Consider the following 72,089-nt stretch of genomic DNA (forward strand, 5'->3'; position numbering starts at 1 on the left):
ACAAACTGGAGGAAGACGAAGAAAGTCAGGAACAGCATGTCAAGCTAATGACAGTAAACAAGCGTTTGTTGGGAGGCAACCCAACCAAAGGTAGTTTTTCTTTTCTAGTTATTTCAATAAAAGAGTTAAGTAGATTTATCTGTATTGTAAGGAGCTAAGTTTGGTGTTGCACACCAAAACAATTCAAGGGTGAATGTGAGATTCTAAGTTTGGTGTTCCACCAAAAACTTCATTAAAAGCACATTTCTACCTCAGCATGACTAGTCACTAGCTCCAACCAATCAGGGAAACTACTTAAACAATAGTTTAATTTCTAGTTCATAGTTTCTTTTTCTAGTTCATAGTTATTTTCTTAATAAAAGCACATGAGGTTTTCTGCATATGATCCAAATTGCTGCATATGGCAAGGAACTAAGTTTGGTGTTCACACACCAATCTAAGTTCAGAGGCCTACAAACATACATGCATGCTAACCAATTCTCAAAGTGCTTGGGGAACAAGCAACTTCTAATAGCTTTGCAGGAAGACAATCAATCTCATGGAAGGAATATACATCATCATCAAAGAGAACACCAAGGCTAGGAAGGATGATGAACAACAAAGAAGATGCTAAAAGGTTGTATTGTCACTTAATTGCTTGTACTTTGAATTGCTGATATTGGAAGTTTGCATGCACCCCTGCTTTAAGTTTGAGTCATTGCAGTTTTTGTTTGTCTGTTTGTTTAATTTCCAAATAAGTGATAGTCTAAGTGTCTGGATAAACTTCACTTGCTTAAATGTATGCTTGCCATGCTTGTTCTGTTTCCAAAAATAAAAGAAAAGTTTGAACAAAAGTAACTTGGCTCAACTAGTGACAAATCAAGTAGAATTAAGTGGTGGTATGCATGCTTGATTGTTTAGTCAGATCACTGGAAATTGAGTGTAGAATTATCATTTTTTGTGTAGAATTTGAAAACTGTCTATGGATCTTGATGAATAAATATCTTTGGCCATGAAAAAGAAAGAAAAAGAAGAAGAAAAAGCCACTGAAAAAGGGCAACCAAAAAAAGCAAAAAAATTGAGAAAATAAGCTAGGCACCAATGGTTTGAACTTCTGAGACAAATGCCTGTGGTGTTTATGTATTAAGGATATGCTTGGATGAATAGGTTCTGAGGAGTGTTTCAACACTTGGTAACTTGGGTTAACTAACCCGGGATTATCAACCAAAAGTCCATTATCAAGAGCAACCTAAATACAAAACATTTAGTCACACAAAGAGGTGCTGGGCACCAATGTCTCAAGAAGAAATGTGAACTAAAATGCCTGTAGTGGATATGTGTAGTGCACTGATAAGAAAAAGAAAATGCCAAAGGCTTGTGCAACACATGACACTGAGCAAACAAGGAGCAAAAGAGCTCTAAGAAAAAGAAAAACAAAGAAGAGAAAAGTGCCAAGGACATAAGAATAACAAGGGGCCATAGCAGTGTTTGATGGATGCAATGAAAAAGTGATAATCTTACTTGATAAGAATGAAAAAGTGATGCTGCAACTTTCTGCATAAAACCCTTCTTATGAACTTCAAGTGCTTACTAATATAGCCAATGTAATTGCTTTCTGTTTCATACTTTCTTCTCAAGTAACTCAGGACTTGCTTAGGGACAAGCAAGTATTAAGTTTGGTGTTGTGATGCCAAGGCATCTTAGGCTAGTTTCACTAGCATTTTTCTGTTATTTTTAGTTGTTTTATGCATTTTCTTGAGCCTTAAGTAATCATTTGGGCCAAATAGTCATGCTTGTCTTAAATCATTCAAACATGAAGATTTTGATGCAAATTCCATGAGTTTTTAGTTATATTCCTTGAATGCTATGAATGAAAGATTTCTCATGAAATTTTGCAAGACTTTGATGCAGTTGTTTGGATGATTTCAGGGAAGAAGAGGCTAGGCAAGGAAGCAACAAAATCAATAAAGGAAGCTTGAATATCACATGTGGAGTTTAAGTTCCAGTTTAAGCTTAAACTGGAGCTTAAACGCCAAAACCATGAGAGCTAAGGAAAAGCTGAAAGTGGCGTTTAACCTCCAGTTTAACCTTAAACTGGAAGTTAAACGCCAGAATTAGAAATGCACCAGGGAGCATTTCCACGTTTAAGCTCCAGTTTAACCTTAAACTGGAGCTTAAACGTGTTCGACTATTTTTTTCTCCTCCAGGGTTGCTTTCTCATTTCCACGTTTAAGCTTCAGTTTAACCTTAAACTGAAGCTTAAACGTGCTCGAGCTTGTGCCTCCAGGGAGTGCCAGCGTTTAAGCTCCAGTTTAAGCTTAAACTGGAGCTTAAACGTGTTATATGGAACAGCTTGACCATGCCTTCTTCAAACATAAATAACTTGAGCTACAAAACTCCAAATGAGGTGATTCAAAATGTATTGGAAAGAAGACATCTAGAGCTTTCCAAGAATATATGGCATGCATGGTGGATACTAAAAATTGAGGGAGAAAACAGCCCCGTAATGTGCATAGAAGAGCATAGTACCAACATGCAATCAGGCCAGCTGACCTCTTCACCTTCCATGGAGTATAACTCGAGTTGTAGAACTCTAAATGATGCGCTTCTAGTTGCATTGGAAAGTAGACATCCAGAGCTTTCCAACGATGTATAGAAGTATGGGGTGGACAATGCAACTGAGCTCCCAAAATTGGCATTTTCGAGCACGTTTAAGTGACTTAAACGTTGGCTTAAACGCTGTCAAACCAACCAGCAACCTTGTCACCTTCAATCAAGCATAACTTGAGCTATAGAGATCCAATTGAGGTGCTTCCAGTTGCGTTAGAAAGCTGACATCCATAGCTTTCCAACGAGGTATAATAGTCTATATTTGGCATCAAATTGGCAAGGTTGACAAGAGAACAAAGTGACGACTCAAGAAAGGGGGTGCAACGTTTGAGTGTAGTTTAATGGATCATTATCCTTTTTGGATCAATTATGTCACTCTACCCTTCAAGCAAGCAAGGCCCATCAACAACACCAAATCAAGGCCACAAGAATCATCTAGAATAGTTTATTTTCATTTTATTGTAATTTGCTTTGAATTTCATTTTCATTTTGTAATTTAGGGAGCCTATTTAAAGGCCTTAGTTTCTGCATTTGGGACACGGAAAGGAAAGGGGAATCCAGCCCCTGAGGGGGAGTATCGGGGAGACAGGGAGAATTTTGGATCATTTTCTTTTAGTTTGTAATTGAATTCAGAGCTATGACTCACTAAACCCCTTTCATTGGGTTAGGGAGCTCTATTGTAATTCAATGAATCAATAACAGTTTTATCTTCTTCTTCAATCTTTTCTCTTGAATTTTGTTAGAAAGCTTCTCGATCTAATTCCATTGGGTAGTTGTCTTGGGAAAGAAACTACCCATAATTGGAATCCTTCGGAACCTTGGGAAAGGAATGGAGGATTCATGCTAGAGAAGCTTTCTCACAGTGAATTGGATTGGGGTTTGGATGGATATTGTGACATGTAATCCTACCAAATTGTGGTTCATGAAACTGTGTGGTATAATCAGTGATCGAGCATCATCTCTTCTTATGAACATTTAAACCAAGGGATTGGGAATTTGTTCGTTTTTAGAGAGAATTGGTGAGCCAAGGGATTGGGATCCAATCATATAAGATTGCCAAGCAAAATTCAATGAATGCATTGGTTGAGGAAGGAATAAAAATATTTTGATTCGGAGATCTCAATATCTCCTAACACCCAATGAATTCCCCATTTCTGATTTCCACTTTCTCTTTACATTCTGCAACTCAATTCATGCAATCACCCCCATTCCCTTTTAATTTCAGCAATTTAGCTTCTGCTCTTTAATTCATGCAATTTAAGATTCCGCCATTTCAATTTCTTGTCATTTACGTTTTCCGCCAATTTTACATTCCGCAATTCTCATCTAATTCTTGATTCCGCTCAACTAGACACACTTCTAATCCGAATTGCTCATTCAACCAATCCTTGTGGGATTCGACCTCACTCTATTGTGAGTTTTTACTTGACGATAACCGGTGCACTTGCCGGAAGGAATTTTGCCGATCGTGCAATTTCCTAAATCGTAGCATAACAAGTTTATGCGCATCAATTCCTCAGAGGGAAGCTCCTTATTGATCACTGGACGTCCCAGGAGGTCTTCCTCCTTGGGATTCACGTCCTCTCCTTCCCTTACAGGTTTGGCCATGGTGCTTATGTCAATGGCCTTGCACTCTCCTTTTGGGTTCTCTTCTGTATTGCTTGGGAGAGTACTAGGAGGGATTTCAGTGATCCTTTTACTCAGCTGGCCCACTTGTGCTTCCAGATTTCTAATGGAAGACCTTGTTTCATTCATAAAACTTACAGTGGCCTTAGATAGATCAGAGACTAGATTTGCTAAATTAGAATCATTTTGTTCAGAGTTCTTTGTCTGTTGCTGAGTTGATGATGGAAAAGGCTTGCTATTGCTAAACCTGTTTCTTCCACCATTATTAAAGCCTTGTTGGGGCTTTTGATCCTTCCATGAGAAATTTGGATGATTTCTCCATGTTGAGTTATAGGTGTTTCCATAAGGTTCACCTAAGTAATTTACCTCTGCTATTGCAGGGTTCTCAGGATCATAAGCTTCTTCTTCAGAAGATGCCTCTTGAGTACTGTTGGATGCAGCTTGCATTCCATGCAGACTCTGAGAGATCATATTGACTTGCTGAGTCAATATTTTATTCTGAGCCAATATGGCATTTAGAGTATCAACCTCAAGAACTCCCTTCTTCATAGGCGTCCCATTACTCACAGGATTCCTTTCAGAAGTGTACATGAACTGGTTATTAGCAACCATGTCAATGAGTTCTTGAGCTTCTGCAGGCGTTTTCTTTAGGTGAATGGATCCACCTGCAGAAGTGTCCAGTGACATTTTTGATAGCTCAGATAAACCATCATAGAATATATCCAGGATGGTCCATTCTGAAAGCATGTCAGAAGGACACTTTTTGGTCAACTGTTTGTATCTTTCCCAAGCTTCATAGAGGGATTCACCTTCTTTTTGTCTGAAGGTTTGAACATCAACTCTAAGCTTGCTCAGCTTTTGAGGAGGAAAGTACTTGGCTAAGAAAGCCGTGACCAGCTTATCCCAAGAGTTCAAGCTGTCTTTGGGTTGAGAATCCAACCATAATCTAGCTCTGTCTCTTACAGCAAAAGGGAAAAGCATGAGCCTGTAGACTTCAGGATCTACTCCATTAGTCTTGACAGTATCACATATCTGCAAGAATTCAGTTAAGAACTGAAAAGGATCTTCAGATGGAAGTCCATGAAACTTGCAGTTCTGCTGCATCAAAGAAACTAATTGAGGTTTCAGCTCAAAGTTGTTTGCTCCAATGGCAGGAATGGAGATGCTTCTTCCATGTAAATTGGAATTAGGTGCAGTAAAGTCACCAAGCATCTTCCTTACATTATTATTATTTTCGGCTGCCATCTCCTCTTCCTGTTCGAAAATTTCTGAAAGGTTTTCTCTGGATTGTTGTATTTTAGCTTCTCTTAATTTTCTCTTCAGAGTCCTTTCAGGTTCTGGATCTGCTTCCACAAGAATGTTCTTATCCTTGCTCCTGCTCATATGACAAAGAAGAAGGCACAGAAAAATAATAATAATAATGGAGATCCTTTATACCACAGTATAGGGATTCCTGTGTGAGTGGAAGAAGATGGGGAGACAAAGAATGTAATATAATGGAAGAAACACAACTGTGAGGATGGAAGAGAGGTGAGATGAGATGTTAGGATATGAATGAATAAATAGAATGAGATGGGGGAGGGATAATTTTCGAAAATTATTTTGAAAAAGAGTTAGTGATTTTCGAAAATGGTTTTTGAAAAATGTTAGTAATTTTTGAAAATTTTTGAAATCAAAAATAAAAAATAAAAATAATTAGTTAATTAAAAAGAAATTTTTGAAAAAGAGGAAAGATATTTTCGAAAATTAGAGAGAGAGAGTTAGTTAGGTAGTTTTGAAAAAGTTAAGAAACAAACAAAAAGTTAGTTAGTTAGTTGAAACAAATTTTGAAAAGATAAGAAGTTAGGAAGTTAGAAAAGATATTTTGAAAAGATATTTTTGAAAAAGATAAGATAAGAAGATATTTTTGAAAAGATATGATTGAAATTAGTTTTTTGGAAAAGATTTGAATTTTTTAAAATCTCAATTAATGACTTGATTCACAAGAGATCACAAGATATGATTCTAGAACTTAAAGTTTGAATCTTTCTTAATAAGCAAGTAACAAACTTGAAATTTTTGAATCAAAACATTAATTGTTATTGTTATTTTCGAAAATTATGATATAAAATAAGAAAAAGATTTTTGAAAAATATTTTTTGGAATTTTCGAAAATAACTAAGAATTTTGAAAAAGATTTGATTTTTGAAAAAGATTTTGAAAAAGATAAGATTTTCAAATTGAAAATTTGATTTGACTCATAAGAAACAACTTGATTTTTAAAAATTTTTGAAAAAGTCAACTCAATTTTCGAATTTGATGAGAGAAAAAGGGAAAGATATTTTTTTTATTTTTGAAATTTTTATGAAAAACATGAAAAATATGCAATGCATGAAATTTTTAGATCAAAACAATGAATGCATGCAAGAATGCTATGAATGTCAAGATGAACACCAAGAACACTTTGAATGTCATGATGAACATCAAGAATATATTTTTGAAAAATTTTTATTGCAAAGAAAACATGCAAGACACCAAACTTAGAATTCTTTAATGCTTAGACACTAAGAATTCAAAAAATGCATATGATAAACATGAAAAGACACAAAACAAAAAATCATCAAGATCAAACAAGAAGACTTACCAAGAACAACTTGAAGATCATGAAGAACACTATGAATGCATGATATTTTCGAAAAATGCAAGATGCACATGCAATTGACACCAAACTTATAACATGACTCAAGACTCAAACAAGAAACAGAAAAATATTTTTGATTTTTATGATTTTCTAATTTTTTTAGATTTTCTTTTTTCGAAAATTATATGAAAAAGAAAAAATAAGGATTCCAAAATTTTTAACATGAATTCCAGGAATCTTGCATTCTTAGTCTAAAGCTTCAGTCCAGGAATTAGACATGGCTCACTAGCCAGCCAAGCTTTAGCATGTAACACCAGAGTATATTGCTCTTGATAACAAATTGCTGCTCATCATTTATCAAGTATGTAACTTACCTCTGATGGTTTGGAAGCCTCAGTCCAAAAGAATTTAGACATGGCTTTACAGCCAGCCAGGCTTCACATGCTTCATGAAACACTAGAATTCATTCTTAAAAATCTTGAATAAATTTTTGAAAACATTTTTATTTTTTTCGAAAACATATGAGAGATTTTTGAAAATATTTTTGAAAGATTTTTGAAAACAAAATAAAAAGAAAATTACCTAATCTGAGCAACAAGATGAACCGTCAGTTGTCCAAACTCGAACAATCCCCGGCAACGGCGCCAAAAACTTGGTGCACGAAATTGTGATATCCAGGCTCAAACTATTCCTGGCACGTGAGCAACTTGGTACGCGTAATCGTGATTACACATTCATAATTTGTCACAACTTCGATACAACTAACCAGCAAGTGCACTGGGTCGTCCAAGTAATACCTTACGTGAGTAAGGGTCGAATCCCACGGAGATTGTTGGTATGAAGCAAGCTATGGTCACCTTGCAAATCTCAGTCAGGCGGATATAAAGTGATAATGGTGTTTTTGAATATTATATAATAAAATAGGGATAGAGATACTTATGTAATTCATTGGTAGGAATTTCAGATAAGCGAATGGAGATGCTTTCGTTCCTCTGAACCTCTGCTTTCCTGCTATCTTCATCCAGTCAGTCTTACTCCTTTCCATGGCTGGCTTTATGTGATACAATCACCACTGTCAATGGCTACTTTCGGTCATCTCTCGGGAAAATGATCCAATGCCCTGTCACGGCACGGCTAATCGTCTGGAGGCATCACCCTTGCCAATGGCTTCATCTTATCCTCTCAGTGAATAATATGCTCACGCACCCTGTCACGGCACGGCTATTCATCTGTCGGTTCTCGATCATACTGGAATAGGATTTACTATCCTTTAGCGTCTGTCACTAACGCCCTGCAATCGCGAGTTAGGAGCTCGTCACAGTCATTCATTCATCGAATCCTACTCAGAATACCACAGACAAGGTTTAGACCTTCCGGATTCTCTTGAATGCCACCATCATTCTAGCTTACGCCACGAAGATTCCGGTTAAGAGATCTAAGAGATATTCATTCTAGCTTATTTCATGTAGAACGGAAGTGTTTGTCAGGCACGTGTTCATAGGGGAGATGGTGATGAGCGTCACACATAATCATCACCTTCATCACGTTCTTGGGTGCGAATGGATATCTTAGAAGCGAAATAAGATGAATTGAATAGAAAACAGTAGTACTTGCATTAATCTTTGAGGAACAGCAGAGCTCCACACCTTAATCTATGGAGTGTAGAAACTCTACCGTTAAAAATACATAAGTGAGAGGTCCAGGCATCGCCGAGATGGCCAGCCCCCAAAACGTGATCAAAGGATCATATGGTAATCCAAAGATGAACAATGGATTAAAACTGAGACCAAAGATGCCTAATACAATAGTAAAAGGTCCTATTTATAATAAACTAGCTACTAGGGTTTACATGAGTAAGTAATTGATGCATAAATCCACTTCCGGGGCCCACTTGGTGTGTGCTTGGGCTGGGCTTTGAGTGTTACACGTGTAGAGGTTCTCCTTGGAGTTGAACGCCAGCTTTTGTGCCAGTTTGGGCGTTCAACTCTGGTTTTGGCTCCTTTTCTGGCGCTGGACGCCAGATTTGGGTAGAAAGCTGGCGTTGAACGCCAGTTTACGTCATCTATTCTTAGCCAAAGTATGGACTATTATACATTGCAGGAAAGCCCTGGATATCTACTTTCCAATGCAATTGGAAGCGCGCCATTTCGAGTTCTGTAGCTCCAGAAAATCCACTTTGAGTGCAGGGAGGTCAGAATCCAACAGCATCAGCAGTCCTTCTTCAACCTCTGAATCTGATTTCTGCTCAAGTCCCTCAATTTCAGTCAGAAAATACCTGAAATCATAGAAAAATACACAAACTCATAGTAAAGTCTAGAAATGTGAATTTAACATAAAAACTAATGAAAACATCCCTAAAAGTAACTAGATCCTACTAAAAACATACTAAAAACAATGCCAAAAAGCGTATAAATTATCCGCTCATCAGGGACCAAATGCAAAAAAGTATTCAGCAACTCCAAGGAAGTATGGAGTACATGAAGGAGTAACAAGGTCAATTCCACTGGGGAGAGATGCAAGGTAGACTCAACAAGATCATGGAGCAACAACAAGAGCAACAGAGGAACCTTGCTGAATTTAGGACCCTTTACGAGGCTAGGACCATATCAAGAAGGCAATATGACTGCTATGCACAAGCGAAAGCTGAATCACTTGTGTAACACAGTAGCCAATATGAACCCTAAATACCCAACATTCATGCACGCAATGGAAGAGCTCAATGCAAGGTAAGAGAAAATTATGGACAAGCATATAAAGAGGGAGACGACTTATATGACGAGGTTGGGCTTTTGGAAGCCAAAGGACACCTCTACACAAAAAGGAGCATCCAAGAAGAAGGATGGTAATGAGTCCTCCTCAAAGAAAAAGGATAAAGAGAAAGTTCCTATGCATTGAAGCTGCTCAAAGAATACAAGGTTGTTGAGTCCCATGCTTGAGTCCTATCTTCTGAATTTCTGCTTAATAGTTGCATTAATGTGTTAGTTGTTGTTTAGTTTCTATGTTTTAAAATATTTCTATGAGTCCTTTGAATTTCTGTTTTCAATTGAGAAAGAAAATGCCCTTGTTTGTCAAGTTTTCATCACTTCAATAATAAGAGTAGTTTGTTTTCATAGAAATCAATGATGAGTTGTTGTAAAAACAAAAGAAAGAGACTAAGACCCAAGTGAGATAATTCAAGATTAAGAGATGAGGAACAAGTATGGAATCATGATTGAACATCTAAAAGTGAATAAACCATAATGAACAATTAGACATAGAGGATGTAACAAGTAAATGCTAAAGATAACCCTTGAATATCCATAGAACCAAGAAGTAGTAAGCAAAAGACCCAAGGCTCTGAGCATCAACTACAAGGATAGAAGAAATAAACAAATATCTCAAAAAGCCAAGATTCTAGTAAATGCCTGTGGTGAAGATGTGTCATGAAGAGAGACCTGAGCAAGTAAATTCTTAGCGGTGTTTCAACAGCTAGTACCCTAAAACCAACTAGTTTGGGAGTGCTAATTGAAAGCTTAACCTAAAGGGTCGTCTTGAGACAAAACACTTAGAGTCGTGGTCAACCAAAGAAACAAAAGAGGATAGAAAAGAAAATAAAAACAATAACAAATCTTACTACTTCAAGGTGACAATCAATAGAAAGGAGCTCTAAAGATAGGCACTTAAAAAGAATCCTCAAAGGTTTAAGAGTTCATTGTGGTATTGACATAATAAAGATCATGCATGAGTTGATACTTAGCCTTTATCTTTAATTGTGAACACACTCTTGTATGGGGGTTCAAGTCTCAATCCATTAAGAATAATTCACATTGATTTACTTGGGGACAAGCAAAACTTAAGTTTGGTGTTATGATGACTTGCAACATCTACCTCTTTCTCTTATCTAAAAGGGCCATAGAAATAGTGCAATCTCATTCAATTAATGCAATTTCATGAACTAAATGATGAATTTTATGGTGCATCGCTTTGAAATGAGTTTTGTTTGAATTTCAAGTGAAAAGAGCAACAAAAGAAGAAGGAAACAAGAAGGAGCAGCTGGTCATGTGTGCTAGGCGTGCCACTTGGTGCAAACGCCAATGATTTGAATGGGCGTGGCACGCCAGTTAGCAAGTCCAGAGAACAAAGTGAAAGAAATTCAATGGGCGTGGCACGCCAGCTGAGGGCGTGGCACGCCAGTTATCAAACCCAGAGAAGAAGTCCATGAAGCTTTCAATGGGCGTGGCACGCCAGGGAGATGAAGCACAATGGGCGTGGCACGTCAGCTGTAAACTCCAAAGAAGGGACAATGAGCTTTAGTATGGGTGTGGCACACCAAGGCCAGGCGTGGCACGCCAACTATAATTTCCAGAAAAGCATCCTTGAAGACCCACAAGGGGCGTGGCATGCCAACTCCATCATCTACAAAGGGCGTGCCACTTAAGGTCGAAGACGTGGCATGCCAAGGAATTTGAACAGAGGAGCATGAAGGAAGCACCAACATAGGCGTGCCACTTGAGCCTTGAGGCGTGGCACGCCAAATCAAAGAATGGATGAGTGTGCCACTTGAGTTCTAGGCATGGCATGCCAAGCTTATAGAACCCAATACCATAATGAGCGTGCCACTTGAGCTCGAAGGCGTGGCATGCCAACCTTGTTCATACCTGGGCGTGCCACTTGGGCTCGAAGACGTGGCACGCCAGTTCATTGGTCCAGAGAGGAAGGATGCAGCCCCCACCATGGGCGTGCCACTTAGGACTTTAGGCGTGGCACGCTAAGGCAACATGAATAGGGGCTTGCCACTTGGTGACTAGGGCGTGGCACGCCAAACTTGCTCGTTCATGGGGCATGCCACTTGAATGTTAGGCGTGGTACGCCAGTTCACTAGACCAAAGGGGTTTACCCATGCTTTATCGAGGGCGTGGCAGGCCAGACTTGGGCGTGGCACGCCAGTTCAACTCTCCAGAGAAGACAACAAAAACCTTATTGAGGGCGTGGCACGCCAAGTGTATTTTTCAGAGGAGAAGGCTGAAGAGTTCATGGAAGGCGTGGCATGCCAACACTGGGTGTCCACGCTAGTTCAACATTCCAGAGGAGGATGATCATGCTTTGCTGAGGGCCTGGCACGCCAGTTCCGAGCGTGCCACGCCAGTTCAAATATCCAGAGAAGAAGAAGAAGGAGATCACATTGGGCGTGCCACTTGAGCTTGAAGGCGTGCACGCCAGGCTAGCTGTATGAGAAGGGCGTGCCACTTGGGAGCCAGGCGTGGTATGCCAAGCCAAGCTGAGGAGCTAGGCGTGGCACGCCGCTCACACGCCACTCACACGCCAGGCACATGGTTCATTTTATTAGAGTTTTCCTTTTCTTTTCAATTGTAATTTTCTTTCTCTTTTTGTAATTTTCCTTTTCTAGTAATAGGAGTAGTATAAATACCCCTTGAGAGTACTAAAAAGGGGGTTAGAAAGTTAGAGTGGCTGATTAGTTTTAGTTTCACACTTCACTTCATCTTCTTCCATCTCTTGTACTTTTTTCTAAGCTTTGAGTAGCTAAACTCCCTCTCGTTGGGAGAGGGAGCTCTGTTGTACTTGATGGATTAATGATAGTGAATTTCTTCTTCTCTTCATCTTCTCTTTGATTTACTAGAAGAAATTTCGTTCTTCATGCTTAGTGTTCAATCATCTTGGAAAAGAGGTTGAATGCAAAATGGGTTTCATGGGAACCTTGCAAAAGGAAACATGAAACCATGCTTGAAATCCCTTCTCACACTGGAGTAGATCTGGGTTTTGGGATTGGATATGGTGATATAAAATCCACCTACTATTTGGATCTATGAGGATGTGTGGTATAATCAGGGACCAAGCATATCTCTCTTCATGAGCAATTAGACCAAGGAATTGGCTGATTATCAAGATTTGAGAGATTGAATCACCAAGGAATTGGGGTTCAATCAATCATGATTGCCAAGAGGTCAATGAGTTACATGATTGAAGATGAGATGATCTAAATCTAATCCAAAGAGAGCAACATCTCCTAATCCCAATGAATTTCCCATATTCTTATCTTTCCTATTCTTTATAGCTTTCTTTAATTTCTGCTATTACCCATTCCCCATTTACAATTCAGTCATTTATGTTCCAACACTTTACATTCTTGTTATTTACTTTTCTGCATTTTACTGCTTTTCTTTACCTTTAAGTCATTTACATTTCGGCTAATTTAGAATTCTGCACTCAACAATCTCTATTGCTTAGCTTGAATAATTCACCCATTGACTAAAGTTGCTCAACCTACTAATCTCTGTGGGATTCGACCCCACTCATAGTGGGTTATTACTTGATGATACTTTGGTGCACTTGCCAAGGAATGGATTCATTATATAGTGAGTGAATTTCAGTCATCACTGGTACAGTTGTACTGAGTGTGGGGATTCGTGCACCAATTGACCTGTTTACAATGATAAGAAGATGGTTAAGGCATGGAGATGCTTTATCCTCCTGGATTAACTCTGGTCTTACTGTCTTCTTCAACTGTGAATGATTTCTTCTATGGAAGGCTATATGTGATCAACGCCTTTCTCGAGAGGTCACTAATGCTCCTCCAGATCTGAACCCAGGGTTAGTGTGGATCCATTCTGATTGAGGGTGAAGCTCCTGCAGCCCATTCTCCTTAATAATCCTACTCAAAATGCCACAAACAAGGTCGAATCTTTCAGATCAGAGAATGTTGCGCCTTTGGGTTCTAGCCTGTACCACAAAGACCCTAATAATCTCCCCATACCTCGGCGAACTGATGTCTAGAGAAGTCCCCAATGAAGTCGTGGATTAGCCGTCTAAGAGATGTATAATCAAGCTAGTGGTTCAATGCTTTCCTATTACGTATTCACACGAACCCAAGAAGAACACGGGTGGTTGTCAGGCATGCAGTCTTAGAATGAAGAACGAAGATGATTGTCATGGGTCATCCCATTCATCAAGTTGAAGAACGAACATACATCTTAGAATTGAATCAAACACGGATTGAAGAGAAACAGTAATACTTTTATTAATCTATAAAACTCAACAGGGCTCCTCCCCTCAATCTAGGAGGTTTAAAAACATATACTGATAGAAAATACAATGTGAAAAAATGAAATGTGGCATATCCCTCCTTAATAAGAGGTGTAAAAGTCTTTAAATACTAAACTGATGACTAAGGATTACATTAAGAAGGGTAAAACAGACTTTTAGTGCTGAAATCAACTTTTGGGGCCCACTTGGTGAGTGTTTGAGCTGAGCTTGATTGAGATCCACGTGCTAGGAGGCCTCTAGGGCGTTAAACGCTGGCTAGGGGTCCTTCTTGGGCGTTGGACGATGGTCTCTTCTCCCTTGGGCGTTGGATGCTAGAATAGGACAGGAGGCTGGCGTTGAATGCCATTTTTTGGGGCTTCAATTCTGAAGCAAAGTATGGACTATTATACATTTCTGGAAATCTCTGGATGTTAGCTTTCTATAGCCATTGAGAATGCTCCATTTGGACTTCTGTAGCTCTAGAAAACTCTTTCGAGTGCAAGGAGGTCAGATCCAGACAGCATCTGCAGTGCTTTCTCTGTCTCTGAATCAGACTTTTGCTCCAGTTCCTCAATTTTAGCCAGAAATTACCTGAAATTGCATAAAAATACACAAACTCAAACTAGAATCCAAAAATGTGAATTTTGCACTAAAACCTATAAAAACTTAATAAAACTTAAACAAAACATACTAAAACTATATGAAAATGATACCAAAAAGCATATAAAATATCGGCTCATCAGCGTTCAACGCGAAGTGTGGATACCTCTTCTTAGCGTTGAACGCCTAGAATGCTGCCCCAATTTGGGCGTTCAATACTAGGGGTGGATACCCTTTCTTGGCGTTGAACGCCAATGACATTCCTCTTTGGGCGTTCAACGCCCTGAGAGATGTCTTGGACAACAGTCTGGTATCCCTCTGTTAGCTTTTCTTCCTTTGATCTCTTGTTACACTGAGGATGGATGTTTAATGATTTCCCACTCCTCAGTTGGATAGCCTGACACTCTTCTGTTATCTACTTAGATAACTGCTGCCTTGTTTGACTCAGCTAGGCTTCTACATTCCTATTGGAAGCCTGAGTTTCTCTCAAAGCCTCTTGCAATTCCAGCAGTTGCTGGGTGATAAACCACTATTCTATAGTTTATCTTATGCTAATTTGAGTGGTTTTTATCAACTCTTTATTCACTTTAGGGGTGTTCAAATCCAAACTGATCTAAATTAAACCGCTCATCCAATCCGATCCAAACTGAAAACCGATTAAAACTGCACTAATTCGGATTTGATTGGATTCTATTTTTTGCAAACTGCTGGATTGGATTGGATTTCGGATCTACTTTTCATAACCGATCCAATCCAATCCAAACCGCACAATGTGCTATAATATTATTATTTTATTATTATATTTACAATTATACTTATAATATGTTCAATTTGTTATACATTTTTCTATTATTCATGTATTATTATTATTTAATAAATATTTTATGTTCAAAATGTTATTTATTTATTTATTTTAACTAACCTATAATTTTATTTCTATTGTCATGTTATCATTAGCTTTTTAAAATATTGTTAAAACTTGTTATGTCATTGTTGATTATTTAAAATTTGATGTTGAGACTTGTTATATGTATTTAATTTTTTTTATTTAAAAAACCGCAAATCCAAACCGATCCAAACCGCTTGTAATCGGATCGGATTAGATCGGATTTCCAAAAAAATTTCATCCAATCCAAACCGCACCGCACATAAATTAAGCGTTCGGATCGGATAACTTTTTCTCTTAAAACCGAACCAAACCGCACCGCAAACACCCCTAACTCACTTATTCATATAAATTGCATGGTTTTACATTTTTCTTCCTAATTTTTTTCTATAATTGGAAACTTGCTTCCCAAATTACCAAAAATTAACTCCCCTTTATCATTCGATGTCATGATATGTGTGTTAAGTGATTTCAGAGATTACAGGGCAGGAATGGCTTAGAGGATAGAAAGGAAGCATGCAAAAGTGGAAGAAATACAAGAAGTTGAAGAAATTGCTAAGCTGTCCAGCCTGACCTCTTCGCACTCAAACGATAATAACACGAGCTACAGGGGTCCAAATGAGGCGGTTCTAGTTGCGTTGGAAAGCTAACATCTGGGGCTTCAAAATGATATGTAATTTGCTATAGTTGCTCTGAAGAAAAGTGATAGGCACGCGTGGTTTCACGTGCACGCGTGGATCTACGCAAATCAGCGACCTGCACGTGGCAAAATTTGCCTCTAGTGATTTCTGGGCTGTTTCTGGCCCAGTTCTCAGTGCAGAAAACACAGATTAGAAGCTATAAAGTGGGAGAATCCATTCATTCATATATACAACTTTCATATTCACAATTTTAGGTTTTAGATGTAGTTTTAGAGAGAGAGGCTCTCTCCTCTCTGTTAGGTTTTAGGATTTAGGATTTAGGATTTCTCTTAATTTTAGGACTGCTTCTTCTCAATTCCAGGTTCAATGTTTTTTTAAATTATTAATTCAAAGAGTACTTTTTCATTTAATTTTATTGTTTATTTAATTGCTTCCAATTTATTTCAATTATCATCTCTCTTTTCTATTCCAAACTCCCAACAACGAAGATGACATGCAAGATGGCAGAGTAGACTTCCAACTTGACATGGAGGTTGATTAAGAGGAGACACTTGAGTTGGAATGCTCAAATGGATAGTTAAATTGGAAGTTGTTGGCTAATTCTGTATTTACTAACGCTAGACCTTCCCAGGGGAGAGGACTAGGATTTGCGAATAAGAGTTAGCTCAATCACTTGACTTTCCTTTTTTTAGTAAGGGTTAACTAAGTGAAAACAACAACCTCTTTATACTACACTTGAGAGAATTCCAACAAGGATAGAACTTCCAATTAATCATTCTTCCATTCAAGGCTTTTTAATTAGAATATATAAATCTCTTTTGATTTTCATTGCGTTAATTTACAATTATTTATTTCTGTTATTCAACTCTTAAAATTTCTCAGAAAACAAAAACCCATAACCAATAATAAATACACCTCCCTGCAATTCCTTGAGAAGATGACCCGAGGTTTCAATACTTCGGTTATCAATTTTATTGGGTTTGCTTGAGTGACAACCAAAACTTTTGTACGAAAGGATTCTTTGTTGGTTTCGAAACTATACTTACAACGCGATTATTTTTTTATAAATTTCTTTACTAGCAAGAATCTAATCGTCAAAATGGCGCCGTTGCCGGGGAATTTCAAATGTGTGCCTTATATTGGTTATTGTAAATATTTGCTTTTCTGTTTATTTTTTTAAGTGTTTCTAGTTTTAGGAGTTTATTTTCATTAATTTTTATTAATTTTTGTCTTTAATTGCTACTATGAATTCTCACCCCTCTGGCTTTAAGTTTGGTTCTAATGTTGTTGTAAGGAATGGAAACTATAATGAAAATAGGCATCAAGGTTAGAAGAATCAAAGATGGGAGGAGCCACAAGGATTTGATCAACCCTCTTGGCAATAACCCCCTCCAATGCGCTATAACCAACAGCCATTCTGTGATGCATACCAAGACAATAGTTATGGTGGACCCCTTCGTGACACCAAATTACTATGGTCAAGAGCCATTCCGATATGCGTACCAAGATGACAAGATGATAGATATGGTGGACCCCCTTGTAGTTACCAACAAGCCCCATCATATGCCTATGAACCACCTCCACAACATACCTTTGAACCACCAAACTCACAAGCCCCTTACCACCAAACACCCCCATATGACCCTAACCCTTATCCACCATATCAACCACCCTATGAGCCATATGAGCCATACATAGATCCACCCCAATTCCAACCCAATTACTCCCAAGAACCACCACCTCCATATACACCACATTCATATCCATCAATCCAAGAGCCTTATGGTCCTACTTATGATGTCCAAGTAGAACAAGAGTCAAGGGATCGTCTCAAGGAAACAGTGGATCAATTTCAAGCAACCCTGCGTCAATTGGACCGAGCGGTAAACCGAATAGCACCTGAAGCTTTCATGGCTAAAGAATCTCAACTTGAGAACGAGGAATTAAAATGTGCTGTGCAACAAGTGGAAAAGATGGAGAGTGATGAACCACCACATTCTTATTATGATGAACCACCCTCTTATCATGAACCTTTCCTCCCAAGTAATGAGCCCTCATATCCACCTCAACCTTCAATGCATGACACTCTTGGTGTTCTTCTTCAAGGGCAAAGAGAGATGGAACGGGGAGTACTAGAATTCGTGACTGCCTTAACCGAGGTAGTAAATCAATTAGCTTCCCAATATCTGAGCACTCAAAGTACTCCCATGGCTACATGTGGAGAATCAAAAGAAGAGCGTAGCATGAAGAAGACACTAGAAACTCCGGTGGACAATGAAGAACATGGCTTTGTATTGGAACAAGTGGAGGAAGCCATAATAGTTGCAGAGGAAGAAGTGGTTGAAGATTTAGGAGATGCTGAACCTCCATGGGAATCTAGACTTGTAGAGTACTCCTCCAATGAAATTGAAATTGATGTCAAGAAGGCCAGTGCACAACCTTCATGGCATATTCCTTATGAAGACTTGGATGGGATAGATTAAGAAGTAATTTCCTTTGGTGATGAGGATCATGCATCAAGTCCTCCTAGTGATAAATCTACATCTGCAAATGAACTCCTTGAATATGAAGACTCTTCTCTGATCGAGTCTGAGAATGATGTGGAAGCGGAAATTCTTAGAAAAGGGCAGACGGGAGTTGAGTACCCTTTGTCAAGAACGTTGGAGACTTCTCCACCTAGGTTGCCACATACTCCTTCATTTGAGTGGATAAGGCTTGTCTCTATTCGCCTTACCATTCCACCTGAATATGGTATTCTTGAAACAGATGGCCAACTTAGGAGACTATGTGGCATTAAGCGTGAGAAAAAGATGTTTAGTGGTTGGAGTTGCAAATCAAGGCTCATCAAGGTTGATACTTCAAGAGATAGATGTAAAGGCTCAACTGGTGATAATTTGGTTAGATCTAAAAGAAGAGTTTGGTACTCAGTAGAGAATTCAGAGTGCTTGCCACCCGGATGGAACCATGATGATCAACTTGAAAACAGATGTAGAATCAAGATTTGGGATCCCGGCATACAAGAGGATCCACTTTGGGAGCTCAAAGCATGTGAAGAACTCCTTCAAGGATTGGCAAATTCACTTGAGAATGATGAAGATTATTGGAAGTCCAAGCATTGGTGGCAGTTTCAGGATGAGTTCAAGCACAAGCCTCCATGACAAGAGCTCACCAAATGTCCAACTTTCGGACTCTAACTAAAAGTGCTAGGTGGGAGACAACCCACCATGGTATATTCTTTTCTTCTTGTTCTTAGTTTTATTTTATTTTATTGTCATTTGTGTTCATTCATAATTTCTGCATAGTAATCTGCATTCTGCATTTTGCATTCTGCATTTAAAAAAAAAAAAAGAAGAGCACACGACGTGCAAACGTCGCTAACGCGTCCGCGTCATGTGTGCATGCGAAATAAAGAGGTAAGAAACAGAAAGTTACGCGGGAGCATGGCTGGAGGCGTGCCTTAGGCACAAACACGCCCACGCGAACGCGTCCGCGTCAATTTGCAAAATCAGCATTCCACGCGTATGCGTCACCCACGCATACGCGTGACCCTACAAATCGGCATAAAAATGTGTTTAGAAAGAAAGTTGTGATGGTGTGGTGTTGGAATGGTGCTAGGAGCACAAGCAACATCACGCGTGCGCGTCCCTGACGCAAACACGTCATTTTCCCCTCCAGGCCATCCACGCATACGCGTCCCTCACGCGCACGCGTCGGTTCAAATTTTGGCAATGTGCACATTAAAACAGAGAGTTGTGTGTGCGCGAGGCTGCTCTCGCGCCAATAGCACACTTTGGGTCACGCGAACGCGTCTGCCTCACTTGAAAATAGCCCAACCCACGCGAACGCGTGCCCTACGCGTCCACGTCGCATGCGACACACAGTTTATCCAAATCAGCGCCAGAATTCTTATCTTTTCTTCTCCAATCCTACTTATCTTTCTATTATCATTCTTTCTTCTTTCTTCTATCGTTTCTTATTCTTTCTTCTTCCTTTCTTACTTTCTTCTTCTTCATCTCTTTAACTTCTCATCTTTCTTCACTTTCATTCTATTTTACTTAATTTATTTGCATACTTTCATTCCTTGCATTTTAATTTTCTGTATATTTTTATTTTCTTTTCTAAATTTATTATTTTTTCATTGGTGTTAAATTTTGTTATTCAACTGTTACATCGTTTCTGGTGTTATTTTGGTGCTTAGTGACTAGTTTTTCACTGTTGGGTAATATTATTTAAGTCAATGCTAATCTTTTATGATACTTATATTCCGTGTGCATTGATATGAATTTATATTGTCTTTCATTACCCACACTCTCTTCCCATTGTTGCAAATTTTTGCACTCTTGATTCGCCATGTGCTTCTACTATTTTCTCACTTGCATGTTTTAGCTACCATGTAATTGAGACCCTTATTATTTGGTATTAACCCAACCATATTTTATTTGTTTCCTATCCTTGTTTTTGGGATTACTTTTCTTCCCTTTTCTCTTCTTTCAGGATGGCCACCAGGAAGGGAACCGGAAGACGTTTACATAGGGCGACCGACAAGTCCATCTGCACAATTTTTGGAGAAACGCATCAGTTGAAGCAACTCGTCCACTTGTACATCTCAGCATGCACCGAGGACGGTTCAATCTTTAAGTGTGGGGAGGTCGATACCGATCTCCATGGGTTAGTTATTTTCTTTCCAACACTAATGTCTTATTTTCTTTATTAGTTCATTGTTGCATTTACATGTTTGATTGCATATTTTCTTGATTTTGTGCATATTTTACAATTGCTTGGTTAAAGTAATGAGTTTCTTTTCAAGACTTTATAGTATTTCACTAATTTAAATTAAAACTTTTGTGTTAAACTTGTTTGAAGACTGTAAATTGGAACATAGTTTTTGAGTTAAGAACACACAACCTGTGAGATTTGAGCTTAATTACATGGTTACATTATTTAACCATAATAGTTTATTCTTTGTGTGTTTCCTTCTCTATAATTGCAGACTTTACTTTGTTCCATTCTATATGTCCACTATTTAGTGTATTTACATGCTTGCATATGATTGAGGCCATTACTTGTTTTTGCTCACTTATCCCAAATAGCCTACCCTTTTATGTCATCCTTGTTAGCCACCTTGAGCCTTTTTATCCCCCTTGTTCTATATTTTACCACATCACTAGCCTTAAGCAGAAAAACAAATTAAATACCCCAATTGAATCTTTGGTTAGTTTAAGATAGTGTGTTAACTAAGTGTGGGAAACTATGGGTACTTGTGTTAATGAAAGTGTACAGTGTTTAAATGATAAAATATTGGGATTTGGGTACCTACTCATGTGAAACCAGAAAAATCAAGTATCCATGTGCATTGATATGTTATGGTTTAATTTTTCATTCTAAAATAAATAAATAAATAAGAAAAAAATAAAAATATATATTTCCAGCATAAATAAATAAATAAGTAATTGAATAAGGGGACCAAATTACCCCAATACTAAGTTTAATAAGAGATCAATGCACATGTGATGGAAATTAAAAGAAAGGTTGATGTATGAGTATGGGATACAAAAATGGGAACTTTGGGTAGCTAGGCATGATTTTAAAAGTATAAAGAGTGTATGTATAGGTAAGAGCTTAGGTCAATCAAGGATTCAATTTATAGCTCACTTAGCCATATATATATATATATATATATATATATATATATATACCCTCACCTTTACTTTAGCCCCATTACAAGTTTAATTGTCTCTTACTGTATGATTTTAGTTAGTGATATTTGATTTATATTTGTCTTGAAGAACTTATTTACTTTTAACCAAGTAGGAAAAATCATTTTAGCATATAGTTGCATTCATAGGTTGCATTGCGTTGCATGAGTCTTACTTTCCCATATTTAGTCTTTTAATCTCCTTGAGCTTAGCATGAGGACATGCTAAAGTTTAAGTGTGGGGAGGTAGATAAACCACTATTCTATGGTTTATCTTGTGCTAATTTGAGTGGTTTTTATCAACTTTTTACTCACTTATTCATATAAATTGCATGGTTTTACATTTTCCTTCCTAATTTTGTTCTATAATTGGAAACTTGCTTCCCAAATTACCAAAAATTAATTCTCATTTACCATTCGATGCCTTGATATGTGTGTTAAGTGATTTCAGAGATTACAGGGCAGGAATGGCTTAGAGGATGGAAAGGAAGCATGCAAAAGTGGAAGAAATACAAGAAGTTGAAGAAATTGCTAAGCTGTCCAGCCTGACCTCTTCGCACTCAAACGGTCATAACTTGAGCTACAGAGGTCCAACTGAGGCGGTTCTAGTTGCGTTGGAAAGCTAACATCCGGGGCTTCAAAATAATATATAATTTGTCATAGTTTCTCTAAATAAAAGTGACGCGCACGCGTGGATCTGCACAAATCAGTGACCCGCACGTGGCAAAATTCACCTCCAGCAATTTCTGGGCTGTTTCTGGCCCAGTTCTCGGCCCAAAAAACACATATTAGAGGCTATAAAGGGGGGGAAATCCATTCATTCATATATACAACTTTCATATTCACAATTTTAGATTTTAGATGTAGTTTTAGAGAGAGAGAGGCTCTCTCCTCTCTCTTAGGTTTTAGGATTTAGGATTTAGGATTTCTCTTAATTTTAGGACTGCTTCTTCTCAATTCCAGGTTCAATGTTCTTTTAAATTATTAATGCAAAGAGTACTTTTTCATTTAACTTTATTGTTTATTTAATTGCTTCTAATTTATTTCAATTATCATCTCTTTTTTCTATTCCAAACTCCCAACAACGAAGATGACATGTAAGATGGCAGAGTAGACTCCCAACTTGACATGGGGGTTGATTAAGAGGAGACACTTGAGTTGGAATGCTCAAGTGGATAGTTAAATTGGAAGTTGTTGGCTAATTCTGTATTTACTAACACTAGACCTTCCCAAGGGAGAGGACTAGGATTTGCGAATAAGAGTTAGCTTAATCACTTGACTTTTGTTTATTTAGTAAGGGTTAACTAAGTAAAAACAACAACCTCTTTATACTACACTTGAGAGAATTTCAACAAGGATAGAACTTCCAATTAATCATTCTTCCATTCAAGGCTTTTTAATTAGAATATATAAATCTCTTTTAATTTTTATTGCGTTAATTTACAATTATTTATTTCTGTTATTCAACTCTTAAAATTTCTCAGAAAACAAAAACCCATAACCAATAATAAATACACCTCCCTGCAATTCCTTGAGAAGACGACCCGAGGTTTCAATACTTCGGTTATCAATTTTATTGGGTTTGCTTGAGTGAGAACCAAAACTTTTGTATAAAAGGATTCTTTGTTGGTTTAGAAACTATACTTACAACGCGATTATTTTTTTATAAATTTCTTTACTAGCAAGAATCTAATCGTCACTGGGCAAGGGTGTGTAGTTGTTGAGTCAATGGGCCATCCTGTTCTGGAGGGTTAGGTTCAGTAGATATTGCCTTAACCTCTCCTTTCATAGAAGTCTCAACAGTTGAGTACAGATGCTGGTTGATAAACCCCATTTGTAGGGTTTATCTTGTGTTGAATTTGGAGCATTTTGATAACCTTTCCTCACATTTATTCAATAAAATAGCATGGTTTTATAACTTCTCCTTTAATTGCGCTTAAGTGTGAAAACATGCTTTTAGGTCTTAAAATAGCTAAATTCAATTCACATTGATTCCATTAGATGCCTTGATATGTTTGTTAAGTGATTTCAGATTTAGGAGGCAAAGATTGGATCAAGTGAATGAAGAAAAAGCATGTATAAATGGAGAACTCATGAAGAAATGAAGGAATCGCAAAAGCTGTCAAGCCGACCTCTTCGAACTTAATTGGCCATAACTTGAGCTACATAGGTCCAAATTATGCGGTTTCAGTTACGTTGGAAAGCTAACATCCGGGCCTTTGAAATGATATAAGACTTGCTATGGTTTCATTTCGGATAGAGATGCGCACGCGCACGATACGCGTACGCGCCGATGGGTGCACACAATTCACTTATTGCAACTCATGGCCAGCGATTTTAGAAGCCTGGTGGGCCAATCCAACTCATTTCTGATGCTATTTAAGCCAAGGATTGAAGGGGAATTGACACACTTTCACACATTAGTTTAGTTTAGATTAGTTTTGGAGGGAAAGTTAGGTTTAGTTCAATAATCTAGATCTAGGTTTCAATTCATGCTTTCTTCTTCTTCTACCTCTCAATTCTATGTTGTTACATTTATGATTCCTCTATTCTTTTGTTGTAATTTCCTTTATGTTGCTTCTATATTTTGTTGTAGATCTACTCTTATTCCTTCCATTTTCTTTCAATTCAATATGAGGTAATTCATAATAATTGTGTTTCCTTTGATTGTTGTTGTTGATTTCTTATATTCTATTGTTGTTAGATTCTATTTTTGTTATCAATTTACTATGCTTGCTTTTTTGCCTTCCAAGTGTTTGACGAAATGCTTGGTTGGATTTTAGCATAGAATTTTCTCCTCTTGGCTTTGGTAGAGTAATTAGTGATGCTTGAGTTATCTAATTCCTTTGTAGACTGATGATTAGAAGTTGCTAATTGATTTGGATACCACTAAAGCTAGTCTTTCCCTTGGGAGTTGGCTAGGACTTGTGGAATTAAGTTGATTCATCCACTTGACTTTCCTCCATGATTAGGGGTTAACTAAGTGGTAGCAATGGACAATTGTGGTCACAATTGAGGAGGATAACTAGGATAGGACTTCTAGTTCTCATATCTTGCCAGGAGCTTTCTTAGTTAGTTTATTTCTTTTGCAATTTACATTCCTTGTTCCTTAACTCAAAAACCCCCAAATATACTTCATAGCCAATAACAAGAACATTTGTTTGCAATTCCTAGGGAGAACGACCCGAGGTTTGAATACTTCGGTTTTTAATTTTAGGGGTTTGTTACTTGTGACAACCAAATTTTTGTATGAAAGGACTATTGTTGGTTTAGAAACTATACTTGCAACGAGAATTCATTTGTGAATTCTAAACTGTCAAAAGTCTTCTCATCACTGGTTAGTGGCAACTGTCTCAATAAGCTCGTGAGCCTCTTCAATTGTCTTTCTCATATGTATGGAACCACCACCAGAGTGGTCCAAAGACATTTTAGCTATGTCTGAAAGTCCATAGTAAAAAATGTCTAGCTTTACCCATTTTGAAAATATTTCAGTGGGGCATTTTCGGAGCATTCTCCTGTACCTCCCCTAAGCATCATGAAGGGATTCATTGTCCTCTTCCTTGAAGCCTTGGATATCTAGCCTTAGCTGGGTTAACTTCCTTGGAGGAAAGTATTGATTCAGGAACTTTTCTATTAGCTATTTCCATGTTTTCAAGCTAGATTTGGGCTGGTTATCCAACCACCTCTTTGCTTGATCCTTTACAGCAAAAGAAAAGAGTAATAGTCTGTAGACATCTTGGTATACCCCCTCATTTTGCTCTGTGTTAGTAATCTGTAAGAAATCTACCAAAAACTCAATAGGTTCTTCCTGTGGAAGTCCATAATACTGACAATTTTGCTGCACCAAAGTAATGAGTTGAGGGTTTAAATCAAAGTTACTTGCTTTGATTGGGGGTATGCTGATACTTCTTCCATAGAAGTCAGTAGTGGGGGTTGTATAGGACCCCAAAGTTCTTCTGAACTGTTCATTCCCATTTAGGTCCATGGTGAAGAAAGGTAGGAAAAGTAGAATAATTAGAGATAAATATGAAAATTATAATTAAAATATTTCTATTTTTATTTTATTTCTATATTAAATTCGAAAATAAAAGCTAATTAACTAGAAAGATTTGAAAATTAAATGATATAATTCGAAAAAGAAGAGAGAGAGAAAGAGATGAGAATTTTTCGAAAATAGAGGAGAGAGGAATTAGTTAGGAAGTTTTAAAAAAGAAGAAAGAGAAATCAAGTAATTAATTAGGAAAGATTTGAAAATAGGTTAAGATAGAAGATCAGAAAAAGATTTGATTTTAAAATTGAAATTGAAGCAAGATAAGATGAAGATTTGAAAATTAAATTCGAAAAGATTAAAATTAAAATTTAAAAGAAGATAAGATTGAAAAGATTTTTGAATTAAAAAGAAAATAAGTTAGGTAGGTTTTAAAATTGAAAAGAGAAAAATAAGATAAGGAAGTTAAGAAAGATAAGTTTTAAATTAAAAAGATTTGAAATCAAAAGAGAAAGATTTGAAATTTAAAATTTTAAAAGAAAGATAAGATAAGACAAGAAAGAATTACAATTAAAAGCAAAATTTGAAACGATTTGAAAAAGATAAGATTTTGAAATCTGATTTTTGAAATTAAGATAAGATAAGATAATGATTTTGAAATTAAAATTTTGAAATTTTTTTGTTGAGATTTTCAAAAATATTGATTAAAAATTAGAAAATATATTTTTTTGATTTTTTTTAATTAATGAAGAGAGAGAAAAACAACCAAAGACACCAAACTAAAAATTTTTTTAGATCTAAAACACAAAGTTTTCGAAAATTGAAAGAGAAAAACACCAAAAGATGCCAAACTTCAGAATTTTAAAGATCAAAACAAAAAGAAAAACATGAACAACTTGAAGACCAAGAAGAACACCAAGAACAAATTCGAAAATTCAAAGCAATTAAAGAACATGCAATAGACACCAAACTTAAGATTTGACACTAGACTCAAACAAAAGACACTAATTTTGAAAATTTTTGGAGAAAGACTCAAGAAGGTTCGAACTCTAACAAGAACAAGAACAAAAGATTCAAACAAAAGATAAGGATTAATAAAGAAAAGAAAAGATTTTTGAAAAATTTTTTATTTTTTCAAAAAAGAAAATAAAAGCCTCAAATAAAATAAAAAAATACATAATCTAAGCAACAAAATAATTCGTTAGTTTGTTCAAACTCGAATAGTCCTGGCAACGGCGCCAAAAACTTGGTGCGCGGAATTTAACTTCGCACAACTGAACCAGCAAGTGTACTGGGTCGTCCAAGTAACACCTGAGGTGAGTCAGGGTCAATCCCATGAGGATTATCAGCTTGGATCAAACAGTGGTTATCTTGTAACTCTTAGTTAGGCGGATAGAAAAGTTGTTTAGTTGTTTAAGCGCATAAAAGTAAAATAAAGATAACGTTACTTAATGGTAGTGAATTCAATGATAAGAAGATGGTTAAGGCTTCGGAGACGCTTTGTTCTTCTGGATCAATACTTTTTTACTGTCTACTCCAACTGTGAATGATTTCTTCTATAGCAGGCTGTATGTGATCAACGCCGATTGAGAAGCTGCCAATCTACCTCTAAGTTGAACACCAGGTTTAGTGCGCATCCAGTCTGAATGAGGGTGAAGCTCCTGCAGTTCATTCCCTTGGTGATCCTACTCAAAATACTACAGACAAGGTCAAATATTCCAGATAAGAGAATGTTGCGCCTTAGTTCTAGCCTTTACCACAAAGACCCTAATTTCCCCATACCTCGGCTGAACTGATATCTCGAGAAGTCCCCAACAAAGTCGTGGATTAGCAGTCTAAGAGATGTATCCTCAAGCTAGTGGTTCATTGATACCTGATGAAAGACGCTTACTGAACCCATGTAGAATAGAGATAACTTGTGACGGTTCAAATCATTCATAAGGTTGAAGAACGAAGATACATCTTACGAGAGAATCAGACACGAATTGAAATAGAACAATAGTACTTTTATTAATCCATAAAACTCAGGAGAGCTCCTAACCTTAACATAGGAGGTTTAGTGGCTTATACTGTACATAATAGTGTTCGAAAACAATGGGGGAGGAAGAAGATCCTAAACATGGTTGATCTTCTCCTATATATACTAATCTAATGACTAAAGATTATAGAAATATGATAGGCTTAGGCTTGTAGTGCAAAAATACACTTTCGAGGCCCACTTGGTGAGTGTTTGGGCTGAGCTTGAGTGTCTCCCACATGCTAGTGTCCCTTAGGGGCTTTGAACGCTGGCTAGGGACCCCTTTTTGGGCATTGAACTCCAGTTGCTCCTTTGTGGGCGCTGGACGCCAGGAATGGGCTGGTGGCTGGCATTCAACGCCAGTTTTGGGCCTTCATTTCCGAAACAAAGTATAAACTAATATATATTTCTGGAAAGCCTGGATGTTAGCTTTTCATAGCCATTGAGAGCGTGCCATTTGGACCTCTGTAGCTCTAGAAAAGCTCTTTCGAGTGCACGGAGGTCAGATCCTGACAGCATCTACTATGCTTTCCTTGCCTCTGAATCAGACTTTGTCAAAACTCTCAGATTTCAGCCAGAAAATATCTTAAATCACTATAAAACACAACAACTCAAAGTAGAATCCAAAAATGTGAATTTTACACTAAAACCTATGAAATTATAATAAAACTTAAATAAAACATAATAAAAACTATATGAAAATGATGTCAAAAAGCGTATAAAATATCAGCTCATCATGTATCCTTCTCTTCTTTTTTTTCCAACTTTGTTTTTGGCTGCTTGGAGACAAGCAACAGTTTAAGTTTGGTGTTCTAATGAGAGGATATTTTATACACTTTTTGGCATCATTTTCATATTGTTTTAGTTATATTTTGTTTAAGTTTTATTATATTTTCATAGGTTTTAGTGCAAAATTCACATTTTTTTATTCTACTTTGAGTTGTTGTGTTTTTTGATGATTTTAGGTATTTTCTAGCTGAAATTGAGGAGTTTTGGCAAAGTCTGATTCAGAGGCAAGGAAAGTGTAGCAGATGCTGTTAGATTCTGACCTCCGTCCATTCAAACGAGCATTTCTGGAGCTACAAAGATCCAAATGATGCGTTCTCAACGGTGTTGAAAAGCTACCTTCCAGAGTTTTATAGCAATATATAATGGTCTACAGTTTTATTCGAGGGAGCATACCCATATTGGGTATTGAACGCCAAGGAGCTACCCCCTTTCTTGCGTTTAATGCCCCAAAGGAACCTAAGCCAGCGTTGAACGCCAGATTCCACCCCATTCCTGGAATTCAATGCCACCAAGAGGCACAAGGCAGTGCCAATCACCCCCTTAATGGTCGTTCAATGGCCATTCCTCAAGTTGGACGCCAAGCTCAGCCCAAGTACTCAACCAAAGTGGGCCCAAGAGTGGATTTTTGCACCTCTAGTCTAGTCCATCATAATTCTGTACTTCTTAGTTATTAGGTTATTATATATAGAACAAATATCACTACTGTTAAGGATCTTTGCCCATTCTTACCTTTCATTATTACTTTCTGTACAGTATGACAAATTAAACCTCCTAAGTTAGGGTTAGGAGCTCTATTGATTCTCATGGATTAATAATATTACTGTTTCTATTTCAATACACGTTTGATTCAATTCTCTTGTGCATTTTCGTTCTTCATCTCATGAATTGAGGATGAACCGTGACAATCATCCTTGTTCTACATGGGTTCTGTGTGAGTCCTGACCCGGATAGCATTGAACCATAGCTAGAGAGTGCATTGTGGATTCTAAGAGCTTACCTGGGCGACTTTGGATAAGTGACATAAAATCCCGTTGACCGTGGGTTACTAAGTTCTCTGTGGCGTTAAGGCTAGAGTCTGAGAAGCAGCATTCCCTGATCTAGAAGATCCGACCTTGTCTGTGGTATTTTGAGTAGGATCGCGAAGGGGAGTGGATTGCTTAGTGCTTCACCTTCAGCCATATTAGGAAGTCATGAGTTAACTTGATGAGGATGCTGCATGAGTTGCTCAGATATGGTTGACTGCCATGGTTTAGAAGAGACTAACTTAATGAGGATGCTACATGAGTTAGTCAATTACGGCTGTCATTGAATGAATCATTCGTTATTGGAATAGACAGTAAGAAAAGTTAATCCGGAAAGAATACGCATCTCCAAAGCCTTAACTAAACATCTATCACTGTTCTCACACCAACCTGGTATTTCGTTTCCTTTAATTTTCGTTTATTCTTTAAAACAAACAACCATCTTTTCTAATTACCAGACTAAGATCTACAAGATAGCCATTGCTTACTCAATCCAACAATCTTCGTGGGATTCGACCCTCACTCACTAGAGGTATTACTTGGATGACCCAGTGCACTTGTCGGTCTATCTGTGCGAAGTTCGCGAAGTTCAATTTCTCACACCAGTTACTCGGATATGGTGGACTGCTGTGGTTTAGAAGAGATTAACTTGATGAGAGGACATGAGTTAATCACTTATGGCTACCATTGAATGAATCATTCTTTATTGAAGTAGACAGTAAGAAAAGTTAATCCGGAAAGAATATGCATCTCTAAAGCCTTAACTAAATAATTATCATTGTTCTCTTTACATGAATCTGGTATTTCTTTCTTTTACTATTCGTTTACGCTTTCAACAAACAACCATCTTTTTTAATCGCCTGACTAAAATTTACAATATAGCCATTGCTTGCCCAATCCAACAATCTCTGTGGGATTCGATCCTCACTCACCTGAGGTATTACTTGGACGACTCGATGCACTTGCCGGTTCAGTTGTGCGGAGTTCGATTTCGCGCACCACCAGTCATAAACCTCAACAACATAGACCATCCAACATTTAAAAGAGTTTTATGATTGTATTATTAGTTTTACATGTTTGAATTAAGATGAAATTTTTTGAATTTACATATTATGGATTATAACTATATAAAACTTGTAGAATTCAACTTTTAAAATATAGTGTTGCTATTTTTGTAAAACTTATGGAATTGAGTTTGGATTTATTGAAATACAATGTCATTTATGGAGAATTCAACTTTTGACAATAGAAATAAATTATTACTTTGTTGGTAGACACATATAAAGTATTATGTGTAATAGAAATAATTTTTGTAATAATTAAGAAAAAATACTTTGATGTTGGAGAGGTTATGACAGTTTAAAACAGTCACTAAATATAGAAAAAAAACTGTCACAGAAATTAGTAACTTAGTAACGGTTTTAAATCGAAAAATCTTAGTTGAAAATTTCATGATGGTTTAAAATAGTCAAGAAATATAAGGAAAAACTGTCACAAAATTTAGTAATTTAATAACAGTTTTAAAATGTCACGAAATATAGCATAAAAATATTTTGATAAGTGTTACAAATTAGTGACAATTTTATACTTCAAAAACCGTCACAAACAGTTTAACAACACTTCTTACCAACAATGGTCTAAAATTGTCACTATGTCAACTGGTGGCGCTCAAATCCATGACGTTTTATTTAACCGTCGCGAAAACATTTACTGACGGTTAAAACTGTCGCCAAACATTAAGAAAACCGTCACAAAAATGTTGTTTTGGTGTACTATTCTATGCAATCACTTTAATAGTTTTAAAAAACATAGAAATAACCATAATAATGTTGAATGAAATTACGACTTGTATTCAATCTTATAATGTCAAATTATGATAAATAATAGTCAAAATAAGGAAATGAAAAATGTCATCTAGAATTATTAGCAAAGATACTTAAAATATCAATTCACACTTATAAGATCATTAGAAGTAGTGATGGCAACAACTTAAAATGTTAACTTTTGAATTGATTCAAGTAATCATTCAATTATTTTATTTTAATATTTAGGTTTTGATTCTATTTAATGAAAAATGCAATCTATATTTATACTTGTGGAAATAGTTGCCAATATAAATATACGAAACTTTGATTTTTGAAATAGAAATTAATAAAAATAACCTTAGATATGGTATAAATAACTATCTATAGAGTCTTGTAATGTCATAGATTTACAATATATATTTTTATGTAATTTCCATGATTTCCATAAATATATTTTTCAAAAATTAATTTCTTATTCGTATTCATAATTATATATTCAAAATTATTTTTTTTAATCTTTGTTAATCACTTTTATTATTTATTTGAGTTGGCGAGTCTCGTTCTAGTTACTTATCAAAGCCTGTCGTTATAAGAGATTAGTCAGAATCATGTTTAACGGACTTTTTAACACTCCAAAACTCATAAATCTAAGTTATTCAATTATAATATGATCAAATTTATTTTAAGATTATTGACACAAGGCAACCAATGCCTAATGATTTACTACAGAAGATTTGGTATGTTTATACATCATTGTTGACCATATAGTTATTTGACTTCAAGTTACTGGACTAATATTTAGTTGTTTCAACCTCTTAACCATTTATTCCTTTTAAGCCAATCTCAGGTTTGAGGGTGTTGTGAATAAAAAGTAACATTAGCTCAAAATGGTTAATTATGTTTTCAACTTCTTGAAGAATGGTTAAGACTTAAAAGAGTTCGAATTTTAAATATAGAAAAGAAAAAACTCCTCTTAGAAAACCTTAAAGTTCCTTTGAAAATTTTATAAATCGAGTCAAGTTAGTCATGTTCTTTGATACTAAAATCGATGAATCGATGGGCTAAACTTAAGAAATACCACAGATCCTAAGAGAATTTTATCCCCTAAAAAAAAGATTAGTTACACTAAGTCTTAGTTTGGTAAAATTTTTACTTTTCAAAAGTAGTTTATAAAAGTTAACTTTTAAAAGATGATTTTTTTAAAAGTTGTAACATTTATATTTCGTAAATCAAATCAAAAATAACTTTTAATAAATACAAGCAACATCAATTGTATTTAGTAAAATAGTTTTTAAAATTTAAAAATACTATAATAGACATAAATGTAAGTATTAAATTTGAAAATTAGTTAACATATAAAATTATATTAGACTTTTAAATTTTGAAAAGCACAAACCAACTTTAAAAAGCTCTATGTTAGGTGCTTTTAAAACTATTCCGATCTTTTAAAAGTTACAAGTACAAGCAAATAATCTTTTTTATTTACTAAACATAAAATGAGGAGTTTGAGCTTTTAAAAAGCACAAACACTTCTTAGCTTTATCAAACCAAGCCTAAATATTGATAGACTAAATATAGAAGAAAACATTCCAGGATGCACTTACTAATTATCAAACTAATTTATAGCAGGAAGACATCAAGAAGGTACCGAGGTAATAATCCATTCCTTGTCTTTAGGGTACATTAAAGAAAATACAAAAAAAAAAAAAAAAAAAAACAGCAAATACAACAACAGATATGAAATGCAATTGAATAGAATTTTATCGATTAACTGCCAAATTCAAAATTTTCTTCCACTAGTTGCCATTTTCACTTTGCCCTCCCTTAACAGCATGCTGCAACAATTAACAAAAATAGAACCAGTCTCACATAGTCATATTCAAAGATAGTCAGAGACAATTTAGATAAATAACTTAATTAAGAAATTTTTTATAAAAAAAAAAAAAACTTAAAATATAAAAATTTATATTAAAAGTAGTTTATAAATAAATTATTGTATTTGAATTTTTAGTCACAAAAGTGTTTATTTTAAAGAAGTGATAGACAACTTTTAGAAGAGAAGAAATCACTTTTTTAATTTCTTCATAAACATTATAAATAACTTTTTCAAAAAGTTACAAATTAATTTTAAAAATTATACTAAACATTAATACTGTGAATTTTCATAATTCAAAAGTTAAAATGTAACTTTTGGACCTTGTCTCGGTATAAGACAAATGCAAGTTAAATAACAAAGTATATAAACATAGCATCTATTTCTATTCAATATTCATCACCTGAAAGCATGACAAGGCATATTGCACATCACTTGCTGAAATTTGGTGGTGGAGGACAATCCTAATTCTGAAACAAAATGCAAACACTGTCATTAGCTTGTTGCCCTATCAAATAAAAATACTCTCCATATAGTGTGGAAGAGATGATATGGATATCTTTGTTTATTTCTCATAAACAATAATAATTGGGGAGTAGCAAGACAAATCAAGGAGTACCATGTATAATGTAAGCTATTCTTGGGAGAATTCAATGTAAGTTCATCCGTTAATCTAATTTGATAAGGAAAATACAATATGTATATTGTCAAACATGAAAATATATTTTAACATCTCATTGAACTCTTAAGCTTCGGGAAAATGCAGCCCCTGCTTTTTAGTATTAATGCCAAGCCAGAATTCTTTAACATATGAAGTACTATCATATCAGATGTGTTGAACGATAACACGTTGAAAATTTTGAAAAAATGAGAGAAGATCTGCGGCATGGTCTCTAACTTCACACATTTGGACACAAATAAAGAGGTACTAATTAAGAAATATACAAAACAGTATTATTTTGAAGTTAACAATTATTTCGATTATTTATAACAGACTGAATGTTGTTGAAGGAAGAATTAAACCTTGATGGGCTAACATCCATCACAAGGATACCACGTTCTTCCAAGTTCTTGACTATCTTTCCTGCTGATATGTGCAAACCCTCTTCAATTTCAACATATACCTAGCCTCATGGAAGAAAAGAGTTAGTTGTTCAGATAAAACATATGTGCAATGACGCTCTGATATAGAAAGATGAAATTGAAATAATGGTCCAAAACTGGCACAAACAGAGCAGTTTCGGCATCCTAACAAAGTTACTTTTCACTAAATAGTAATACTCACAATATTAGTCTCCACTGGATCCACTCTCAGTCCTTTCATTTCATTCAATCCATCTGAAATGAAGAGGAAGTTATAGCTTTCTTGGGATCACTTGATGCGGAAATAATTAAAATTTGTATGATAATATTTACCAGCTAAAAGTCTAGCTTTCTTGTGATCACTTTCCAGCTTTCCAACATTTTCCTGCAAGGCAACAAGTGCTGCGGCGGCAATGACACCGACCTGCCTCATTCCACCACCTAAGGTTTTCCGCAGCCGTCTAGCCTAAAAAAAAGAAAGAAAAACACTTCAAGTTCAAACCGTTTCAAAACCTATATAGCATATATATTAAATCCTTCTTTCAATCCAAAACTATAAGAAAAAAATGAAATGAAATTGAATTACCTTGGCAATGAAGCTCTTTGATCCAACAATAATAGATCCAATCGGTGCACCTATACCTTTGGATAGGCAAACCTAATTGTTTTCAAAGGAATCACAGGTTGGTTAGGGTTATTAAATTTTTATTAATATGGTATAGAAATAACATAGTAAAATTTTGATTTGAAATTAGTGGTCAGTCCTGTGAAACTTTCTTGAATAAGGTAGATGAAAATGTGCAGTTCAAAAAGCCATACTGAATCCTATGTGGAAAAAGGAAAAGGAAAAAGAAAATCACACCGAAACGGAATCAGCTGCTCGGACAAGCCTATCCACAGGAACCCCAAGTGCCTGAAAAACCAAAATTTTTTGTTAAGAACTTCAATGTTTGTTGGTACCCAGTATACAGTAGCAGCTAACAGGAACAAGGAACAAAAAATAACAGGACAGGACCTACAAAGCTCTCGGCTAGATACATTGTAAAAGGCATCATATTGTTCTCAAAACTCAGACCAACATTAAGAAAAAGTGTTGAATAAGAGAATCAAGTTACTCAATCATGCAAAAAAAGTTCTGAAGAGAAATAAGTATATTTTATTATGTTACTTGTACTAGACAAATGCAGGAACAGAGCAACACGTAATCATTCAAATGGTAAATAAATTTTCTTCTTCCAACTTTGAAGAATTTAATTTCATATTTCTATATCCATACCACATCTAAACTTAATTACTCAAATTCATTCTATGTTCATTCTTGGAGATCATTTTCTAATCAAGATCTATCTATACAGTAATTTATTAAGCTTATAAAGTAACAAACCATAATAGAATACCAATTTACTTACAACTGAAGAGTTGAAAATACGCGCCCCGTCAATGTGAAGCTTCAGATCATGCTTCTTAGCAAGCTCTCCAACTTGATCTGTATATTCAGCTGAAAGACATTTGCCACCAGAGCTACATTCAGGAAAGATATTAGTCACAATTCTTTTGTAAATTTGAATCAATTTAGAAATGGAATGGATTTTCATAAACCAAAAGACATATCTGCAAACTGCATAAGCACTCTATCATTCTAATGTCTGGTAAAAATTGCAAACACTAAACAGGGCAATAAAATAAATCTTCCAATAATCAATTAAGGCTACACAGAAAGACAGCAGTTCTTCCCACAAGGATCAAAATATACCTTAAAAGAAAGTTACAATTATTTGCAAACAAAGATCTGTGACGCAGTAATATATGATATTTGAACACTCAAAGCTTGAGTGTCCAATGGATACCTAACTTAATCCAATGGTGAAAAATAAGAATTTGAACATTAGAGTCGGGCCTACACTGAAATTCAAGGGTAATAAAGTAGGCGTCGGGACAGAATACGAGAAGTTAAGTGTTCAAAATTATTTGGTCTTATGCAATTAACATCATAAATAAGTAACTTTTTCTTCCTGATTTGCAGCATGCAGCAAAAATAAGTGTTTATGTAAAAAATCTAATCTGTTGTGGTATTAAGATCACTCTGCCGGTGAACAACGATCACACCCAACAACAAAGCTTTCTCCCATTAAGTAAACATTGATCAGAAAACTTTTAAAATAAAATGTGAAAAAGGGTTGCTTACTTTGCGTGAGTATTTTCCAAGCAAATAAGCCGAGTAGTTGGATACACTATCTCTCCCCTTGGATCCCTTATAGCAGCCTCAATCAAATCAAGGTCCATGGTTCCGTCACTATTATTCTTCACCGTCCTCGGATGCACCCCACCAATGGTTGAAATCCCTCCATTCTCATAGATAAAGATATGGCAATTGTCCCCAAGAATTACCTCACTTCCCCTAACATCGCAATGTGTGAGCACAGATATGAGGTTCCCCATTGTCCCTGATGGCACAAAAAGTGCTGCTTCCTTTCCCATTATCTTCGCCATCTCGGTTTCTAAGCGGAATACGGTAGGGTCGTAGCCGAGCACATCGTCGTCGACTTCAGCAGTGGCCATGGCAGCTCTCATTGCTTCAGTTGGCTTTGTCACTGTGTCTGATCTAAGGTCCACTGTTCTGGTTACCATTTTCTCTGCAACTGAAAAACAATCTAAAAACTTAGAAGATATGTTTATGATAAAAAAAAAGGCCAATCTCAATGGCAATAGCGGTGTTGCATAGTGGTAGAAAGTAGAAACACATTATAACCAACTTTGACTGGTCAAGTAATCAGCTCATTCATCTGCTTATGCAAGTGTCAAATGTTGGCCTTAGATACTCAACTCTAATTACATTCCAAAAGAGATTAGTGCCATTCCTTCATTATAGGGAGGGCCATGCACATGGAAACCAAGAAAATTCTAATTTCGCACCAATTTTCAATTTAGTACCCAAAAAAAGTAAAACAAAACAATCAAAGTCATCATATTAAAATTGTAAAGTCATTCATGCTTACAGGGACATTTCTCCGCCACCATTGTTGGATTGGATTGGATTAGAATTCAAAAAATTAAAGAAAATAACAAGTTGCATACGCACACACATTTTCCATGTATCAGTAGTACTAGTAGTCTCCGCAACACACGTTTTCATTTTAAAAAAAAAAATAATAATTAAAAAGAAACTTGGTGAAAATTCCCAAGAATTTAGGTGCTGAATTGAACAATTCTACAAAGAAAAAAAACGAGGAAAAAAAGCATCAAATCTTTCCCGAAAAAATATGAGGTATGGTGTGATCTTTGAAACAGGCTCAATGAAATTCAAGCTAAAAATGAAAAAAATAAAACAAAATTATATATAACAGCAAAAAAAGAAAAAGAGAAAGAAAGAAAAAAAAATTACGTAATCGAGTCTTTCTCTGAATCGAAATAATTTGCTTTCTTCCCTATCAACAGCAACAAAATTCAAGAAATCATTAGAAGCTGCAAATTCTCACATAACAGTGACATAAATATAACAGTAATGGATATGATGATGATTAACTACAATTTACAACCTTATGTATTAATTAAACTAATCAGTACCTAAGGTTTAAAAAGAATCAGAGAAAAAAACACTATGGTACTCGAGTACTTGCAGGGAATATTGGTACCAAAAATGTGATGAATCATGCGATGAAACAACACATCAAATATATAGCCCGTGAAATACTGTGACAAAAACGTTGGTTTTTAGAACTTATTGTAGTATAGTTTGAATATTCAGCAGTTTTTTATGGTAATAATTTTGGCATGAAATAAGGGAAGAAAGAAAAAAAAAAGAGAGTAAAGTTGATAATGGTGTTTGTTTTTTTTGTGATCATGTAATAATGCAAGTAACCGTAGTGTGGTTGAGATAGGAACAGCAAGGTCGCGTCACGATGACTCACCAAAATATGTCAAGAGCTTTCATTAATGAGGTGCCAAAATACGGCTGATGCTAATGAGTTAAAAAAAAAAAAAAAAAAAAAAAAAGAAATTTGGTGCTTTTTTGAAAATTAATCTATCTACCTATTCTATTATATAAAAATCGAATTTCTACAATTAATGATAGAGCTAACGTGGCATACTTTTAAGAGTATTTTTCAATTTATTTCTTTTAACGCATTAAATACAAGTTATTACAATAAACTAACTATATCAACTAATTAATTTGATTAGATATTTAAATATCATATAATTTATTATAATTTATTATATCAATTTGATTTGGTAATATTTCCTAATTTATTTATTTTAATATTCTGTTAGTATTTTTTAATTTATTTTTTTTAATTTATTAAACCAAATTTATTGTGTGTACTAATTAATTAATTTGATTAATTTATTAGTCATTAAAATAATAAATTTATGAATAAAATAGGCAACTGAGATATTTTCAACTAATAATTAAATCAAATCAAGTCAAATCATATATATTGAGCTAAATTCAAATCATGTGAATTAAGGACTAAATTAAAATAAGATAATTTTTTACTTATTCAAGTTGAGTGCAATAAATACAAATTAATTTTGTTAGATAATCATAGTTGTCTGGTCTACTATATATAGATGCCCACACAAAATTATAAGAATCGTAATTTTTATCGCTCTTGCTATTTCAACTCTTCTTTTCTTCTTCTTTTTTTTTTCTTTATGTATAATTTATTTTATATATAAATGTATCCAAAATGAGAAAATACGGATGAGTATTTTATTAATTATTTATTTGATGAATATATCTCAATTTAAGCATTCTACTACTGTGGATAGAAGTTGACCTGTAGTAATTCAAAGTGGCCAATGTATATTTTTATAATATTAGATAGAAGAATATTTATTAAAATGAATATACCCATTGTAATGAATTTTTTTTCAATTGTTATATTTTTATGTCAGTCATGTAAATTCTTTGAAGGCACAAAATAATAAAAGATGTTGACTTTAATATCATTAGAAGCTAAATTTAATGGTTCAAATAAGCACCACTAATTATATTAAAAAAGTAATTTTGTAATAATAATGTGATTTACATATTAATTTTTTCGGATAAATTAATTTCAAAATGTAGAATTAGACTCAATTATGCTAAAATTTTAAAAGTAATATAGAATTTGACAACAAAAATAACATTCATTAAGGAAATAAATTTATTTATGACTATTTTCTAATTATAAATAATAACAAGACTTATGAAAAAATATTAATGTCATCATTTTTATTAATTAAATCATAATATTAGGTAGTTGATAATCTTATAAGCGAAAATTATTAAGTAATTACGTAAAAATTAGCAACGAACAAGCAAAAAGAATTCAGAAAAAATCTATTATATAATACCAATTTCATAATTAAAATATGTCACATATCATATTCTCATATATTCTATTTATTATCTATTCTATTATATAAAAATTAGGTTTTTGCACTTAATGATAGAATTGACGTGACATGCTTATGAGGGTGTTTAGCAATTTGTTTCTTTTAACTCATTAAATACAATTTATTATGATAAATTAACTATATCAACTAATTAATCTAATTATATATTTAAATATCACATAATTTATTATAATTTATATCAATTTGATTTGATAGTATTTTTTAATTTATTTCTTTTAATGTTCTATTAGTATTTTTTAATTTATTTTTTTAATTTATTAAATCAAATTAATTATACTAATTATTTGTATTAATTAGTTAGATTAGATTAATTAATTAATCATTAAAATAATAAATCTATGAATGAAATAAATAGGTTCTTTAGATATTTTTCACTAATAATTAAATCAAATCAAATCATATTTATTGAGTTAAATTTAAATCATGTGAATTAAGGACTAAACTAAAATAAGATAATTTTTTAATTATTCAAATTGAATGCAATAAATAAAATTAATTTTGTTAGATAATCATGGTCTTCTGTGTTCTATATATAGATAGCCACACCAAATATCGATGCTCTATATTGATGAATAATCCACCATATATTGATTCTCTATTTTTTAAGGGTCTATCACTAATTAATGGATTGTTATACACACAAGGCGAGATTCGAATTCTAAATACTTGTTTAAACGGACAAATGAGATGACCATTCACCCAATTCAAATTGATTAAAACAAATATTAATTATTTTTAATATATTTAAGTTGTAAAATATTTATAATAATAATAATTACTATAGATATTTTTCATTTAAATTTGAATGAAAATTTTTTATATAATTTTATGTATTATCCTGTGCAGGATACGAGAACATATACTAATTTATTATTAAAAATTAAAAAAATTAAAATTTTAAAATTTTAAATTTTCAATCTAAAAATTCTAAATTTGAATCATTAATATAAATTATAATAAATAAAGAACAAAAAATTATTTAATTAATAAAAAATATAAAACTCTTTATTTAAGTACCGCAAGTGACACTAAAGAACTAGAATTCAATATTGTTATTAATGATTAGAAATTAGAACTAAAATTTCAGTTTTTATACCGAAAATTTCAGTCTCTTCAAGTATACTTCGAACTCAATCTACCAAAAACCTACTTAAACCCTTGCTAACCTAAGCATCGGAGTCTCTTGCAGGTACCACCCCCTATATCGTCACGAGAAACTCAGACGATGGTACCTCAATACCAGTAGACGTCAGACGCTACCCCTAAAGGAGCCTAGACCACATGTTTAGGCCCAAAACAACCCAGTTTCAGGTAACCCTCGAAATATTAGCGCCGTTGTTGGGGACCCACAAGTCTACACCTAATCATGGCAGATGATCGTCTGGAAGACGGACATACAACATCCAAATTTGAGCCAGAATATCACAATGACGATCGTGCGCTCGTACTACCTCCATGGCAAGGTAGACCGGACGACCACAATGGGGAGGAGACTTCACGAAACCCCCAACCTAGAAGAAAACATTCGAAAATCCATCCACTTGAGAACATTGTAAACCAGAGCTTATGGATCTAGTGCATGGACATTAGGGACAACTGGAGTAGCTCGAGCAGGAGCTAGAGCAATAATGAAAATTAGAAAGAGACCTCATAAGAGAAGTACGACGATGAGGGGAATTAAAAGAAAAATCTTTTAAAACTGAAAGCTAACCGTAAAGGTCGGAGCAACCATGCAGACCGAGAAGACACCCCTTTTGGAGGAGAAGATCCATTCATCGAAGAGATCATGTGGGCTAGAGTTCCCAAAAAATTTAAAATCCCTGACATGGACTTATATGATGGAACGACCGACCTAAGACACCACCTAAAAAACTTTAAAAGCCGAATATACTTGGCCGATATGTCGGATGCAACTCGTTGGAAAGCTTTTCCGACGATGTTAACCAAGGCATCGATGAAATGGTTTGATAGTCTACCACCCTGGTCTATAACTTGTTTTGATGACCTTGCAAGGAGTTTTCTTACCCGATTCTCCATCCAGAAAGACAAGGTCAAATACGCTCCAAGTCTCCTCGGGGTCAAGCAAAAAGTCGGAGAAACTCTTCAAGTTTACATGAAAAGATTCAACAAAGCCTTCCTGAAAATTCAAAACTTGCCTACAGAAGCGGTCATAGTGGGGTTGGTTAATGGCCTCAAGGAAGGACCATTCTCCTTATCCATATGAAAAGGCACCTGACTTCCTTGTACGAGGTACAAGAATGAGCAAAAAAATACATCAACGTGGAAGAAAATGCTCGACTAAGGGAAACACTCCCTAGGCAAAACTCTCACTACCACGCCTGAGATAAAGAGAAAGAAACAAAGAAAAAAGACAAATACAACTCGGATAAGTCTCAAAAGTATCACAATGATGAATCCATATTTGATGATGATTTTTGGTTGAAATTGAATGGATTTCATCATATAAACTTGCACTTATTCCATTAAATAGCATGCGTTTGAACTTTCCTCCTAATTTGTGCTTGATTATGAAAACATGCTCTTTTATGCCTAATTTGATTAATTTTATTCCATTTACCTTCCATTCGATGCCTTGATGTTATTTGTGAGTGATTTCAGAGGTATAAGGTAGGAATGGCTTGGAGAGAATGGAAGAAGAGCATTCAAAGTGGAGGAATCATGAAGAATCAAAGCAGAAGAGCTCAGCAAAGTGTGCGTACGCATAGACCTACGTGCGTACGCACAACCATCAGATCAGAACCACGCGTGCGCGTGAGCCGCATTGCGCGCGTCGTTCGTCCATTCAAGCATCGCCTAGTATGCATGCGCACAACCCCCTGTCCGTACGCATGGGTAGAGATTTTGGCAGAGTGTGCGTGCGCACACATCTGTGCGTACGCACAGGTGGCCGCACATGCCTTCATTAAAATCTCACGTGACTCGCGATTTTGGTGATTTGGAGGCCCATTTCTGAAGCCATTTAGCTCATAAGGAAGGGGAAATGAAGACCATACCATAGCATAACATTAGGGTAGCTTAGGAGTAGTAGTAGGAAGTTTTAGTAGAGTTTTTCTTTAAGTTTTTCATCATCTCTATTAGGGTTTATACTAGGGTTTTTTACATTCAAGTGCCATTTCAATTTTGATCTTGGATTTTGCTAGCTTCCATTGTAAGTATCCCTTTTTTACTACTCTTTATAGCTACATTGTTCTTACTCTTTCTTATATTTCAAGTTATAGTTCAATTTTACTTCTCTTGTGCAATTTTTATTTCTTGTTGATGAATTTGATTATTGATGATTGTTACATGCTTTCTTGAGATTTTATTGTTGATTGGGATCATTTATTGCTTTTGGTTTTAAACTTTTTCTCATTTTTCCCATGTTTAGAGTTTTTGCCCACCAAGTGTTTGACAAAATGTCAATTATGATTTTGGGCTAGTTTTCTATCTCTTGCCTTGGGGAAAGTGAGCAATTGTGTTCCTAGAGTTGAAATGTCCAACATTTAGTGTCAATTCTTGCATTGTTAATTGTTCTTGTTCCCACTAACGCTATGTTGTTGCTAAAGTAATTAGCAAGCAATTTAGGATTTGTGGGTTAAGAACACTTATGCTCATTTAACTTACTCCCTGATGTGAGGGTTAATCAAGTGAGATTGATCCATTCTAGTTGTCATAGTTGTGGTTCCAACAAGGAAAGGACCCTTAGCTCACTCCAAGCCAAGATATCTTTAATGCTTTAATTCCTTCATACACATTTACATTAATTCCTTTTACACCTTACTTGTCTATATTGCATAGTTACTTCATTAATTCCTTTATTAGTTCATTTATCACAATTTTGTATGCTCTTTTATTTCTTTATATGTTTATATCTTTATTGAAAACCTCATGAGCTTCACAACCAAAATTAGACACTCATTGGTCTCAAGTGTCCTTGGGAGACGACCCGGGAATTAAAGCTCCCGGAATTGAATTGGTTTTGGATAGTGTTCATACCCCGGGTCAAGTTAGGCGAGCCGGGCTAGATGAAGACAAAAACGACCGACCTCTTATAAGGGTTGGTCAACACCGAGCTCTTCCCAAAGAGCTCGGCCAAATTGCTATAAGGGCCCAAGCAGGCCCAAAGCAGAAGTTCACAACCCACCCAAAGGCAGCTAGCCAAAGATAAGGGGACTCACCCACAAAAGATAAGATAAGATAACTAAATTTATCTCAAGGGAGGTCACTCCACACTACTATAAATACATTGAAGCACCCAGATATAACTCAATACTCTGATTCTACACAAAAAAACCTGCTCAAAGCCCGTGCTAACTTAAGCATCGGAGTCTCTTGCAGGTACCACCATCCTCTGGTAATCAAGGATCAGCAACATCTCAAGGCTCAGCAAGTCGGACACGACAGCTCTGGCCACAACAGCAGATCTCCTTCGAGATTGACCTTCAGTTTCAGGTAACCCTCGGAACATTGGCGCCGTTGCCGGGGAACCTAGAAGTTATCCCATCATCATGGAGGATAACCTTGACAACGATCACAACTCTGGCTTGGAGGGCAGAACGCCGCATAAGATCACGGATACCGTACCAAAAGATACACCTCAAATCAAGGGAGATAAACAACCCCAAAACACCGAAATCTTGGAAGCTATCCGTGAGCAACAGCATCGACTTAAACAGCTTGAACAAGAAGCCGACCGGTAGCGGGAGGCTGAGCAAGACCTTCGAAGAGAAACAAGACGGCGTCGAGAGCTGGAGGACAAGCTCCTAAAGCTTGAAGCTGATCTCAAAACTAAGATCACTCGACCCAGCCACGAAGATAGCCCTCACAAGGACCAAGACCCGTTCACAAAGGAGATCATGAAAGCTAAAGTTCCAAAGGACTTCAAAGCCCCCGACATGACATTGTACGATGGTACGTCTGACCCAAGCCATCATCTCAGCAATTTTAGAAGTCGGATGTATCGTACGGATGCCTCAGATGTAATCCGTTGTAAAGCTTTTCCGACCACTTTGACCAAGACGGTAATAAAGTGGTTCGACAGTTTGCCGCCAAGATTAATAGCAAGCTTCGACGACCTCGCCGAAAAATTCCTAGCTAGATTCTCCATCCAGAAAGACAAAGCCAAACATGCCCCAAGCCTACTAGAAATTAAGCAAGGAGATCGGAAAAAGCCTACGCAACTACATGGAAAGATTCAACAAAGTATGTCTGGAAATACAAAGTTTGCCAACAGAAGGAGCCATCATGGGTCTCACCAATGGATTGCAAGAATGACCCTTTAGCCACTCCATATTCAAAAAGCACCCAACATCTTTGAACGAGGTACAAGAGCGGGTAGAAAAGTACATTGATATGGAGGAGAACTCTCGATTAGGAGAAACCTCAAAATCCGGATTCTCCTACAAGGATAAAGAGTCCAGGAAAAAAGAAGATTAGCCTACAGAAAAACCTAGAAAATACCAAAACTACACTCCCCTCAGGGTGTCCCTTGTGGATGTCTACAGAGAGATATACAACACTGAGAAGATCCCTCCCTCGTCCGATTAAGTATAAGAAAGGAGGAAGTCGGACAGAATATTGTGAATACCACCGAGTCTATGGGCACCCTACCAATGAGTGCTACGATCTAAAGAACGTTATAGGAAATAGATGAACCGAAGAAGAGAAGAAGGGATGAAGAGATCGGACGAGCTGAACGTCCCCTCAAACCCCTGAGAGGCATGTTGACTGACGCCCAAATGCACGGGTTTGGATTTTCACACTAAAGGTAGAATTTGTCCGTTGTAAGTATAGTCCAAACCCAACAATTGAGCATCAATCAAATAATAAATTCAAATACAAAATATAAACCAAGAGTATTTAGCTCCCGGGTCGTCTTCCTTAGGAGTTGCAATGAAATGTACAATTATTGGCTATGAGAGAGAGAGCAAGCAATGTAAATAGCAAGAGAGCAAGGGAATGTAAATAGCAAGGAAGCAAATAAACATGCAAGGAATTTAAATGGCAACTCTTGGCAAGAATTGGGGAGTTTAGGAGTCCTATCCTAGTTATGGACCACAAACATGGCAATTGTGTGGAATCAATCCAAATTAATCAATCCTCCTTGAGAATTAGTCAAAAGCATAATTGATCTCAATCCATAAGTCCTAGTCAACTCACTAATTACTTAGTGAAAGACTAGCGTCAATGGAAAGCAAACCAATTAACTATTCTCACACAATGTGGAATGAACATCCACAACTCAATTCCACCCAAACATCCAATTTCTCAACCAAGAGTATGAAAACTAAATATGCAAGAAATTAAACACCAAAGCAATAAAAGTCAAAGAAATTTAATGCAAGGAAAGGAAGATAAAAATGCAAGAAACCTCTTTGCAAGTAATTGAGAGCTAAGGCTACCTATCCTAGTCATTAACCACAAACATATGATGATTATGAAGAGTTAATCCTACTTAGTCAACCTTACATCGAAGATAAGTCAAATATGCATAGTTAGTTTCTATCCCTAAGTCCTATGTCAACACTAGGGTCACACAGAGTCAAGGGAAACCAAATTAACTAACTACTCTAATATATCAAACAAGAATGGACATCAATGACTCAAGGGACACGAAAGTCAACAATTCCAAGCCAAGAGGGTAGAAAAACTAAGTGAAAATTAAGCCAAGCATTTTATCAAACACTTGGTGTGCATGAAAATAAAATAATATTAAATTGCATTAAAATAAATTCTAAAGCTACCAAAGCAAGAAAATCATAACAACAACTAAAGAAAGCAATAAATGACATGAAACATAAATTTGCATTAATTAAAATTAAAATAACAAAAGTGTTCATAACATGAAAATTGCCATAAAGGAGAAAAGAACAAAAGAGATGAAGAAGATAAAGACAAGAAAGCATAGAAACATAAATGAAACTACACTAAAACAAGAATTAAATGTTGAAATTAAAAGGAAAGTAACAAATAAAACCCTAATTCTAGAGAGAGGGGGGAGCTTCTCTCTCTAGAAACTAAGAGAAAGCATCATAAAAACTAAACATAATTGTCCCCCTTTCATTCAGCTTCACTTTGGCCTCATATAGCTTCGGAAATGAGTTGGAATGGGTTCTGGAGGCCCAAAATTCGCCCCCAGCGATTTGCATTAATGAGCTGACGTAATTCGTGTCACGCGTACGCGTCGCTGCGCAAAAGTCCATCCATGCATACACGTGGGTCATGCGTACACGTCGCTCGCAAATCCTTCCTGTGCGTACGCATGAGCACTTGTGCGCACGCACGCATGCTGAAACTTACAGACTCCATTTCTTTATGGTTTCTTCCCTTTTGCATGCTCTTTCCTTCACTTCTTCAACCCATACTTGCCTTGGAAACCTGAAATCACTTAACAAATACATCAAGGCACCAAATGGGATTAAAGTGAATTAAAATTGACTAAATTAAGTACAAAAGAGCATGTTTTCACTTTCAAGCACAATTTAGGAAGAAATCTCAAAAGCACGCTATCTAGATGGATAAATGTGGGTTTATGTGATGAAATACACTCAAATCAAACCAAAATATATCATAAAATATGGACTCATCAATTCCTCCACACTTAAACTAAGCATGTCCTCATGCTTAACCAACCAAAGGAGATGAATGAAGGGGTAATTATTAATGCAACTACCTACATGCACGTAAGTATACTAAATGCTATATCTACACTATGATTCCTATTTAGCTTGGTAAAAGCAAACAAAAGAACCTCAATCAGTCCAAAGTAAATTAGGGCTAAGACAAAGCAAATATAGCAATATCATCAATGTCCAAAGATTTGATTTGAAATTTTCAAAATTCATTTCAACAACTTTCAAGAAGATGCAAGATAAGTAACAGAAACATAGAATTGAGCAATTGAAACCCTCACCGGATGTGTTTACACTCTAATTGCTCAGTGTGTAGGGTTTAATCACTCAATCCTCCTTTAATCATGTTTCTCAAAGAATTGCAAGTCATCTAAAAATCAACTAATATTTGATGAATGAATGCAAATATCATGAGGACTTTTGTAGGTTGTAATGGGGCTTAGGTAATGGTAGGATTAATATGGTTAAGTAAGCTAATAGATTGAATCTTTGATTAGCTCAAGTATCACATCTAATCCTATATCATCCTATATACATAACAAAACAACCTAACTACCCATTTATCCCTTTTCTCACATTCACTCACGCATTTTCTTTTCAATTCAACCACATATGCATCTCTTATTTTCATTATCATTATTTATTTATTTTTTCTTTTCTTTTCTTTTCTTTTCTTTTCTCTTTTTTTTTTTGAATGAGATGCATATATTTTAAGCAATAGATGCATGAGTGACTACCCATTTTTTTAAATATTTTCAATGAACACCTAAAGTACTAACTACCAATGTTTTCCACAAATTCTCCCCACACTTAATTAACACACACACACTCAAACCCAAGCTAATCAAAGATACAATCAATGGACATAATGGTTTTTCACTTAGGGTGAATGATGTGCTTATAATGAGAACAAAGTGGAATTAAAGGCCCAAAAAGTAGTTTGCAAAGATAGATGCAAGGGTTGGCCATATGGGTTAGTGAGCTATATAAAGATGGCCTCTATCATACTAAATGCAATCCAAAACAACAAATATAGGACATATAGACTAAAGCAAATCTAAGATCACACTCATAAAAGGAGTTTATACCATACAAGAACAAAATTTTGTGATTAAAAATATGCAACCACATAATTTAAGCTCAAATCTCACTTGGTATTTGTTCAAGCTCTTTTCTATGTTCCATAAAAAGATGCTTCAAGCATGTTCAAAAAAATAATTTTTAAATCTAATCAATGGAATGCCCAAAAAGAGATTTCTTGAAAATTCTTTGTTGTTTTACCAAACTTATTTCCTATATGTATGTATGTATGTTGTGATGGATGCAATTTTCATAAAAAATTTCCTAGTTCTTTTTCTAATTTTCAACAAACAAAAATTAACATGAACAATTAGGACAAAATTGAACTAGCTGCTATACTATTCACATCATCCAATCACAACTTCTATCTATAGAATATATACTAAGAAAAAGATGCAAAAATGCAATATGCAATAGCTAGATATAAACTATGACATATATACCAAAAGAAAATGCAATGCGACAGTTAAAAACACTCCAAATATATACAAGAAACCTACTAAAAGAAATAGAGTGCAAAGTGTTTGGGAAAAGAAAGTTTACACCCCCAAAATGACGAGTCCTCCCCCACACTTAAGCGTTGCATGGTCCTCCGTGCATGAACACGATCCGGGGAGAATGTCTCTCAAGAGCTTCACCTTCAATTGGCGGATGCGGGGGCTCGGGCTGTGTGGAAATCGCCAAGTCCAATGTATGCTCGGCATCTCCCTCCTCGCTGTCCTTCTCCTCTCCCGGCTCCTCGCCTTCACGTCTCATCCTCAAAAAGAACAAATAACGTATAATTAGGAATCTATAGGGGAAGTAGCACAAAAATGGTAACAGGAGAGTTAATAAGCATCTAATTGAGGAAGTTTGCATAGTGGTATGGAATACACACAACGGCTGGCTAACGTGGCATCCACAGAATGAAAAAGTAAGCATGAGTTCCTCAACTAAATGGCCTAAGATGCAAGCAATAAGCGAGCATCAATTAAACATAAGCAAGCTTAGGCAATTGCAACAAGAGTTAATTGAATGTAGGAAATATTGGATATTGAAGGTATGCAAATGAAAGAGCAAAAGTGATGTAAATTAGCACAACAAATAATAACCAATATAATGATGAAAAAAATTACTTATTCATCCTTAGGAAAAATTAAATAATCACATGGTTGAGGTGTTTGTTACAAAAAGTGACAAGTCTTGATAGAATCAAGCCAAGTCAACTCAAACAAATGCAAAGCATTAACAAGAAACAAAGACCTTGTGATGTGATTATATTGACTTAAAAACCATGATGAACAAGCAATTCAATTCAATTCTCTAAATTCATACGCACTCATAAAGGTTTCACCTAATATGCAATAAAAATGTAAATGTGCAAATCTAGTTAGGTGATAGTAATTGAAGGCAAAGTATGAGTGCATTGATAAAATTCAATCAAGAAGCAACCCAATCAACATTAAGCAAACACTTGCAACATATTCAATTGACAAACAACTAAACTAAAACTAATATAATTGCTAAAGTAGAAATGAAATTCAAGCAAAACAAAGTAAAGCAAGTAGAGAAGAGGGCAAAAGCAAGAGAAGAGAGGGGTGGAAGGAAGAAGAAGAGAAAAAGTAGAGAGAAGAGAAGAAAAGAAGTGTAGTGGTGAGAAAACAGGGGTGTGCATGCGCACAGGGTCGTGTGCGTACGCACACTAGGTGAAACAGGGGAGGTGTGCGCTTGCACAAGGCATGCGAACGCTCCAAGTAGAGAGGGGATCAAGACGTGTGCGTACACACAGAACACTTTTTTTGAGGAAGGATCATGTGCGCGCGCGCACATAGGTCCGTGCACGCACTCAAGAGCATAAGGGGCAGGGGTTCACATGCATAGGCTGTGCCAACGCTCCCACCAGAGTGGTTGCAAGTTGGCGTGCGGACGCACACGTCTGTGCGGCCGCACAGAGGCTGCGAAAAAGGGCATGTGTACGTATGCACGAGAAGGTGCGCACGCACAGGTGGCAGAAAACAGGGGAATGCGCGCACACAAGGTGTGCTGGCACTGCGAACAGGGGGTATAAAGGCTTGTGTGCGTACGCACAGGAAGTGAAAATTTGTTGTTGTGTGTGTGCGCACAAGGCTGTGCGCACGCACATGCCCTATTTTTCCCAAAATTTTTTTCTTAAAAATTCTAAGGTACCAAGCCTTAGTTCAATCAAAATCAAAAACCAAAACATGCAAGAACCCATAAATTCATGATCCAAACCAAAATTAACTTACAAATCTCAAAATTAAACTAATTCTAAGCTAACCAACCAAACAAACATGCAATAAACCAAAATATATATAAAAAAGAAGAGTTAGAACAATGTTACCAAGCACTTTTATTTAATGTCTTTAAGTTAGACAATTGGGAGAGCCCTTGCTATGGTGGCTTGTGCTTGACTTCCCTGCCAATGCTAGAATGTCCAATGTCCTCCGAGATCCCAATCCTAACCATCAACAAAGACCATCAAAAAGCAAGCTATTTACATATTAACATATTTACAATAGCCAAAAACATACACCATTTCAACTCCCCGGCAACGGCGCCAAATTTGATGGACGCCCAAATGCACGGGTTTGGATTTTCACACTAAAAGTAGAATTTGTCCGTTGTAAGTATAGTCCAAACCCAACAATTGAGCATCAATCAAATAATAAATTCAAATACAAAATATAAACCGAGAGTATTTAGCTCCCGGGTCGTCTTCCCTAGGAGTTGCAATGAAATGTACAATTATTTGCTATGAGAGAGAGCATGGGGATTGTGAATACAAGAGAGAGTAAGCAATGTAAATAGCAAGAGAGCAAGGGAATGTAAATAGCAAGGAAGCAAATAAACATGCAAGGAATTTAAATGGCAACTCTTGGCAAGAATTTGGGAGTTTAGGAGTCCTATCCTAGTTATAGACCACAAACATGACAATTGTGTAGAATCAATCCAAATTAATCAATCCTCCTTGAGAATTAGTCAAAAGCATAATTGATCTCAATCCATAAGTCCTATTCAACTCACTAATTACTTAGTGAAAGACTAGCGTCAATGGAAACTAAACCAATTAACTATTCTCACACAATGCGGAATGGACATCCACAACTCAATTCCACCCAAACATCTAATTTCTCAACCAACAGTATGAAAACTAAATATGCAAGAAATTAAACATCAAAGCAATAAAAGTCAAAGCAATTTAATGCAAGGAAAGGAAGATTAAAATGCAAGAAACCTCTTGGCAAGTAATTGAGAGCTAAGGCTACCTATCCTAGTCATTAACCACAAACATATGATGATTATGAAGAGTTAATCCTACTTAGTCAACCTTACATCGAAGATAAGTCAAATAGGTATAGTTAATTTCAATCCCTAAGTCCTATGTCAACACTAGGGGTGACATAGAGTCAAGGGAAACCAACTTAACTAACTACTCTAATATATCAAACAAGAATGGACATCAATGACTCAAGAGACACCAAAGTCAACAATTCCAAGCCAAGAGGGTAGAAAAACTAAGTGAAAATTAAGCCAAGCATTTTATCAAACACTTAGTGTGCATGAGAATAAAATAATATTAAATTTCATTAAAATAAATTCAAAAGCTACCAAAGCAAGAAAATCATAACAACTAAAGAAAGCAATAAATGACATGAAACATAAATTTGCATTAATTAAAATTAAAATAACAAAAGTGTTCATAACATGAAAATTGCCATAAAGGAGAAAAGAACAAAAAAGATGAAGATAAAGACAAGAAAGCATAGAAACATAAATGAAACTACAATAAAACAAGAATTGAATGCTGAAATTAAAAGGAAAGTAACTAATAAAACCCTAATTCTAGAGAGAGGGGGGAGCTTCTCTCTCTAGAAACTAAGAGAAAGCATCATAAAAATTAAACCTAATTGCCCCCTTCATTCAGCTTCACTTTGGCCTCATATAGCTTCAGAAATGAGTTAGACTGGGTTCTGGTGGCTAAAAATTCGCCCCCAGCGATTTGCATTAATGAGCTATCGTAATTTATGTCACGCATACATGTGGGTCAGGCGTACGCGTCACTCGCAAATCCTTCTTATGCGTACGCACGAGCACTTATGCGCACGCACGCGTGCTGAAACTTCCAAACTCCATTTCTTCATGGTTTCTTCCCTTTTGCATGCTCTTTCCTTCACTTCTTCAACCCATACTTGCCTTGGAAACCTAAAATCACTTAACGAATACATCAAGGCACCAAATGGGATTAAAGTGAATTAAAATTGACTAAATTAAGTACAAAAGGGCATGTTTTCACTTTCAAGCACAATTTAGGAAGAAATCTCAAAAGCATACTATCTAGATGGATAAATGTGGGTTTATGTGATGAAATCCACTCAAATCAAACCAAAATATATCGTAAAATATGGACTCATCACATGTACACATGATAAATGGAGGATTCGCAGCAGGAGGAATCTCTAAGTCGTCGCACAAAAGACACCTTAAGGAGGTATACCATGTTGGAGGAGGTGACAGGTCGGTCGACCTCCCCACTATTACCTTCACTCAAGAAGACACCGCGGGCATCATCCCGGGGCATGATGACCTCGTGGTTGTTACCACAATACTTGCCAATGCCAACCTCCACCAAATATTAGTCGACCAAGGAAGCTCTGCAGATATACTGTTCAAATCTGCCTTCGACAAGCTCGGCTTACAGAAAAAAGAACTCAGAGCATATCCAAATAGCCTATTCGGGTTAGGAGATGCCCCAATTCAACCATTAGAGTAAATCCCACTACATACGACTGATGAGCGGATAATTTATACGCTTTTTGGCATTGTTTTTACATAGTTTTCAGTATGATTTAATTAATTTTCATTATATTTTTATTATTTTTTAATTAAAAATCACATTTCTGGACTTTACTATAAGTTTGTGTATTTTTCTGTGATTTCGGGTAATTTCTGGCTGAAATTGAGGGACCTGAGCAAAAATCTAATTCAGAGGCTGACAAAGGACTGCTGATGTTGTTGGATTCTGACCTTCCTGCACTCAAAGTGGATTTTCTGGAGCTACAGAACTCCAAATGGCGCTCTTCTAATTGCTTCGGAAACTAGACATCCAGGGCTTTCCAGCAATATATAATAGTCTATACTTTGCTCGAGTTTAGACGATGCAAACTGGCATTGAACGCCAGTTCCATGTTGCAGTCTGGCGTTCAGCGCCAGAAACAAGTTGCAAAGTGGAGTTCAACGCCAGAAACACGTTACAAACTGGCGTTCAACTCCAAGAATGACCTCTCCACGTGTAAACTTCAAGCTCAGCCCAAGCACATACCAAGTGGGCCCCGGAAGTGGATTTCTGCATCAATTACTTATCTCTGTAAACCCTAGTAACTAGTTTTTATAAATAGGACTTTTTACTATTGATTTTTCATCTTTGGATTATCTTTTAATCCTTTGATCATGTTTTGGGGGCTGGCCATTCGGCCATGCCTGGACCTTATCACTTATGTATTTTCAACGGTAGAGTTTCTACACACCATAGATTAAGGTGTGGAACTCTGCTGTTCCTCAAAGATTAATGCAAAGTACTACTGTTTTTCTATTCAATTCAACTTATTCCGCTTCTAAGATATTCATTCACACTTCAACATGAATATGATGATCGTGACAAAGTCATCATCATTCCCTTATGAATGCGTGCCTGACAACCACCTCCGTTCTACCTTAGATTGAATGGGTATCTCTTGGATATCTAATACAGGGGATCGAGTCCGAGCTATTAGAGTTTTCGTGGTATAAGTTAGAACCATGGATGGCCATTCTTGAGATTCGAAAAGTCTAAACCTTGTCTGCGGTATTCCGAGTAGGATCTGGGAAGGGATGGCTGTGACGAGCTTCAAACTCGCGAGTGCTGGGCGTAGTGACAGACGCAAAAGGATAGTAAATCCTATTCCAGTATGATTGAGAACCGACAGATGATTAGCCATGCAGTGACAGTGCATTGGACCATTTTCATAGGAGGATGGGATGTAGCCATTGACAACGGTGATGTCCTACATAAAGCTTGCCATGGAAAGGAGTAGGATTGATTGGATGAAGACAACAGGAAAGCAGAGATCAGAGGAACGAAAGCATCTCTATACGCTTATCTGAAATTCTCACCAATGAATTACATAAGTATCTCTATCCTAGTTATATTCTAGTTATCTTTTATTTATCACTTTATAAAACTATTTGAATCCGCCTGACTGAGATTTACAAGGTGACCATAGCTTGCTTCAAGCCGACAATCTCCGTGGGATCGACCCTTACTCACGTAAGGTTTATTACTTGGACGACCCAGTGCACTTGCTGGTTAGTTGTACGAAGTTGTTAAACAGATATAAGGTCATGAACGTGCGTATTGAGTTTTTAGTGCCGTTACTAAGGGATGGAATGATCACGATTTCACACACCAAGTTTTTGGCGCCGTTGCCGGGGATTATTCGAGTTTGGACAACTGACGATTCATCTTGTTACTCAGTGATGCCAAGGTATTTTGGCCAGTTTCACTGACCTTTTCTTTACTGTTTTTAGGGTAGTTTCATGCATTTCCTTAGAAAATAAGCTAGTTTTGGATATATATTCACTTACTTCTTGATTCAAGCATACATTGTGCACTTTACATGATTTCATGAGGATTTTGCATGAATTTAATGACAAATTGGATGTTGTATTTCCCATGACTTGGACTAGAACTTTGATGCACAATATTGCTTGATTTCAGGACAAAGAAAGCAAGGAAGAACCACGTTAGCAGCCACGTTAATCTAATTAACGTAACTCCTAACGTGGAATGGGAGTAACTTGCAAAGTTAATGAGAAAAGTAATCGCCAATAACGCTCTCGAATCCATCATTGCCCACGTTAAGAGTCACGTTAACTAGGTTAACATGAACTCTAACGTGGAGTAAAGGAAATGGAGCCAACGTTAGTGACACTTACCTTTGTCACTAACGTTGGGCCAAGCTTATAAGTGACCACGTTAAGAGCCACGTTAACTTAGTTAACGTGGCCTCTAACGTTAAGAAGTAAAGGGAAAGCCAACGTTAGTGACATTCAACTTTGTCACTAACGTTGGCCAAGTCACAATAAGCCACGTTAACTTCCACGTTAACCTAGTAACCTAGTTAACGTGGAAGCTAACGTGAAGAAAGTAGGTGATCGACAACGTTAGTGACACCAAACATTGTCATTAACGTTGGGATTAACCCAGACAAGCCCCAATAAGCCACGTTAACTCCCACGTTAACCTAGTTAACGTGGAAGCTAACGTGAAGAAGGAAGGTGATCGCCAACGTTAGTGACATCTAACATTGTCACTAACGTTGGAAGGAGCCCACACAAGCCACAATGAGCAACGTTAACTCCCACGTTAACTTAGTTAACGTGGAAGCTAACGTGAGGAGGAGAGATGATGAGCCAACGTTAGTGACATTCACCTTTGTCACTAACGTTGGAGATGGCTAGCACAACCACGATAAAGGCCACGTTAACCTAGTTAACGTGGACTCTAACGTGGGAGCTAGGGGCGCATTGGAACGTTAGTGACAAAGGTAAGTGTCACCAACGTTCTCGAAGGTTGGCAAGCCTACGTTAAGGAGCCACGTTAACTAAGTTAACGTGGACTCTAACGTAGGGAAGGAGGAGGCTTCTCAACATTATTGGGAAAGGTAAGTCCCAATAACGTGTGCGAAGGACAAAGAGGCAACGTTAGTGGCAACGTTTGTGCCACTAACGTTGAGGTTAACGTGGCTCTTACTCGGGTGAGGAACGTTATTAAAAAAGGTGATTGTCACTAACGTTCTCGAAGCCATATTTTCACTGAACGTTAACACCACTAACGTCCTGAGCTAAAGTCTCTGCCCACTTCACACTTTCTCTCTGCAAGTAAAGCCAAGCCCGATGAAGAAGATAACTGCTTCAAACTCAAGATCCAAAGACCCATACCCAAGACTTGAAGAGCCAACTAGAAGATCAGAAGAGTAGTATATATAGGAGTAGCTTTGAATTAAAAAGGGAGTTGGAAAATATAGGGAGCCTCTTGGCATAGAACTACTCTCTGTATTTTACTTTCTCTGCACTTCTAGTTTCATCATGTATTCTCCATCTTTGTTTTCATTTTCCAGAGCTATGAACAACTAAACCCCTTTCATTGGGTTAGGGAGCTCTGTTTTAATTTGATGGATCAATACTAGTTTTCATTATTCTTCTTCTATCTTTTCTCTTGATTTTACGTGAAAGCTTTCGATCTTCATCCAATTGGGTAGTTATCTTGGAAAAGAAGCTATTCAAACTTGGATCTCTTCTGAACCTTGAAAGAGGAATGAAGAGATCATGCTAGAAATGCTTTCTCATGCTGGACCAAATTAGGTTTGGATGGATATGTGACTATAATCCTCTCAACACTTGATTTGGAAAATGCATGTGGTATAATCAGTGACCATACTTCATCTCTTCTCATGAGAAATTGACCAAGGAATTGGCTATTGATCAAGATTTGAGAGATTGAATTACAAGGAATTGTAATTCGATCACTTAAGATTGCCAAGGAGATCAATGAGTGCATTGATTGAGGAAGAGATGAAAATGAAATTGATCCGGAGAATGCAACATCTCCTGAGCCCAATGAACTCCCCATTTCTGATCTTATCCATTCTCTTTAATTTCTGTCATTTACTTTTATGAGCAATTTACTTTCCGTCATCTACATTCAGCTCTTTATTTCTAGCATTTACTTTTCTGTTATTTACTTTCCCGCCATTTAATTTTCTGCAATTCTCAACCCAAATTCTGATTCGCTCAACTAGAACATTCCTCTAATTAAAGTTGCTTGATCAATCAATCCCTGTGGGATTCGACCTCACTCTATTGTGAGTTTTTACTTGACGATAAATTCGGTACACTTGCCGAAGGAAATTTGTTATGAGACAAGTTTTCCGTGCATCACTCAGATTAGGTAACTTTATTTTAATTTTAACCTTTTTGTTTTTATTTCTTAATTCTCAAAAAATACAAAAAAATTCTTCTTTTTCGTTTTTCCCAATTAATTTTTGAAAAAAATACAAAAAAAAAAAATTACAAAATCATAAAATCAAAAATATTTTTGATGTTTCTTGTTTGAGTCTAGAGTCAATTTTTAAGTTTGGTGTCCTGCATGTGTTTCTTTTTTCTCAAGAATTTTCGAAAATTCATCATATTTTTAATGTTTTGTGTCTTTTCTTGTTTTTCATATGCATTTTTAATTTGTTAGTGTCAAATTATTGAAAATTTCTAAGTTTGGTGTCTTGCATGTTTTTCTTTTCTTAAAAATTTTCAAAAATAAGTCTTGATGTTCATCTTGATCTTCAAAGTGTTCTTGGTGTTCATCTTGACATTCATAGTGTTCTTGCATGCATTGTGTGTTTTGATTCATAATTTTTATGTTACGAGTCTTTTTCATGTTTTTCTTTTTCTTCATTAAAAATTAAAAAATAAAAAAATATCTATCCCTGTTTCTTTCTTAAAGTTTCGAAAATTTGGATTGACTTTTTCAAAAATTTTTAAAATCTAGTTGTTCTTATGAGTCAAGTCAAATTTTCAATTTAAAAATCCTATCTTTTCAAAATCTTTTTCAAAAATCAAATTTTTTTCATTTTTCCTTCATATTTTCAAAAACTTTTTAAATTTGATTTTCAAAATCTTTCTCTTATTTTATTTCTTAATTTTCGAAAATCTTATTAGCATTTAATGTGATTGATTCAAAAATTTCAGGTTGTTACTTGCCTATTAAGAAAGGTTCAATCTTTAAATTTTAAAATCTTATCTTTTTGTTTCTTGTTAGTCAAGTAATCAACTTTAATTTTCAAAATCAATTCTTTTTAAATTTCTTTTTCAAATCCTTTTTCAAAATAAGTTTCAATCAATCATATCTTTTTGTTTCAATCATATCCCTTTTTTTTTTAATTTCAATCATATCTTTTTCAAATTCAATTTCAAAATCTTTTCTAACTTCTTTCCTAACCTCTTATCTTTTTAAAATTGATTTTCAAATCTTTTTCAATCAATCCTATCTTTTTGTTTCAATCATATCTTTTTCAAAACCACCTAACTAATTCAATCTCTCTTAAATTTTCGAAAATACCTCCCTCTTTTTCAAAATTTCATTTTGATTAACTAATTATTTTAAATTTAATTTAATTTCAATTTTAATTTTCGAATTCTAAGTTTAATTTTAAAATTTTTTTTATTTCTATTTTCGAAATTTAACTTTAAATTTTAATTTTTATTTTTCGAATTCTCTCACCTCCCATCTCCTTCTATTTATTTATTCATCTACTAACACTTCTCTTTCACCCAAAAATTCGAACACCACCTCCCTCTCTGTGTTCGAGTTTTTTCCTCTTCTCTTCTTTACATTACATTCTTTTCTTCTTCTACTCATACAAAGGAATCTCTATACTGTGACATAGAGGATTCCATATTTTCTTTGTTATTCCCTTCTTTGTCATATGAGCAGGAGCTAGGACAAGAACATTCTTGTTGAAGCAGATCCTGAACTTGAAAGGACTCTGAAAAGGAAACTAAGAGAAGTTAAAATACAACAATCCAGAGACAACCTTACAGGAATTTTCGAACAGGAAGAGGAGATGGCAGCCAAAAATAATAATAATGCAAGGAGGATGCTTGGTGACTTTACTGCACCTAATTCTAATTTACATGGAAGAAGCATCTCCATTGGAGCAACGATTTTGAGCTGAAACCTCAATTAGTTTCTCTGATGCAGCAGAACTGCAAGTTTCATGGACTTCTATCTGAAGATCCTTTTCAGTTCTTAACTAAATTCTTGCAGATCTGTGACATTGTTAAGACCAATGGGGTTGATCCCGAGGTCTACAGGCTTATGCTTTTCCCGTTTGCTGTAAAAGACAGAGCTAGAATATGGTTGGACTCTCAACCGAAAGATAGCCTGAACTCTTGGGATAAGCTGGTCACGGCTTTCTTAGCCAAGTTCTTCCTCCCTCAAAAGCTTAGTAAGCTTAGAGTGGATGTTCAAACCTTCAGACAGAAAGAAGGTGAATCCCTCTATGAAGCTTGGGAGAGGTATAAGCAACTGACCAAAAAAGTGTCCTTCTGACATGCTTTCAGAATGGACCATTCTGGATATATTCTATGATGGTCTGTCTGAGTTATCAAAGTTATCACTGGACCATTCTGCAGGTGGATCCATTCACCTAAAGAAAACGCCTGTAGAAGCTCAAGAACTCATTAACATGGTTGCTAATAACCAGTTCATGTACACTTCTGAGAGGAATCCTATAAGTAATGGGATGCCTCAGAAAAAGGGAGTTCTTGAAATTGATGCTCTGAATGCCATATTGGCTCAGAACAAAATATTGACTCAACAAGTCAATATGATTTCTCAGAGTCTGAATGGAATGCAAGCTGCATCCAACAGTACTCAAGAGGCATCTTCTGAGGAAGAAGCTTATGATCCTGAGAACCCTGCAATAGCAGAGGTGAATTACATGGGTGAACCCGATGGAAACACCTATAATCCTTCATGGAGAAATCACCCAAATCTCTCATGGAAGGATCAACAAAAGCCTCAACAAGGATTTAATAATGGTGGAAGAAACAGGTTTAACAATAGTAAACCTTTTCCATCATCCACTCAGCAATAGACAGAGAATTCTGAGCAGAATCCGTCTAGCTTAGCAAATTTAGTCTCTGATCTATCTAAGGCCACTGTGAGTTTCATGAATGAAACAAGGTCTTCCATTAGAAATTTAGAAGCACAAGTGGGCCACCTGAGTAAAGGAATCGCTGAAACCCCTCCTAGTATTCTCCCAAGCAATACAGAAGAGAATCCAAAAGGAGAGTGCAAGGCCATTGATTTAGCCATCATGGCCGAACCCACAAGAGAGGAGGAGAATGCGAATCCCAGTGAGGAAGACCTCCTGGGATGTTCAGTGATCAATAAGGAGTTTCCCTCTGAGGAACGAAAGGAATCTGAGGCTCAACTAGAGACCATAGAGATTCCATTGAACCTCCTTATGCCATTCATGAGCTCTGATGAGTATTCTTCTTCTGAAGAGAATGAAGATGTTACTGAAGAGTAAGTTGCCAAGTACCTTGGTGCAATCATGAAGCTGAATGCCAAATTATTTGGTAATGAGACTTGGGAAGATGAACCTCCCTTACTCACCAATGAACTGAGTGATCTGGATCAACTGAAATTGCCTCAGAAGAAACAGGATCCTGGAAAGTTCTTAATACCTTGTACCATAGGCATCATAACCTTTGAGAAGGCTCTATGTGACCTTGGGTCAGGGATAAACCTCATGCCCCTCTCTGTAATGGAGAAATTGGGAATCTTTGAGGTGCAAGCTGCCAGAATCTCACTAGAGATGGCAGACAACTCAAGAAAATAGGCTTATAGACTAGTAGAGGACATGTTAGTAAAGGTTGAAGACCTTTACATCCCTGCTGATTTCATAATCCTAGACACTGGGAAGGATGAAGATGAATCCATCATCCTTGGAAGACCCTTCCTAGCCACAGCAAGAGCTGCGATTGATGTAGACAGAGGAGAATTGATCCTTCAACTGAATGAGGACATCCTTGTGTTTAAAACTCAAGAATCTCCTTCTGTAACAATGGAGAGGAAGCATAGAAAGCTTCTCTCAGTACAGAGTCAACTAAATCCCCCACAGTCAAACTCTAAGTTTGGTGTTGGGAGTCTACAAAATTGACCTGATCACCTGTGAGGCTAAATGAGAGCTCACTGTCAAGCTATTGACATTAAAGAAGCGCTTGTTGGGAGGCAACCCAATGTTATTTAATCATTTTTATTTTATTTTCCCTTTGTTATTTCATGTTTTATTAGGTTGATGATCATGTAGAGTCACAAAAACTACTGAAAAATTAAAAACAGAATGAAAAACAACATTGAAAACAGAACACCCTGGAGGAAGGGCTTACTGGCTTTTAAACGCCAGTAAGGAGCATCTGGCTGGCGTTTAACGCCAGAACAGAGCATGAAACTGGCGTTAAACGCCAGAATCAAGCATGAAGCTGGCGTTCAATGCCAGAAATATGCTGCATATGGGTGTTGAACGCCCAGAACAAGCATCACTTCGGCGTCTAAACGCCAGAAATGCATGCAAAGGCATTTTACATGCCTAATTGGTGCAAGGATGTAAATCCTTGACACCTCAGGATCTGTGGACCCCACAGGATCACCTCAGGATTTGTGGACCCCACAGGATCCCCACATACCTCCACTCACCTTCCCTCCTCATAATCCTATATCACCCTCTCTCTCTCCATTCACAGTCATCCCTTCTGTTTTCCATTCACCACTCACATCCATACACCCCACCTACCTTCAAAATTCAAAATCTCTTTCCCACCCAAGCCCACCCATATAGCCGAATACACACATCCCTCCATCTCCTCCATATCTTCCTCTTCTTCTACTATTCTTTTTTCTTTTGCTCGAGGGCGAGCAACATTCTAAGTTTGGTGTGGTAAAAGCATAGCTTTTTTTGTTTTTCCATAACCATTGATGGCACCTAAGGCCAGAGAAACCTCTAGAAAGAGGAAAGGGAAGACAAAAGCTTCCACCTCCGAGTCATAGGTGATGGAGAGATTCATCTCAAGGGTCTATAGCTCAGTGGTAGAACATTTGACTGCAAATCAAGAGATCCCTGAGATACCTCAGGGGATACATTTTTCTCCACACAATTATTGGGAGCAACTAACGATAGGAGCACCAAAATCATGAGGGAGGAGCAACAAAGACAAGGAAGAGACATAGAGGAGCTCAAGAGCACCATTGGTACTTCAAGAAGAGGAAGACAACACCCTCACTAAGGTGGACTCATTCCTTAATCTCCTTGTTTATTTACTTTCTTATTTTTTCGTTTGTAAGCTCTATGTTTATTTAAGTTTTTTTTACATGATCATTAGTATTTAAGTGTCTATGCCTTAAATTTATGAATGTCCTATGAATCCATCACCTCTCTTAAATGAAAAATGTTTTAATTACAAAAGAACAAGAAGTACATGGTTTCGAATTCATCCTTGAAACTAGTTTAATTATTTTGATGTGGTGACAATACTTTTTGTTTTCTGAATGAATGCTTGAACAGTGCATATGTCTTTTGAATTTGATGTTTATGAATGTTAAATATGTTGGCTCTTGAAAGAATGATGATAAGGAAAAATGTTATTTGATAATCTGAAAAATCATAAAAATGATTCTTGAAGCAAGAAAAAGCAGTGAATACAGAAAGCTTGCGAAAAAAAATGGCAAAAAAAAATTAGAAAGAAAAAGAAAAGCAAGCAGAAAAAGCCAAAAGCTCTTAAAACCAAAAGGCAAGAGCAAAAAGCCAATAGCCCTTAAAACCAAAAGGCAAGGGTAATAAAAAGGATCCCAAGGCTTTGAGCATTAGTGGATAGGAGGGCCTAAAGGAATAAAAGCCTGGCCTAAGCGGCTAAACCAAGCTGTCCCTAACCATGTGCTTGTGGCGTGAAGGTGTCAAGTGAAAACTTGAGATTGAGCGGTTAAAGTCAAGGTCCAAAGCAAAAGAAGAGTGTGCTTAAGAACCCTGAACACCTCTAATTGGGGACTTTAGCAAAGCTGAGTCACAATCTGAAAAGGTTCACCCAGTTATGTGTCTGTGGCATTTATGTATCCGGTGGTAATACTGGAAAACAAAGTGCGTAGAGCCACGGCCAAGACTCATAAAGTAGCTGTGTTCAAGAATCAACATACTAAACTAGGAGAATCAATAACACTATTCAAGAGATGCCAATCATTCTGAACCTCAATGGATAAAGTGAGATGCCAAAACTATTCAAGAGGCAAAAAGCTACAGGTCCCGCTCATCTGATTGGAGCTAAGTTTCATTGATATATTGGAATTTATAGTATATTCTCTTCTTTTTTTTCCTATTTGATTTTCAGTTGCTTGGAGACAAGCAACAATTTAAGTTTGGTGTTGTGATGAGCGGATAATTTATACACCTTTTGGCATTGTTTTTACATAGGTTTTAGTATGATTTAATTAGTTTTCATTATATTTTTATTAGTTTTTAATTAAAAATCACATTTCTGGACTTTACTATGAGTTTGTGTGTTTTTCTGTGATTTCAGGTAATTTCTGGCTGAAATTGAGGGACCTGAGCAAAAATCTGATTCAGAGGCTGACAAAGGACTGCTATGCTGTTGGATTCTGACCTTCCTGCACTCAAAGTGGATTTTCTGGAGCTACAGAACTCCAAATGGCGCTCTTCCAATTGCGTTGGAAAGTAGACATCCAGGGCTTTCCAGAAATATTTAATAGTCCATACTTTGCCCGAGTTTAGATGATGTAAACTGGCGTTGAACGCTAGTTCCATGTTGCAGTCTGGCGTTCAGCGCCAGAAACAAGTTGCAAAGTGGAGTTCAACGCCAGAAACACATTACAAACTGGTGTTTAACTCCAAGAATGACCTCTCCACGTGTAAACTTTAAGCTCAGCCCAAGCACACACCAAGTGGGCCCCGGAAGTGGATTTCTGCATCAATTACTTATCTCTGAAAACCCTACTAACTAGTTTTTATAAATAGGACTTTTTACTATTGAGTTTTCATCTTTGGATTATCTTTTGATCCTTTGATCATGTTTTGGGGGCTGGCCATTCGGCCATGCCTGGACCTTATCCCTTATGTATTTTCAACGGTAGAGTTTCTACACACCATAGATTAAGGTGTGGAGCTCTGCTGTTCCTCAAAGATTAATGCAAAGTACTACTGTTTTTCTATTCAATTCAACTTATTCCGCTTCTAAGATATTCATTCGCACTTCAACATGAATGTGATGATCGTGACAAAGTCATCATCATTCCCTTATGAACGCGTGCCTGATAACCACCTCCGTTCTACCTTAGATTGAATGGGTATCTCTTGCATATCTAATATAGGGGACCGAGTCCGAGCTATTAGAGTCTTCATGGTATAAGTTAGAACCCATGGATGGCCATTCTTGAGATTCGAAAAGTATAAACCTTGTCTGTGGTATTCCGAGTAGGATCTGGGAAGGGATGGCTGTGACGAGCTTCAAACTCGCGAGTGCTGGGCGTAGTGACAGACGCAAAAGGATAGTAAATCCTATTCCAGTATGATCGAGAACCGACAGATGATTAGCCATGCAGTGACAGCGCATTGGACCATTTTCACAGGAGGATGGGATGTAGCCATTGACAACGGTGATGCCCTACATAAAGCTTGCCATGGAAAGGAGTAGGATTGATTGGATGAAGACAGCAGGAAAGCAGAGATCAGAGGAACGAAAGCTTCTCTATACGCTTATCTGAAATTCTCACCAATGAATTACATAAGTATCTCTATCCTAGTTATATTCTATTTATCTTTTATTTATCACTTTATAAAACTATTTGAATCTGCCTGACTGAGATTTACAAGGTGACCATAGCTTGCTTCAAGCCGACAATCTCCGTGGGATCGACCCTTACTCACGTAAGGTTTATTACTTGGACGACCCAGTGCACTTGCTGGTTAGTTGTACGAAGTTGTGAAACAGATATAATATCATGAACGTGCGTATTGAGTTTTTAGCGCCGTTACTAAGGAATGGAATGATCACGATTTCGCACACCAACAACCTTTGAAAAAGGAACTCAGTCTAGGACGTTAAGCATAGACTACATTGTAGTCGACGTGAGCTCAGCCTACAATGCTCTAATAGGTCAAACAACGCTGAACCAGCTCACCGCTGTGGTCTCTACTGCACACCTATGCATGAAGTTCTCAACTCCGGAAGGGATAGCTACCATAAAAGGAGACCAAAAACTCGCTCGACGCTGTTATAATGAAAGTCTGAACCTTAAAGGTAACCCCAGAGGAAAGGAAACCAATACCATAGAACTCGGGGGAATTCGAGCTCACGAGGAACTCCGCCCTCAACCGGAAGGTAAAACCGAAGAAGTTCAAATCGGAGACACTCAAGACAAAACAACAAACACAGGGGCGAATCTACGAGAAGACCTAAAGGAACTGCTGATAAAGCTCCTAAAGGATAACTCCGACCTCTTTGCAAGGAAGGCTGTTGATATACTCGATATTGATCCCAGACTAATGTGCCATAAGTTAGCCGTATATCCAGGGTCTCAGCCAGTACAGTAGAAACGTAGGAAACTCAGCCCAGAGAGGTCGCAAGCTGTAGAGGAGCAGGTACAGGCCTTGCTGGAGGCAGGATTCATAAGGAAGGTAAAATATCCATTGTGGCTAGCCAATGTAGTATTGGTCAAAAAGTCAAATGGGAAATGGCGGATGTGCACTGATTACACCGACCTCAACAAAGCCTACCTAAAAGATCCTTACCCACTCCCGAATATAGACACACTAGTCGATGCTTCATCAGGAAACAAGTACCTCTCCTTCATGGACGCTTACTCAGGATACAACCAAATCCCGATGTATCAACCCGACCAGGAGAAAACCTCATTCCTAACCCCAACAGCAAACTACTACTACGTAGTCATGCCCTTCGAACTCAAGAATGCAGGGACTACATACCAAAGACTGATGAAAAAAGTCTTTGCCAATCACATTTGGAAGCTAATGGAAGTTTATGTCGATGACATGTTGGTAAAGACACAAAGTGAGGAAACGCTGCTTTCCAACCTCACTGAAGTGTTCAAAACCATAAGAAAGCATGTGATGAGACTTAATCCCACAAAATGCATTTTCGCAGTAGAAGCTGGCAAATTCTTAGGCTTCATGCTCACCTAAAGAGGAATCAAAGCAAACCCAGATACGTGCTAGGCCATACTTTGCATGAAAAGTCCGACATGTGTCAAAGAGGTCCAGCAGCTCAATGGAAGACTAGCGGCTCTGTCTAGATTCCTAGCTGGATTAGCCTTATGATCTCTCCCCTTCTATGCAACATTAAGAAAGGGAAAGAGGTTTGAATGGACCCCAGAATGTGAACAAGCCTTCCAAGATTTCAAAAATTTTTGGGGCAACCACCCATCCTTACTCAACCCCGAGAATGCGAAGAACTCATACTATACCTCGCCGTAGAAAGTCGGGCAATAGCTTCAGCACTAGTCAGAGAAGACGAAAGTGGGCAACAACCAATCTACTTCGTCAGTAAGGCTCTACAAGGGGCTGAACTAAACTATCAAAAGATAGAAAAGTTTGCTTATGCCTTCATACTCACTTCTCAACGACTTCGTCCATACTTCCAAGCTCACACCATCAGAATACGGACTAACCAGCCTATAAATGGTATTTTACAGAAAACAGATTTAGCTGGAAGAATCCTACAATGGGCAGTCGAGTTATCAGAATTTGACCTCAAATATGAAGCTCAGACAGCTATTAAGTCACAGTATCTAGCCGACTTCATCGCAGAATACACTGACACCCCGGGTACCCCATAGAGTGGAACCTTTATGTGGATGGCTCCTCAAACAAAGTCGGGAGCCGAGCAGTCGTGATCCTAGAAAGTGACCAAGGAACCCAACTCGAACTCTCCTTAAGGTTCGAGTTCCCTGCTTCAAATAATCAAGCCGAATACGAAGCTCTATTGGCTGGTTTGAAACTGGCTATGGAATTGGGAGCTCAAAGGCTTACCATCTTTAGCGACTCCCAAATAGTCACCTCACAAATATAAGGGAGCTACCAGGCCAAGGATCCCACTATGAGAAAATACTTAGACAAGACCAGAGAATAGCTCAGACATTTCATGGGATATGAGATCCGACATATACCCAGAGAACAAAATGCCCGAGCTGATGCACTTTCGAAACTAGCCAGCACCAAACCAGGGGGCAATAATAGAAGCTTCATCCAAGAAACACTACAAAATCCGTCAACCACGGAAGAGAAAAAGGTCCTAAACATATCAGACCAGGACCAAGGGTGGATGACTCCTATAGTCAGCTATCTCAATTCAGAAATACTTCCCACAGACAATAAAGAGGCAAAAAGGCTAGTACGAGAAGCACAGTACTACACTATAGTACACGACGTCCTATATAGGAGAGGAATCTCTACGCCCCTCCTAAAATGCGTCCCGACCTCTGCTACAGGGGAAGTTCTCGAAGAAGTCCACAGTGGCATGTGCGACAACCATCTTGGGGCGCGATCTCTTTCCATAAAGGTACTCCGAGCTGGATTTTACTGGCCGACCTTGCAAAATAAAGCAACAGAGTTTGTCAAAATATGCCCTCCATGCCATAAGCACGTGAACTTTCACATCGCACCACCCGAAGAACTCATTTGTGTCATTTCACCCTGGCCATTGGCAAAATGGTGGCTCGACCTCCTCAGACCCTTCCCCCTGGGATTAGGGCAAGTTAAGTTCCACATTGTTGGAATAGACTATTTCACAAAATGGATTGAGGCAGAACCTTTGGCCACTGCCACCGCCCAAAGAAGTCGGAAGTTCTTATACAGAAACATTGTTGCAAGGTTTGGGGTGCCACACTCCATTAACACAGACAATGGCACTCAATTCACCGACACGGGCTTCAGAAATCTGGTAGATAATTTGAAAATCAAGCACCAGTTTACCTCTATAGAGCACCCACAAGCCAATGGACAGGCGAAAGCCGCCAACAAAGTCATACTGGCCGGGTTAAAATGAAGACTACAGGACGCTAAGGGAGCTTGGGCTGAAGAGCTCCCGCAGGTCCTCTGGGCATACCGGACAACATCACATTCAACCACTGGAGAATCACCATTCCGACTTGCTTACGGAATGGAGGCAATGATTTCCGTGGAGGTAGAAGAAGGATCTCCCAGAATGATCCTCTACAGTGAAAATACTAACTCCCATGCTCAAAGGGAAGTGCTTGACCTACTTCCTGAAGTTCGAAAAAGAGTTCGGATTAGAGAGGAAGCCCTAAAGCATCGAATAGCTCTGAGGTATAATCGGAAGGTAATCCAGCGAAGCTTCACCACCAATGATCTCATCTTAATCCGAAATGATATTGGAGCAGGTCGGTGATAAACCCCAATTTTAGGGTTTATCTTGTGTTGAATTAAGAGGGTTTTATCATCTTTTCCCACATTTATTCAATGAAATAGCATGGTTTTATAACTTCTCCTTTAATTGTGCTTAAGAGTGAAAACATACTTTTTAGGTCTTAAGATAGCTAAAATTAATTCACCTTAATTCTATTATATGCCTTGATATGTTTGTTAAGTGATTTCAGATTTATGAGGTAAAGATTGGATTGAGGAAATGAAGAAAAAGCATGTAAAAATGGAGAACTCATGAAGAAATGAAGGAATCACAAAAGCTGTCAAGCCGACCTCTTCGGACTTAATTGACCATAACTTGAGCTACAGAGGTTCAAATGATGCGATTCTAGTTGCGTTGGAAAGCTAACATCCGGGGCTTCGAAATGATATAAGATTTGCTATAGTTGCATCGTGCATAGGGGCGCGCACGCGCACTGTATGCGTACGCGTCGATGGTTGCACATGATTCACTTAATGCAACTCGTGGCCAGCGATTTTAGAAGCCTTGTGGGCCCATTCTAACTCATTTCTGATACTATTTAACCCAAGGATTGAAGAGGGATGAGGATCTAGTTAGTTAGTGAGTTTTATTTTAGTTTTATCATGCTTTAGTTAGTTTCTAGAGAGAGAAGCTCTCTCTTCTCTCCAGAATTAGGAGTAGATTTTAGATTTAGATTAGGAATTCTTAGATCTAAGTTAATTTCATGCTTAGATTTACTTTTCCTTTATCAATTCTTCTTCTTCTTCTACATCTCTTCTCTCTAGTTTAGCATTTAATTCTTGTAATTTTTTACTTTTATGTTGATGCACTTTTGTTCTTTCCTTTTCCTTTTAATGCAATTTATGTTTTCATGTTCCTTTATTGTTCATTTGATTTGTTGTTGTTTAATTCCTTGCAATTGAGTAGTGTAGATTTACTTTCCTTGCAATTTTACTATGCTTTCCTTTTATGCCTTCCAAGTGTTTGATAAAATGCTTGGTTGGATTTTAGAGTAGAATTTTATGCTCTTGGCTTGGGAAGGTAACTTAGGAACTCTTGAGTTACTAATGTCCAAGTGATTGACGATTGGGAGCTATTAACGCTAGATCTCACTAATTGATTTGGTGAAGAACTAGGACTTATGGACTTGGATTGATATAGCTCACTTGACTTTCCTTTACTATTAGTTAGGGGTTGACTTAGTAGGATTGATCCTTGCGAATTCTTATGTTGTGGTTAGTGATAGGGATAGAGATTCTTGACCACCAAACCTTGCCAAGACCTTTTTAGTTGGTAGTTTGTTTTCCTTGCCATTTACATTTCATGTCTCTTATCCCAAAAACCCCAAAACATACTTCATAACCAATATCAAGGACACTTCATTACAATTCCTAGGGAGAACGATCCGAGGTTCAATACTTCGGTTTATAAATTTAGGGGTTTGTTTTAGTGACAAACAAATTTTTGTATGAAAGGATTGATGTTGGTTTAGAAACTATACTTGCAACGAGGATTCATTTGTGAATTCTAAACCGTCAAAAATCCATTCAGGAGAAGGGAAGCTAGCGGCTAACTGGAAAGGACCATACTGAGTAGCAGAAGTACTGGGGAAAGGTTACTACAAGGTGTCCGACCTTGAAGGGCGAGAGCTACCAAGGTCATGGCATGCCTGTAACCTAAGAAGGTACTATAGCTAGAAAATAGTAAAGATCTTAGGTCAAGGTGCACTCTTTTTTCTTAGAAAGTTTTTTAATGAGGCGCCAGGTCAAGATCTAAAAAACTGCCCGACCTAGAAGGATAAGTACTCGTATGTATACACTTTTATTTATGTTTTTATCTCATTATCATTTAAAAGTTATCAATTCCCTAAAAAGTTTCCTACCAAGACGCATTAATCTAAGCTCATAAAACGCAAAATTCATCGCCCGATTACAAAGAGGTCGGCAAGGTGAAGCGATAGAAGCAAGTTAATGCAAGAAGTTATAAAAAATAACCCATAAAAAGCGACCTGACGAGGTCTGACTAAAAATAGATTACTAAAAATAACTTAAGATGGCCCGACAAAAAAGTCGGACCAATGAAAGGATCACTGAAAAGGGACAAAAACACCTCGCAAAGGCCAAATAAAGGTTAAAGAACCAAAGGCCAGAAGTGCTTCGCCGAAAGGTACAAGTCTTGCCAAAAGACACTACTTAAAAGGCAAAAGCACCAGTCGAAACGGCGCTAAAAGGTCATCTGAACAAACTATAAAGAAAAGGTTCCTCATCAGGAACACTACCTAAAAAGTTGTTGGAATATGACTAAAAAGCCCGAGTAACAAGATCGTACGGGTCGACGTCAGCTAAAGAAGGGCACATGTACGATCTCAAGAAAAGGAAAAAGCCAAAAAGGTTGACAAACAACTTAAGGCTCAAAAGTGCTTAGCTAAAAGAGTGCAAACTCCGCTAAAAAAAGGCACGATCTCAAAACAGGACTACAAAAAGTCATCTGAGGCTAAAAAGGTTCTATATAAAGAACACTGAAAAGTTATCGGGCAAGTCGCTAAAAGCTCGGACAGCAAGCCCCAAGGATAATTTTGCCCGTCTTGATAAAGGGTTGACAAGTACCAACTCAAAGCAAGGCATGATCCCAAAGGCAAGGGTAAAAAATCCACTCAAAGGAGGTCGGGTTGGGAAATACCTATATCTTTATAAAATTCACAAAGGGTGGCAAAAAGTAAACCTCTAGCAAAACACGTCTATCAAAGTAAAACATTAAAGACTCAAAGGCCACTTAAAAGGCAGCCCCAGAGTTTAAAGTGTTTGTTTTTCAAAACAAAAGTTGTTGAGAAGCAACCAAATGTCAAAAGAGTCAACTACAAAAGACTTACAAAAACATAAACAAGTTCAAAGTCCACAAGTCGGACTATTATAGTACACAATCATAAAAAGTCATAGGGGATCCAAATTCGCCCCAGTGGCAACATCCTTGGCAGAGGGAGAAGGAGGCATGGTCGAGATCGGGGTAGTATTAACAACTCCATCCGACCCATTCAGAATCTGCACATCAGGCTCGGGCTCTGAGTGGTCGACCTCTGAAGGAATGGAAGAAGCTGAAGCTGCCGAAGCTTTGCCTGGTGGCACAAGAGGAAGACCCTCATCATCATCGTCAGGGGCAGGCATAACGTTGCCATCCTCAACCACCTTATCCATGCTGAACAAGGAGAGATCGGCCTCGAGAGCAATAACTCAGACCTGAGCCTTCAGGATCTCTAACATATCAGTCATACTATTCACCATGTGCCCCTGAAGCTTGGCATAATCATCTTGGGCAGATTGAAGCCTCTCCTTGGTCTCTAGTAACTCGCCGTAGGTCTGGGTATAGCTCTCCTTATACTTTTTTGCAGCCTCCTCAGCCAAGCTAGTAGCTGCCTCCGCCCTAGTAGCACGCTCCTTCTCTTTCTCCACATCAATCTCCAACTTGGCAACCCTGGCGTCCAACTCATCCTTTAGACCTTTCACCCTATTAAATTCAGCCTGGGCATCCTCTAGAAAAGCCTTGGTAGCACGGACAGGGGACTCCCTAACAACCCTAGATAAGGCCGCACCAACATTGGCCATCCGAATACTGTTGTTCGTTATAAAGTCAAGGTGACGAAGGATGGAGACATCGTCCATAAGGACCCTGCCATAGGGAGCAATCAATTCAGTGGCAAAG

At 36.8% G+C, this 72,089-nt stretch overlaps 1 protein-coding gene, 1 non-coding gene and 1 pseudogene across 5 annotated transcripts; 1 reads left to right on the forward strand and 2 right to left on the reverse strand.

Annotated features, from left to right (window-relative positions):
• Nucleotides 1–4,956: 4,956 nt before the first annotated feature.
• On the forward strand, nucleotides 4,957–5,064 carry LOC148544859 (small nucleolar RNA R71). Its single transcript, XR_015900864.1, has one exon. It is a non-coding gene; the product is annotated as a small nucleolar RNA R71 (small nucleolar RNA).
• Nucleotides 5,065–32,905: 27,841 nt separating this feature from the next.
• LOC107618416 (low-specificity L-threonine aldolase 1) lies at nucleotides 32,906–38,155 on the reverse strand. Of its 4 annotated transcripts, none has more exons than XM_088498388.1 (11): nucleotides 37,819–38,155; nucleotides 37,637–37,679; nucleotides 36,440–36,893; nucleotides 35,664–35,775; nucleotides 35,117–35,167; nucleotides 34,841–34,912; nucleotides 34,588–34,720; nucleotides 34,457–34,509; nucleotides 34,195–34,295; nucleotides 33,575–33,641; nucleotides 32,906–33,133 (listed from the first exon to the last, which is right to left on the reverse strand). In XM_088498388.1, exons 3-11 carry the CDS (start codon nucleotides 36,880–36,882, stop codon nucleotides 33,095–33,097), a joined length of 1,071 nt encoding a protein of 356 aa, XP_088354514.1. In that variant the 5' UTR covers nucleotides 36,883–36,893; nucleotides 37,637–37,679; nucleotides 37,819–38,155; the 3' UTR covers nucleotides 32,906–33,094. The 4 variants fall into 4 exon arrangements, with proteins under 4 accessions (XP_088354514.1, XP_088354515.1, XP_088354516.1 ...); XM_088498389.1 differs by having other exon boundaries at nucleotides 37,887–37,995; XM_088498390.1 differs by lacking the exon at nucleotides 37,637–37,679 and having other exon boundaries at nucleotides 37,819–38,075.
• A 33,168-nt stretch (nucleotides 38,156–71,323) lies between these two features.
• On the reverse strand, nucleotides 71,324–72,049 carry LOC148544860 (uncharacterized; annotated as a pseudogene).
• Between the last annotated feature and the right edge of the window lie 40 nt (nucleotides 72,050–72,089).

This window comes from Arachis ipaensis, chromosome B9, assembly GCF_059453495.1.
Source record: "Arachis ipaensis isolate K30076 ecotype BB chromosome B9, ASM5945349v1, whole genome shotgun sequence".
NCBI classification, from domain to species: domain Eukaryota; kingdom Viridiplantae; phylum Streptophyta; class Magnoliopsida; order Fabales; family Fabaceae; genus Arachis; species Arachis ipaensis.

Excerpts from the sequence above, each read along its gene's own strand:
- LOC107618416 (XM_088498388.1), bottom strand. The coding sequence starts at position 36,882 with ATGGTAACCAGAACAGTGGACCTTAGATCAGACACAGTGACAAAGCCA. Across the intron at positions 35,776-36,439 it reads TTGGAAAATACTCACGCAAA|CTCTGGTGGCAAATGTCTTT; the intron begins GTAAGCAACCCT and ends TCCTGAATGTAG. Across the intron at positions 33,642-34,194 it reads ATGGATGTTAGCCCATCAAG|AATTAGGATTGTCCTCCACC; the intron begins GTTTAATTCTTC and ends ATTTTGTTTCAG.